The sequence below is a fragment of the Arvicola amphibius genome, chromosome 12, assembly GCF_903992535.2.
Source record: "Arvicola amphibius chromosome 12, mArvAmp1.2, whole genome shotgun sequence".
Classification (NCBI taxonomy): domain Eukaryota; kingdom Metazoa; phylum Chordata; class Mammalia; order Rodentia; family Cricetidae; genus Arvicola; species Arvicola amphibius.
In genome coordinates, this window is record NC_052058.2 from 111,255,956 (window position 1) to 111,328,044 (window position 72,089).

Consider the following 72,089-nt stretch of genomic DNA (forward strand, 5'->3'; position numbering starts at 1 on the left):
TCTCTCACACACACACACACACACACACACACACACTTTGACATTGTCATGTAGAAAAAAAAAATCACAAGAAAACCATTGAATCATAGAAATGGAATAGAAAATAACTTTATGTATTTAGAAAAGAATTTTGAAAACAATGTTCAAAGGCATGCTTTCCTTCTTTGTTTCTCAAAGAGGGCAATGTGGAGCACACTATCCAGCTGACATTAAGGAGAGACTTCTCTGGAGTGTGATAGGTGTAGGAGTTGCTAAACATCTTAACACGTGAATCCTGTGCAGGATCCTAGGATATACTAGCAAGCTTCTTGCTGATTATTTGTGTGTTCTTTTCCAGCAGAAATATGCTTTTACTTCTTACAAATATGGGCCAGTAATTGCCTAAAGAAGCAGGTTAATTACAGAGGTATACAGTGGGAAAGAGAGGTGTGAGTCTAAATGGAGTCCTAGGTCAGAGATCCAGCTATGCAGATCCCAGTGAAAGACCTGGATAAATCCTTACCCCCCCCCAAACAGGAAAAAAATACAGCCAAAAATCTAAGCAGGGAGAGATGAATCAGAAATCTAGGATTAGCTGGTTCAGTGACTGTTTCAGTAACTAGCTGAAGATAAAGTTAGATTGTAATCTTGAGAATAATCTTGAGAAACAGGGAGTTTCCCCCTTGTGATTATCATTGGTATTTTTGGAATACTCTGTTTCAGGAACTAGCTGATTATAATCTTGAGAATAATCTTGAGAAACAGGGAGTTGCCCCCTTGGGATCATCACTGGATTTTCAGAATTTTCTATGACACCCTCCCTTCCCCCTTTGGATTACTGGGCTGTGGTTTCTTCCCTTAAAATCCCCTTCTCCCAGTTACTCAGGGTCGAACTCCTCCCCTGCATGGGTTATGAGTCTCGGCCCCAGTGCACTGGTTCCTGTCTTGTCGAATAAACCTCATGTGATTGCAGCAAGGACGGTCTCTCATAAGTTACTGGGGGGTTCATGTTATCCTGAGACTTGAGTGAGAGTCTCCCCACACCTGGGTTCTTTCATTTGATGTTTCTTCCCGGGATTGGCTACCACCCTTTTCTCTGAAGACCCACTCGGAGGTGAGACATTGTCTATGTGTCTGTGTCTTTATGTGCTGGTTGAATTCAGGTTCAGGTTCTGTACTTTCGGGTTTACAGTTGTGTCTGTGTCTGTGTCTTTCTGGTTTTTTTTTTTTTTTTTTTTTCTGGCTAAATTCAGGTTCAGGTTCTGTACATTCGGATTTACAGTCATGTTTTGTGTTTCCGTGCCAGTTGAATTCAGGTTCAGGTTTTGTATTTTTGGTTTTGCAGTCGCTCGTGTCTCAGAAGGAGATGGAGGGAGTGGTCAGCAGACATGCTAGATCACTGACTGCTGCCCTGGGAGACATTCTGGGAGGTGAGAAGGAACCCAGGGACACCTGGGAGATTCCTGTCTGGGTGCTGGTGAGGATACGGAAGTTCTCCTGGATTGGAGGAACTATGTCCTCTCAGCCGTCTGTATTTCTGGAATGGCTTTTTTCTGTCTTGTTGGGGATGGACATTTGTTTGCATGTCTTGTGTGTTTTCTGTCTTTTGTCTTACTTGTGACTTTGACAATTGGGACAGACTGTGACGTTGACTCTTGATCAGTGGTTTTGTCTTTCTAAGTTTTGTTAGCCTTTATCTGTGTATCTATTGTCTCTGTTTTGTCTTACACAAAGGTAGCATGTTCAGTTCTCTGGTGAGATACGCGGGTAGCTTTTCTCAGTTCTGTGGTATTACACTTGTATGGCATGTCAGTTCTCTGTAGAGACATGCGTGGATAGCGGTCTCATTTTGAAAGCAGGGTGGGTCACACCTGCGAAGCAGCTTGAAGTCTTTTGGTTTGTTTGGCACCTTTGTCCTATATGTCTGTGTAAGCTGTGTTGTGCTTTTGTCCTGATTTAGACTGATGCTGATGTACTCAAATCACGACTTATTTGACTTTGATATTGTGACCACTTACAAGACTTTAGAGATAGGGCCATAAGCATAGGGGTATAGTTCATAAAAAAAAGTCAGCCTCAGCTCCAAGCATGTGGATGTGGGGTAGCATGCTTGTATGGATGGGTGGGCTATTCAGCTTTGCTGTTACAAGGTATTGAGGCTGCCAGACACAGTTGTAGAAGGCGGATGTATCCCCAATAGGATGTCAAACACTGAAAAAAAATCTGAGGGTAATCGCTATGGCCTAAAGAGGTTAACAATCTTTTTTCCCCAGTGCTGCATACCACCCCGCCCCCCCCACCATGCTGATGGACAAGTTCCCTCTGCCTGCCCTGGGAGCTTCATGCCTTAAACCTCTGGTCAAAGCTGACCAAGGCTTGGCTCCGCAGGAGAAGAACTCTTTCAGATCCTATGGGTTATAAGTATCTGTCCTTATTTATAGGGGCTGGTTACAAATTATTGTTGGTTAGTGTTTTAAAAATAAAGGCTATTGCTGGTCTCAAATGTTTCACATTGGTACAGGATTTTATGTGCTGTTCTTATTTAAAAATTATTATTGGTTAATGTTAAAAAAAAACTATTGTTGGTCTCAAATGTTTCACACTGGCATAGATTTTTAATATGCTGTTCTTGTTTAAAATGTAGCCATACATCCCCACTGAGAAAAACCACCAAAAAGACTTTGGTAAGAGTTTTTATGTTGTCTAAAAGAAAAGAGAGATTTTTGCTATGTTGTCAAAAAGCAAAAGAAATTTTTGGTATGCTGTCTAAAAAGCAAGAGAGATTTTTGCTATGTTGTCTAAAAAGCAAGAGAAATTTTTGGTATGTTGTCTAAAAAGCAAGAGAGATTTTGGTTAAAAAAATGTGTAAACAGATAAGGGCCTTATCTAGTTCCCTGTATATGCTTTCAAGGTCAAACTTAAAGCAGTTATGAGCAGCTGAGAGTCTATCACCGCAGGGCTCTGCCATCTGTGTTTCTTAAACATTTAAAGGAGGCTTACAGGTGTTATACTCCCTTTGACCCAACCTCTGAAGGTCAGCAGTAGCTATGGCCTTCATAGAAATGTCAGCATCAGATGTTAAGAAAAGTTACAGTGGTTAGAAGTGTTGCATGATTATATCTTGCAGGATTTTGTAGTGGGTAGCAGTGGGCAGGCCTGCTTTTCATCCTGCCTGGATCCCACACGGCTAGTTTTACACCCAAAATAACAACACATAAACTATATTCATTTAAACACTGCCTGGCCCATTAGTTTCAGCCTCTTACTCACATCTTGACTAACCCATATCTAATAATCTGTGTAACACCATGAGTGTGTCTTACCAGGAAAGATTCACCATGTCTGAACTGGTGACTGGCTCCATCGCGTCTGCCTCAGAGAGGAGAGGCATGGTCTGCCCGAGGCATCTGCCTCACTCCATCATCCTGTTCTGTTTACTCCACTGACCTATGTTCTAACCTATCAGGCCAAGCAATTTATTTATTAACCAATGAAATCATCAGATAGATGGAAGACACACCGACATCAGGATTTGATTAAGGGGGCAGAGAAAGTATTTCATAAGCAAGAGACTAAGGAAGAGAAGCGAGAGAGAGAGAGAGAGAGAGAGAGAGAGAGAGAGAGAGAGAGAGGAGAGGCAGGAGGCAGAAGAAAGAGAGGACCAGAGGGATCATAGATAAGAAAGAAATTTGATCAAATTTCAGCCGCAGTAGTAGGAAAGAAAGGGAAGATAGGACCTAGACAGATAGAACCTGGGCAACAGAAGACCAAAGATAAGTGAAGATGGACAGAGGTACCCCTTGGACAAAGACCGATGTGCTTATTGCAAAGAAAAAGGACATTGGGCAAGGGAATGCCCAAAGAAGAAAGGAAGGGCCTCTAAGGTACTGGCTCTAGAAGAAGATGATTAGAGGGGATGGGGCTCAGACCCTCTCCCCCATGCCTAAGGTAACCCTGACTGTGGAGGGGACCCCTATGGATTTTCTAGTAGACATAGGGGCTTAGCACTTTGTGCTGAAACAACCATTGGGAAAGCTAAAGAATACAAAGACTATAGTAATTGGAGCAACTGAACAGAAACAATATCTGTGGACTACCGTATGGACTGTAGATTTAGGAAGAGGACAAGTAACTCATTCCTTCCTGGTTATCCCTGAGTGTCCTATGCCTTTATTAGAAAGAGCCTTTTTTAACAAAGTTGAAGGCCCAGGTCAGGTTTACTTGAACTGGGCCAGAGGTGATTCAAGCCTTTTGTTGACTGAACAATGACCTTTGCTTCTCCTGCTGTCCTCAATCCCACTACCCTACTGCATGAGACTGATGACACCTCATCTACCCATCACTGCACTGACATTTTGGAAGAAGCTGGTACCTGAAATGATCTGAAGGATCAGCCTTGGCCTGGGAGTCTGAGCTGGTATATAGATGGCAGCAGTTTCATGTTTGAAGGTAAGCAGAAGGTGGGGGCAGCAGTGGTGGATGGGAAGCAAGATATCTGGGCCATCTGTTCCTACTGGAGATTTCTCAGGTGATCTTCCTTGATCAAACCTGATTTTTCTTAACTCAGAATGAATGAATCCACTGCCCTTCATTTCCTGAGGAAATCAAAGCAAATACTCTTCTTCAAAGTAACATAACTTTGGTTTCAATTTTGAAGTCAACGTATTTTCAAAACACCTACCTTGGATTAATCCAGCAGCATTTATTTGTTTATAAATTTATAAACAAATATCTTTCAGCAGTTGTTGCTCCTTCTTCAGCATTCATGCAATTTAAAAAGAACATAATATACAATATCCAGACTTTCTGTGTATTTGTCATCTTTATGTGGCTTTATTTTAACCTCTATTTTTTATTTTTAATATTTGGCTTTTTGAGATAGGGTTTCTCTGTGTATGTTTGGCTACCCTGGAATTCACTCTGTAAAACAGGCTGTCCTTGAACTCACAGTGATCTGCCTGCCTCTTCCTCCCAAGTGCTGGGGTTAAAGGTGTGTGCCACCACACCGTGAATTCACAGAGACCTGTCTGCCTCTGCCTCCAAAGTGTTGGGAATAAAGGAGTGTACCACAATAGCTTGAACTCACAGAGGTCTGTCTGCCTCTGTCTCCCAAGTCTGGGAATTAAAGGTGTGTGCCACCACACCCAACTACTCTCTTTCTTTCTTTTTTATTTTAAGTACTTTATGCTTTTTTAAGCCTACATATATTTTTTAAAATTTTTTACTGAGCTCTACGTTTTTCTCTGCTCCCTCCCTGCCTCTCCTCTCCCTGCCTCTTCCCTCTCTGCCTATCCCCTCCCTCCTTCTACCCTCCCCCAAGGTCCCCATGCTCCCAATTTACTCAGGAGATCTTGTCTTTTTATACTTTCTACTTCTCATGTAGATTAGATCTACATAAGTCTCTCTTAGTGTCCTCATTGTTTTCTAAGTTCTCTGGGATTTTGGTTTGTAGGCTGGTTTTCTTTGCTTTATGTTTAAAAAGCATTTATGAGTGAGTGCATGTGATAAATGTCTTTCTGTGTCTGGGTTACCTCACTCAAAATAATGTTTTCTAGCTCCATCCATTTTCCTGGAAAATTCAAAATGTCATTATTTTTTCTGCTGTGTAATACTCCATTGTGTAAATGTACCACATTTTACTTATCCATTCCTTGGTTGAGGGGCATTTAGGTTGTTTCCAGGTTCTGGCTATGACAAACAAAATTGCTATGAACAAAGTTGAGCACATGTTCTTGTGGCACAATTGAGCATCCCTTGTATATATTCCCAAAAGTGGTATTACTGGGTATTGAGGAAGGTTGTTGAATACAGATCATTGTCCCACAGCAGTAAGCAGGGATTTTATTCTAAGTTTTAAGATCAAGGAGTCATATGCTATGTGAAACCAAGAGTTCCAGGCCTTTATCCTGCCTTTAGTTCACTGCTGCATTGGTGCATTTAACATGCAGTCAGAGCAGAAAGTTCCAATGGAGAAGAATGTAGCCTTAGCCATTTTGAAAATCAATGTGTGGTAAGAATACTTGAAAATAAGCAGAATGCCCAAACTTGGGGCTTTGTAGTCTATATTAACAACAAGTAACACATGTAGGACTTATCATGTGCTAGACAACCTTATTATATGGCAGCTTCTTAAACCATACATGGGGGATAAAAGGGATTATTTTACGTGTTTCACAAATGAGGAAGCCAATGCCTAGAGAGTGTACATATCTTTTCCTACACTGGGAACATTAAGGCGGGCAAGATAAACTTCCACACTGTTACTCTAAGCTGACTGAGAGGGTCCTTTAGTCTTTTAGGGCCTTTGACTCAGGCTGAACTAGGATTCATGGCTTTGATGCAGAAAATGACTGCTTAATATGAAGCATAGTTGAATATTTTACTAAATGTTCACATAAACTTTAAGCATAAGGATTAGGAAAAACAATCCTGCTCAGAAAGACATACTGAAGAAGACATGTCAGAAGACATGTGTGTGTTCAGCTTCAGAAAGACATTCATAAATCTGAATATGGGTTTATCAAACAGGAGACTCAAGTAATAGTCTTAGCATCAGCTGCACATATCACTTCATCAGCTGTGCACACCACTTCATCAGCTTTATACACCACTTCATCAGCTATACACACTACTTCATTAGCTGTGCACACCATTTCATCATCTGTGCACACCACTTCATCAGGGGTGCACAGCACTTCATCAGATGTGCATACCACTTCATCAGTTGTGCACACCATTTCATCAGTTGTGCACACCACTTCATCAGCTGTACACACTATTCATCAGCTTTGTACACCACTTCAGATGTGCACACCACTTCATCAGCTGTGCATATCACTTCAACAGATGTGCACACCACTTCATCAGCTGTACACATTATTTGTCAGCTGTGTACACCACTTCATCAGCTGTGTACACCACTTCATCAGCTGTGTACACCACTTTATCAGCTGTGTACACCACTTCATCAGGGGTACACACCACTTCATCAGCTGTGTATACCACTTCATCAGATGTGCACAGTACTTTATCACCTGTGCACAGTACTTCATCATATGTGCACATTATTTCATTAGCTGTATACATCACTTCATTAGCTGTACACACCACTTCATCAGCATTGCACCCACTTTGGTAATCCTCGTGATTTATTTATTTCAAAAGCAGATAAGATGCTTTTCCTTTTCTCTCTCCTTTGAGAAGTCAGGTTATGGGCTCTCTCTACAAATCATTGGATAGAATTGCTATCTGGTAAAGAAAACCAAGAGTGACTGTGGCATAAGGGATTTAGGGTATTGATTTTCCCTATAAATAAGGTTTCTGGTGAGATTCACAGAAAGTTGAAGATTTATGACATGGATGGAGAAGGGCCTTAAGCAGTTACTAACTGCAGAACTATTGCCTCCTGCAAACAGACATCTAAGAAGAAGGGCTATCTTTCTTTCCCATGTCCAATCTGTTCATCTTTCCTCAATAGCATATAGCTATTCTCCACAGTAGCCAAATTAAACTTTGAATATAATTCTGAACACAGACTAATAACTATGCTGTTTAGTTTGTGGCTGATGAGGACACAAGATCAGAATAGTAGGCTGTATTTTCAGATCTGTATTCCAGTTGGGCTTGCTGTAATCTTGAAGAATCTTGGGACACAATGGCACAAATTACAGGTCCTCAATTAGAGTGTAGGTTTTATTACCCCTCAAGTAAATGTCTATTTACTGACTATATGTGTCTGCTTACTACTGTCAGCATCCTGGTCTCAAGTAAAGAATCACAAAGGCAAGTTCTCTGTTCCCTCACAGACTCTCTGCTTCCTGGATATTTGTCAAATGAATGAAGGTCATGGGTACCTATTGTTGTCTGTTTAACTTCTTTACTTTGTATTCTAACTCTGAAAAATGACTGTATTTTAAATGGACTCTTTTGTGTTTTTTAAGAAAATTATTATTAAAATGGGCCTTGATTTCAAGACTTCAAGCTCATTTTCAGCATAAAGGATATAAAGAAGGGAAGTGTGAAGACAAAGGATCCTACTTGGCTTTTGAGTCACATTGTCTGCTGAAATGCTAATAAGCCAGCTGAGACACTGTGGTCCTTGATGTGGTGCCTACATTGGTTTGGAAGGAGTGGACTGACCCTTGTAAATGAGTTTAACTTGCTTTTTCACATGGATAGGAATTGTCAGTTTCCTGTCACTGTGCTGCCCTGAGCAGCTCTCGAGCTCTGTACCTGTCATTTCCCTCTTGATTTCAAATAACCTCAAGAGAGACCTTGAGGCTGATGAATGCCAAGTCAGCTCCTCTTCCTCTTTTCCTTTTGTGCTTGTCACTCTCCATGTGGCTTTAATTTCCTTCAGAAATTGGAAGTCCTGCATTGCTTTGCTGTCTAAACTTTGACTTTTCTCAAAGGTCTTAGAAAGACTCTCTAGCTGTGGAGGACAATGGCGTGTCACAGCGGACTCTCTGAGAAAGCTGGGCATCTTCTGGAGTTTGTGTCATTTGTACAGTCAATGTTGGTATTGCCCTCAGTGCTCCATCTTTCTTGCTGTGTATCCTGACATACCATGACTGACAGCTTCTTATCTTTGAGGATAAGACCTGACCTGTACACATGGCAGATATCCAGGCTTGCAGGCATTAGAGTCTCATGCCCAGAATCAAAGATCAAACTCATCACTTTTTTTTTCTCAGTATATGTCAGTGTTGATAAGATGTACACTTGGGAGACACAATGTGCATTAGGACATTTGTAAGCACCAAAGAATTTTTTCTCAGTCTCCCTTTTCTTCCCCTATTCACCATTAAATGAAATGAAGAAAAAACATATAGACAATATTATTTGATTATTAGTAGTGTCCCTTTATTTGATGCATTCTACAAATTCTGCATGCAAATAGATGGTTCAATTTTAGACAAAAATAGAATAGATGTTTTCAAACACTAGGACCAGAAATTACAGTAATTTTCTATTCTTTGATTCTCTGATTGCCAATATCTCCTGCTAACTTCAAATGTCATTTTACAGCTTTGAATGCAGCTTCACTGAGGGCTTTCAACCTTCTGATAAGCACTGACAATTTACCTCTGAATAGATAGCAGTGTAATAGTATTATTCAAGTGGGAGAAAACAAGAGTCATTTTAAACTCACTTTATAGACAAAGATGAGTAATCCAGGCAAGCAGTTGTGATGAAAGATGCACAGGAGAGATGGTTGCAGCCACTGAGAGATAAAGTACAAACTGTGCCATTCTTTCTGCAGGGCTCTTGCATAAAGGTATTATACAAATACCTTTTACATACAATTATATAAAATACAATTATACAAAGCTGAAGTTTATCCTGCACTCATCATGTAAAGTGATAGAGAAGACATCACTGTTTAGAAGAGTAATAGTAGTGGAGTAGATAAAGTAACATCTGATGATATTGTCTTGTTAAAAGACCATATATCCAAGCTTCAATTGCTGCAGGCAAGGCAGCTCGAAAAGGCATTTGTGATCCACACATGTGGCTGGCAAAAATTCCTTGTTTCTGTGCATAAACAACGTCAGAAGCGACTTTTTTCTCCCTCCTTCCTTCCCTCTCTCTTTCTTTCTCCTCTCTCCCTCCCTTCCCCCCCTCTCCCTCCTTCTCTTTGTCTCGTTTAAGCCAGTACCCCCGTAATCTAACACCTGATGCCCTGTGCTTTCCTCAGGGTCACCGCTGATCTGCAGTAGACACTGGAGTCTTCTCCAGATCCACATATCTGGAGCCAACATGTGTGTTGACCTCATCCCACTTGATGTTCAACGACTCCCCTAGGCTCTTCTCTCAAGCTTCTCTCTCACTTGCTCTGATGTGGTGTGAAAAGTGAAACTGGCTTTCTGCGTTTCCACTGGCAATGTTCAGCTCTTTCATTCTTGCCCTGCATTTACTCTATGATGAGCTATTATGTGACCTTGCCAATAACCTTTCGAGACACATCGCTCAATGACAATGACTACTGGTTTGTTGCTGTGAATGGTAACAGACCACTTTTGGTTTTTCTCTTCAAATGACAGGGAGACCAGAATTACTAAAATTTCTGTGACTTCTAAGTGTCTCTCATTTTTTTTCCATATCCTCTTCCGCTTGGACTTAGAACCCTTGAACACTAAACTGCTCAGTTTTCTTCACACTATGAATACAGTGTTTGTATTTTAGCCCAAAGTTATGATTTTTACAGCAGAATGACTTTCCCTTTGAAATTCAATGTCTTTTCCAATTTGGCAAGATTTAGCAATCACGTTTGGATTGTTCTCCTTTCCCTCTGGTGGCCATGCACTTTGTATTACTTAGGTGCATTTGTATGCTACCAGGCTCTTTTTTTTTATTAAGAGTTTATCTGTAACTGCTGCTTATTCTCCTCCTGAAATTCTAATCCTCTGTTTGTGACAACATAATCATTTCCACAGCAACCGACTGTGCTGTGGCAAAGCAGAGATTAGACTTCAGGTGGGGGATAAACAACAAGGGGCTGATGAACTCCAACAAAATAACAAAAGTGCCATTTATATGCAAATCTCCCCAAAGGTGGTGAGGGAGAGTGGGAGACACCTGGCTAACAGCAGTGAATAGTAAAGAAAAAGCATTATTTCAATGAATTTGTACACAGGCACGCACTTTTTTTATTTTCTGGGAATTGAGTGGTCTCTCCCTGCAGCTGCTGTTTGATTGGTCAGTCCATTTTGAGTCACCCATTGACCCACTGCTTTTTTGACTGTGCATCCAGATAAACTGTTGTTGAATGCATATGGTTCGAGTATCCTGATGAAGGTGGTCTCAGGGAAAGGATGGAGAAAGAACCTCATTAACAAAAGCTGTTGTTGTTTGTTTTCCTCAAAGTAAGTTTTCAAAGTTTCAGAGCCTTCTCTATGATTGTGGGGACAGAACATCAGGGTCGTGTGTTTGTATGTGTGTGTGTGTGTGTTTTCCTGTTTTTGACCCTGGGGCAATAACAGTTGAAATGGGACTTAGTGAGTTTTAAAGAAATGATTATGAAAGAAAACAAAATCTAAAACAAGTGGAAGTATGTAGGCATAAGGAAAGGTCTAGCAACTAGAGGAGACTCCACTAGGCATCGGCTCTGCACACACCTGGCTTCTAACAATGCACCTAATGATCTAAGGCTGTCACCAGTGTCACAGTGCACTAAAACAATGGAAAAAGTCCCTTTCTCCAATAACATATATATATATATATATATATATATATATATATATATATATGTGTGTGTGTGTGTGTGTGTGTGTGTGTGTGTGTGTGTGTGTGTGTGTGTGTGCTAATCTGGCAAATTGTCCTCTGAATGAACTTTTAGGGTTTTAGGGTCTGTGAGAAGTCTCCAAAAGACCACCAGTCATGATGTAATCAGTAAGAGCATTTTTTTATGCCACATGCATTTGGGGATACACACACCTGTACAAAATGGTGACAACCCCAAGAAGGACTTGTAAGCACAGTGACAGGAATTGTAAAAGCAATGTGATCTGTATTTAGGATTGGCTATACAAGTGGCCATCTTATTAATACATTTCTAATTGGTTAGGGCTAGCAGAGCCCAGGCTAAGGCTATGGTTATTCCATTCTTGGGCAAATCTGGACAAGCCCCAGACTTTGTATTTATTTGGTTATCACCTATTTGGGAGAGGGATTTGGCCCAGGTCTAGTGCTTGCAGGAACTGAGGCCTAGTTCTTAACTGAGTTATTATGGGCCTGTCATAAAATTTCCTGGCCCTCTGAAAGAGTACAATAAACATTAGAAAGCTGATTGATTAAGTCATGTGATGGTTAAGTTGATTGTCAGTTTGACAAGCCTTGGAGTCGTCTATAGTCATAGTAACAGTAAAGAGAAACCCATCAAGGGAAAACAGTTTTGAAGGGAAAGCCTAGCCAAAAACCTTGTTTTGTAAGGCGTGTCCCCCTTAGTCTAAAGGTGTGTCCCCCTTGGTCTAAAGGTGTGTCCCCCTTAGGCGTGTCCCCCTTAGGCTAATATTGACTTATAAAATCTTGCGGGCCTGCGGTCCGCCTGCTCTTTGTTTTCCTGCACTCCTCGCTGGAACCTTGGATTTGTAAATTCCCTTTCCTTTCCTTTATTAAAACTGAATTATATATATTAAAGCTTGTCTGGTGAATCATAACTGCCGATCAACCACGCACCTTCATTTGGCGTCCAACTCGGGCATTTGGGAGCCTTCAGCTCCAGTTCCCGCACTGTGTGACAGGGATTCGGCCTTGGGCTCTTGATTGCTTCAGAGCAGTTTCCCAGACTAGTCCGTCCCAGCCCTGCTTGTATGGAGCAAAGGACATGTGTGGGTGACTCAGTCCGAGCTCACTAACCCCTCAGGCAGCACCAGTCCCGGCTGAGTTCGGCCTGGGCCCTGACCTGCCGGAGACTAGCTGTTACTTCTGGCGTCCCAGCATTCTAGCTCCGCCGGTACTGCAGACTCGGTTTGGCCGAGTGGTTACTGCCCTCACCACCTACTGGCAGGGAACGGTCATTACAGGTAAAATTTCTTTTGATTAAAAAAAAAAATGTCTGACCATATCACCGTTGAAAGCTTCTGCAGTCTATTTAATTATACTATGGTAGAAATATTGCAGGATACATATGATATTCCCATAACTTGGATATTTATAGGGCTTGCAATTTTTCTCATATTTGGTTTCTCCCTTACATGGTTTGAAAATAGAAAAATGATAAAGTCCTTACAGAATGAAACCAGGATTCTTAGGACAGAGGTTGAATGCTTAAGAAAGGGCACAACTGTTTTGAGTGACAACTTTAAGTCCGTTGAGGTATTTGCAAAAACAATTCAGACTGACACCAAGAAAGAGTTTGAAGTTCTCAAGGAAGGGAATAGGGCTTTGTCTGATATGACTCTGTCAAATGAGCAAAATTTAGAAAAACTACAGTCTGATATTAAGGAGAGATTCATTGCTGTGGAGGAGAGAACAGCTGATTTGGATCATAAACTTCAGTCCCTGTCTGAAACATTATCAGAGAGAATTAAAACTGCTGAATGTGAAAATCGGACTTTGTCTAAAGGATATGACAGATTGGCTGACAGATTGTCAATACAAGAAGGCACAATTCATGCCATGAAAATTCTATCCAAGGATGAGACACTAACTCTACTGGACAAACTTCATGTTTTGGAATCCTCCATGAAGGCCTTGGAGCATAATTCTGGACAGGAGATCCAGGCCTTACAGAAGGCAATAGTAAGCAGATTAGAAAAGATTGAGGAAATTATAGACTGTGATGAACAGGAGCAAACGGTAGAAAGGCGAAATTTAACTCCGTCAATGAGTAAAACTCTCCGGGATAATTTCCATAAAGTTCTACCTGCCTTTCCAATAATAACGTCAGAAAAGGTGACTGGTTCCAAAAACCCTAAGGTCATCAAGGAATATACATGGGAACCCGTCCGTATGAATGATCTCAAAGAAATTAAACAAGCCATTATGAACTTTGGGCTACATTCATCCTTTGTTAGAGAGATGCTCAAAACTTGGTCTATAAGCAATAAGGCAACGCCCCATGATTGGGTACAATTAGTATCAGCTTTTCTAGAGAGTGGGTCACAATTAAATTGGAAATGCATTTTCAGACAAGAGGCTAAACTTTTAGAACAGCAGGAAAGAGCAAAGGGAATTGAGATCTCCCTAGATCAAATTCTAGGTGAAGGACTTTTCTCCGATCCTTTAGAACAAGCTAATTATGATGAACACACCTTATCCATATGTACTACAGCAGCCTTAAAGGCTTGGGACAGGGTTCAAGACCCAGGACAGAGACTGGAATCATATATCAGAGTTAAACAGGGTCAGAGAGAACCCTTTAGTGATTTTTTACAAAGGCTAACTAAAGCTGTACAAATAGGGATATCTGACCCAGAAGCAAGACGTATAATAATTGAGTCTTTGGCTTATGAGAATGCCAATGTGGAGTGTAAAAGGATCCTGGGGCCTTTAAAGATGAGATCAGCACCCTTGGACGAATGGGTCTTACATACAATGAATGTTGAATCATTTTGACTATGGCACTGAAGCATGGGTAGAAGAAGCAATTTCTAATGCAAAAAGGAGGCATCAAGTTACCAAATGTTTTAATTGTGGCAAGGTGGGACATATTAAAAGGAATTGCAGACAACGGATTTTCAGAAATAATAATAATAATAATAATAATAATAATAATAATAATAATAATAATGCCTCTTCTAGAAATAACAGACGTAGTAGGACTCAGCCTTCAGGTATATGTAGGAGATGTGGAAAAGGCAGACACTGGACAAATGAGTGCAGGTCAACAAGAGATAGACAAGGCAACCTGTTGCCACTGGGAAACGCAATGGGGGGCCTCTCGCAGGCCCCCATGGCGAATGTGGTCCAGTCATTTCCTGTTACTGCAGAGAACATGCCTCGTCAGGAAAATTAGAAAGCCCCATGCCTGCTGTTAAAAGCAAAAACGGCCTGAAAGATGAGTTACATGTATTTTGGCAGACTTTTATAAATGAACAAAGACCAAAGTTAAGAGTGTGTGTAAATGGCATTTTCATTACTGGCCTACTGGACACAGGTGTGGATGTAAGTATCATTACTCCAGAATCTTGGCATCTGTATTGGCCTCTTCAGGACGTAAATGTTCAGTTCCTGGGAATTGGAACCCTATTTCAAGTAAGGCAGAGCACGAGATGGGTTGAATGCATAGGGCCAGAAGGACAAATAGGAAAATTAAGGCCATATATAGCCAATATTGCAGTGAATTTATGGGGCCGTGACCTGTTGCAGCAATGGAATACCCAAATTAACATTCCTGCTGCTTCTAGAGCCTATATCACTGAGGGAAATATTAAAAGATATTACAGAAGGCAGAAACCGGCTGTTCGGGCTGTACAAGAATGCAAAGCAATTGATGGCCCTTCAGAGATACGAACAGCACTGCCTCTAAAATGATTGACTGAGAAACCAATATGGACAAAGCAATGGCCTTTAGCTGAGGAAAAGTTGCAGGCTTTAGAACAGCTGGTACAAGAGCAATTAGATACTCGACATATAGAAGATTCTACCAGCCCTTGGAATTCTCCTGTATTTGTTGTTAAGAAAAAATCTGGTAAGTGGAGAATGGTGACAGATCTCAGGGCTATCAATAAGGTTATTCAACCTATGGGCTCTCTGCAATCTGGAATTCCTCTGCCATCTTTATTACCAAAAGGATGGCCTCTCATAGTTATTGATTTAAAGGATTGTTTCTTCACTATACCTTTACAAGAAAAAGACAGAGAAAAGTTTGCCTTCACAGTGCCTACTTATAATAACTCTCAACCTACAAGGAGATACCAGTGGACCGTCCTCCCACAGGGCATGTTGAACTCTCCCACCCTGTGCCAATATTTTGTAAATCAACCATTGCAAATAATACGCAAGCAATTTCCCAAGTCTATAATTTATCATTACATGGATGATATTCTGTTATCTGATTCAAACATGGCTACTTTAGAAAGACTGTTTGAAGAAGTAAAAATACTTTTACCTAAATGGGGATTGCAGATTGCTCCTGAAAAAATTCAGAGAGGAGATTTTGTTAATTATCTAGGTTATAAAATAGGTTTACAAAAAATTAAGACACAAAAAGCACAAATTAGGAGAGATCGGTTACGGACTCTCAATGACTTTCAAAGGTTGTTAGGAGACATTTCCAGCTTACGACAAGCTGTTGGCATAACACCTGATATGATAATTCATTTAAATAAAACCTTGGATGGTGAAAAAGACTTAAACAGTCCCAGAGAATTAACAGCTGAAGCAGAAAAGGAGCTGAGAATGATTGAGGAGAAATTACAAGAGACACATGTGGACAGGGTGAATCCAGAGCTCAGTTGTATTCTCGTCATATTGCCTTCCAAAATTTCTCCTACAGGAATTTTAATGCAGAGAGATGATATTATCTTAGAATGGATCTTTTTACCACATAAACCAAGTAAGAAAATAAAAACTTATGTGGAAAAAGTCTCTGAATTAATTATAAAAGGCAAATTGAGACTTCGTCAACTAGCAGGCATAGACCCAGCAGAAATTATAGTGCCTTTCACTGCTGATGAACTAAAAAAGTTGTGGGAAGATAACGAACCATGGCAAAGAGCTTGCGCTAATTTTTTGGGAGAAATCAATAACAACTATCCGAAAAGCAAGAGGCTTAACTTTATAAAGAGAACTTCTTGGATTCTCCCTCGAATCATCCGTGATGCTCTGATAACTGGAGCACGTACATTTTATACTGATGCTAATAAATCAGGGAAAGCAGGTTACAAATCAGAAGATCTGAGTAAGGTGGAACAAAGTCCTTATGATTCTGTCCAGAAGGCAGAATTATATGCCATTCTTATGGTGGTAAGGGATTTTAAAGAATCGCTTAATATAGTTACTGATTCACAATATGCAGAAAGAGTAATCTTACATATTGAAACTGCTGAATTTATACCTGCTGATACAGAACTAACCTCATTGTTTATCCAGGTACAGGACATGATCAGGAACAGGCTTTGCCCTATGTATATAACACACATCTGATCCCATACGGGTCTGCCAGGTCCTCTAGCACAAGGTAATGCAGAAATTGATCAATTGTTGATTGGTAGTGTGCTGCAGGCCTCTAAATTTCATAAAAAAAACATCATGTCAATAGCAAAGGCTTGAGGAAAGAGTTTTCTATTACATGGCAACAAGCTAAGGAAATTGTAAAGAAATGCCCTACTTGCTCTTTTTATAACCAAACACCACTGCCTACAGGGGCTAATCCAAAGGGCACTCAAAGGAATGAAATCTGGCAGATGGATGTGTTTCACTTTGCAGAATTTGGCAAATTAAAATATGTACACCGCACCATTGACACTTATTCAGGTTTTCAATGGGCAACTGCTTTAAGCTCAGAAAAAGCTGATTCAGTAATCACTCATTTATTAGAAGTTATGGCCATCATGGGTATACCTACACAAATAAAGACAGATAATGGTCCAGCTTATGTCTCTAGGAAAATGAAACAGTTTTTTGCTTATTACAATATTAAGCATGTTACAGGTATACCATACAATCCTACAGGTCAAGCAGTCATAGAAAGATCAAATAGAACTATAAAGGATATGTTAAACAAACAGAAAGGGGTGGAAAATACCCCTAGAAATAGGTTACATAGTGCTTTATTAACCTTGAATTTTCTCAACGCTAATGAGAAGGAGACAACGGCTGCAGAAAGACATTGGATAATGGAAAAGTCTGCTGAATTAAATCAACCAGTTTATTTCAAGGATGTGCTGACCTCGCAATGGAAGCCAGGAGATGTTCTGCGTTGGGGAAGGGGTTTTGCTCTTGTCTCCACAGGAGAGGAAAAATTGTGGATACCGTCAAAATTAATAAAGGTTTGGTTTGAAGAGGAGAAGCCCCTTGGAAGAGAAAATTAATTCATTCACAAGGATGATGATCATACTGATGGTAAGAAAAGCATATATGTTGGGGGCAGGATTCTTATCTTCACAGGAAACCACTCATCTTCAAAGAACTTAAGGGACCCTGGATATTTAAATACTGATGCATAGACACTAGTTACAACCTAATATGGATCAACACAGAACCCGAATATGTTTAGTAAGTATAAAACATTTTTTTACATATATACTGTGCTTTTATTTATATGTATATAGAGCTGGTTTTGGAGTTGGACTATGGCTCAGTCCTTCTTCAATTCCAAGCCTGTTTATAAGAGATATCTCAGAGTTTCTGTCTCAGGTCAGGAGCCATGAAATGGGACAGAATAATAATAGTAATAGTAATAATAATAATGATGATGATGATGATGATGATGATGATGATACTTGGTAAACTTTCTTTGCCTTTCCTCATATCTGTGTCTGTCTTTATTATAGCTTCCATCGAATATATATGTCTATATATGTCTTTGTAGATAATGTTTACCTTTCCTGTAACAAACAACAAATTTTCCTTCAGTAATCTTTGAAGTTTCCAGGATGAAGATGGGGCCCCACAACATCAATTTCACCTGGTTACTATGACGTCATGTTTTTAATAGCGCTAAAATTAGACCTTTTTTTTGTTTTTTTTTTTTTTTTGGTACCAACTACACAAGACAGTTTCTAATGGTGTACAATTTTGACAACACTCTGGCCGGACCTCCTCAAAACACTCAGAGGCTAGTTACAATTTCCTCGACCAAATGCTATTCTGGGAATTTTACCATCATTTGCTTTCATGGGACCCCCTGAGAAGAACGTCACCCCCATGTCAGCTAGAAGCAATCTTAGAGGACGATGCCCCCTCTCCCAACAGAGTTTGCCCTCTGGTTTAGGGACATCATTTAGTAGTTGGTATAGGGTTGAGGGGATGGGGGAGGTATTATATGGACTCAGGGATGTTTATGAAAAAAAGGGGAGGGGAATTACCTGGTTTGATGGGATGATTGGTATTTGTGAATTATTGTTATTAGAAAATTGCATTGGTGTTGATTCTTGTATATTGAACATTGTATGTTAGTATGCTTCTACCTCTATTGTATGAGAGTATGCTTCTACCTCTGTTTAAAACAATTGTTATATTGAGATATTTATCATATTGCAATGTATATTTCTACCTCTGATATTATTTGTATAATGACATTGTTTATGTTTGGGGATATTGTCCTCATTTATTGCACAGTTGTTTTTCAGGTTCTTTAGATACATAGAAATTATATTTAGTATAGATAGTATAATCTTCGACCTCTTTGAAGAGCTGTAGAACATGGCCTTTAATCTAACCTAGAGTTTGATACTTATGAGACACAATCACTCCTGGCAACACCACTCTACTCCCGAGAAAATGTTGAGCACCAAAGGCACTCCACTGGGAGCTTGTCTTCTTCTTGGCAGAACTGGCCTTTGGGCAAAGAAAAGCCCATACCTCAACTACTGACAAAGATACAGAATATCCATAAGTGGATAAAACAGGATTGTCTTATCTTGTCAAGACAGGGTAGGACAGTTCTACAAAAAGTTCCTTGCCTTTGAAAAATGTTATGTCAGTTGTGTTAGGCCTTAGCCAAAGTTGGTTGCCTCAACATTGCAAAACAAAACTTTGGGTGACTGCCCAGGTAGTTAGTTGTCTCTGTCATTTGTTGCACATTTTGGAAGTTTCTTGTTTGTACTTCCTGGTTGTTTAAGTAATATTACTTCCCTTCTCAGATCTTTGATGGGGTTGAAGATTAGATAATTGTAGTTACCCTCTACATTATTTAGACTCCTTGAAATAGAATGCTTAGTAAAACTTTTGTTTTATGTTTCTTAATATTATTTGTTGTTTGTAATTTTATATTTATTATTTGTTCCTATTGAATATAGTTGTATTTGGTTTGGTTCTGTCTTATTTAGACAAAAGGGGGAGATGAAGGGGAAGCCTAGCCAAAAACCTTGTTTTGTAATGCGTGTCCCCCTTAGTCTAAAGGCGTGTCCCCCTTGGTCTAAAGGCGTGTCCCCCTTAGACGTGTCCCCCTTAGGCTAATATTGACTTATAAAGGCCTGTGGCCTGCCTGCTCTTTGTTTTCCTGGGCTCCTCGCTGGAACCTTGGATTTGTAAGTTCCCCTTCCTTTCCTTTATTAAAACTGAATTATATATATTAAAGCTTGTCTGGTGAATCATAACTGCCGATCAACCACGTACCTTCACAGTTTTCTTCAGATCAAGAGAGTGGAACATGGTCTAGGTGGGTACAACTTTCTGGTCGGGATGCTCATCACCAGGTTACACCCTAGAGAAACATTAAAGAGATAGGCAGAATAAATTATCCCACTCAAGAAATCATGTATTTTTCTTCCCAGGACTCTCACTCCAGCACAATTTCTTAAAGACCTGCCTCTCTACAGCTCCATCTTTCCTGAAATGCCTAACCTTTACTTTCTCCCTTTATCTCTGTTCTAGCCAGGGTTTCTATAATCCTTTGGCCCTACTCTGTTTCTACATCTCCCCTCTGCATCATGTGACTGACTTCCAGGCCAGCCTAAGACTTCTTCCACACTTCTCTTCCAGAAAGCTGTCAATTTCATAGCAAGCAAGCCCCTGGATTGTTTTTTCCTCCCTCCCTCACTCCCTCCCTCCCTCCCTCCCTCCCTGCTTGCTTGCTTGCTTTCTTGCTTTCTTTCTTTTTTTCACCAATAAAATTTTCCTTCAGCTTTCTTATGTCAGTCTTAAATTCTTTTACTATCAAGACTGAGAACCCAAGGAGGAGACTCCAATCTCCTGGTTATTTGTGGTAACTCTTGCAAAACTCCCCCAAAATGTATGGTAAGAAAAAGTGGAAAAACTCTGGGCACATAGGTGGGGAATTTCCAGAACAGTCTAACAGAGAGAGACATCCTGAGGGTACATAAGTGAGAACGACTCAGGGACTGGGTAGTGCATCAGATAAAAAGAGAGCAGCACATTCTTGTTCTGCTTCCCAACTGGTTGCAATGTGGCCAGCCTTCCACTGACAGCACAGCAGACAGTCACTCCCTGCACCCTTCCAAGAGGTACGGAAGTGCAAATTCAAAGAGCAATACAAAGCAGCCCTTTCCTTAAGGTGGTTCTTCTGAGCTATTTCCTTATAGCAGCAAGAAAAGTGCTGAATTTAGGCATTGTATTTGCTAATAGATGTTTGTTGATGCCTTACCCTCATATCTTGTCATAGAGTGAAACTGTATCCTCCAAGGATGATCAGAGTTCAAAGTTAGTTCATTCCAATTTTCAACCCAACTCATTCCACTTTCCCAGGATCATCCTTTTCAGCTTTACTTTCGTATAAAAGAAAAAAGTTCCAGAGATATAGTTGCAAGCATGCAGGTGGCACTGAATGGACTCAGCAGGTTGTGTTTTCATGTCGACTTATTTATATTTACACGTGAAAAGAATAATTGAGAAAGAAGAGACCATGACTTTGGGGCAGGGGATTTGTATGTGAAAGGGATAGGATGGAAAGAAAGGAGAGGGTAAATAAATGCTGTTTTATTTAAATAACAATAAAAAAGAATTTCTTTTCTTTCTAATTTAGGAGATAACCTGCAGATGTCATGATTGCATCATTCACCCCACTGGGATACTCTCCCTTTTCATCTTGTAACAGTTCCTTCTCCTGTGTGATCATGCTGCAGAAACACATTTCTTCTTACCTAATTTCAGATCTGCTTTGACAGTGACGTACAAATTCAAACAGATTAGCTAAAAGACTTGAGTCGAGAGCTCCAAACTCAGTTCTAATTCTCAACCCAATTCTCTCTCTCTGAATGAGTGAGGTATGACTGGAACAAAGAAGCGACGTGTCCAAAGTGGGAAGAGGAATGTATGTGGCACTAGGGGAAATTACTCTGCATTTTCTCAGATGCAGATCCTGAAAGGAAGGTTGATATGTGTGACACATTTATCTGGGTGAAAATGGGAATGAAGGATTCTGGGAAAGGGGGGGTGTTCTTCAGTCTGCAAGCATAGGAAAGAGGAATTAATTTCCCAAATGAATCTGGGAACAGTATAAACATATCTCCACTCAGTCAACATAAGAGACACAAAATTCAGTTACTTATCAATTGGGTCTCGCCCATTCATGGCAAAGAACCCTTTTCTAGAATAAACTTCTTACTGTTTCTCATCTGCCTTACTTGCAAAATTAAAACACTTGTAGAACCACTTTCCAGCAGAGAATCACAGTGCTTCATTTAAAAAAAATCATTAGTGAATTTTCTCAATTTAGGTTTTAAACTGTTTATTAATAATATATAAATATGTAATTGATTCTTTTTTTTCTTTTTTTTTCTCAATTTTTCCATCTCCTCCCTTCTGCCTCCCCCTTCCCTCCCCTCCCTTCCACCCATACCCCCACTCCACCCCTCTCCAAGACAAAGAGCCATCAGGGTTCCCTTCACTATGTTAAGTCCAAGGTCCTCCCAGCTCCCCCTAAGTCCAGGAAGGTGAGCAACCAAACTGACATGGCTCACAGTGAGCCCATCCATGCTGTGGAGTTCATGTGCATTGCCGTTGTCCTTGGTTTCTCAGTCCTCCTCCACCGTCAGCCACATTCAGAGAGTCTGGTTTGGTCCCCTGTTCCATCAGTCCCATTACAACTGGACTTGGTGGTCTCCCTTTAGATCTGTCCCACCATCTCAATGGGTAAACGCACTCCTCACGGTCCTGACTTCCTTGCTCATGATCTCCCTCCTTTTGCTCCTCATCAGGACCTTGGGAGGTCAGTCCGGTACTCCTATGTGGGGCTCTGTAATTGATTCTTGTGTGGCGCTTAGGCCCTGTTCTAGCACCATTACCTATGGCTGAGATAAGTATCTTGATAAAATAAATGGCTTTCTTTGGCTTGTAATTCTAGATTATAGTTCATCACTGTGGGAAAATAAAGGTAATAAGAAATGAAACAAAATGCTCACATATACTATCTCACATTTGCTACTCTTAATATCAAATCTTTTGTTTAGGGAATGGTACCAACATTTGCTGAAGATACTTCCTTTTTTTCCATTGTATAATTTCATCTTTTTTGTCAAAAATCAGGTGCGCATAGGTGTGTGGGTTAATATCGAGGTCTTCAATTTGATTCTATTGTCAGCCTTTCTGTTTTTATGCCAATACCAAGCAATTTTATTACTGTAGTTCTGAAATAGAGCTTGATGTCAGGAATGATGATGCTTCTGGTGATGTTCTTCTTTTGCGGCGTGGGGTGTATCGTGGAGCCGGAGGAAGGGAGACCCAGGACGCGACCACGTGCGTGGGAGGAATGTTTATTAAGGGAAGGAGGGTGCTCCACAGTGCGGGTCCAGGGAGGGAGGAAAAAGAGAGGGGGATGGATTTAACACTGATATATATATAAGAATCTGCATAGGCATGGTTGTCCGTTGTGGTGTTTCTGGGAAATGTAGTCTTCCAGTCCGGCGGGGTGAAACTGATCCTTCTGGGAGGTGTGGTCCTCATCCCATGAGAATCACATCTCCACCCTTTTTGGTTTATTAAAAATTTTGGGGGGGGAGTCTTAGTGGGTAGGGAATGGGGGCATAGCCCAGTCTCATAGCTGCTTCCTGCTGACTTTGTGGGCGTTGAGGGATTTTTTTTGGGGGGGGGGGTGTTCGATGTCCTGGTGTCCTGGTCCCATTTGCTGACATCCTGGGATGGTTCCGGTGTGTCCTGGTAATGATGTCCTGTTTACTGATGTCCTGGGATGTCCTGGTGGTCCGTGTCCCGGGGATGGCTGATTGAAACCGCATCCGTTGGTGTCTTGAGGAACTGGGTTGTGGTTAGGTGCTGGAAAACAAGAATCGCATTAGGAAAGGAAAGATTAAGGGGGGGGAATATGAGGTGGAGGCTTAAGGATTCGAGGTAGTGGGGGGCTTTAGGGTTTTTTTTTTTTAAATGATACTTATTCCGTTTGAATACTTATTTTGTTCGTGTCCAATCCGTTCAGGTGTGTCAAGCTGGCTTCCTAGAACTTAAAGAAAATGCCTTAAAAGAGAAATAAGGTTTTTTGACCATATTTATCATCTGAATCCCTTGTCTCCGTGAGCGATGATGATTCCTGTAACGACAACTAAGTAGTTATTTAGAATTTAGAGGTCATACATAGGAAAAGGAAAAGAGGGTGTGTTAGGGTAATAAAGAGTTAAGTGTAGATGGGACCGTTATTTTTCTTGTACTGAAGTTGGTGTCCTCTGGAACTTGAGAGAGCAAGGTCCTGTCTGAGTTACTGTGAATGAGGAATCTTTTTGAGTTGGAGGAGTGAATGGTTTAAGGTGTGACGGGTTAATCCAGTGAGGAAGTCCTTCGAGCTTGGCAGCTGTGGGAGTTAGAAGAATTACTCTGAGGGGACCCTGCCATTTAGGGGAAAAGGGTGAGGGACGTTGACCTGGGGGAGAAAATAGTACCTGTTCTCTAATCTTAATTTGTGGTGGACATGGATTAGTACATGGTCGAGGTAATGAGTGATCAGTGAAATCCCACAGTAGCGAGCGTAAGTGGGTTAGTAATGGCGTGAGCAGGTGATCAGGTAGGGGGGAGGTTTTAGGTGGAAGGCCAGGGGTTAGAACCGGCCGTCCATACATGAGTTCAAAGGGTGAAATAAACAGCGGGCTCTTTGGTAGGGCCCTGAGTCTAAGAAGGGCCAAAGGTAAGAGCTTTACCCAGTCGAGATGCAGTTCCTGTGACAACTTAAGAAGGGTGTCCTTTAGAGAGCAATTGGCACGCTCTACCTTACCTGAAGACTGAGGATGGTACGGGATATGAAAATGCCAAGGAATGTTGAGAGCCTTAGACAGGTTTTGAGAAATCTGGGAGGTGAATTCAGGGCCGTTGTCTGATTGGAGAGAGGTTGGAATCCCAAACCGGGGGATGATCTCTTGGAGAAGAATATCGGAGACTGTCTGGGCTCTCTTGTTAGTAGTGGGGAAGGCTTCAACCCACCCGGACATTGTATCCACCAAAACCAGAAGATATTTAACTCTTTTGACTGTAGGCATATGAGTAAAGTCCAGCTGCCAGTCAGTTCCTGGAAGAGAGCCCCTAGCCTGATGGGTAGGAAAAGGGAAGCTACAGTATTTAGTCTTAGGATCTGACTTTTGACAGATCTGACAGGAGGCAGTCATGGCCTTTAGAAATCTTATATCCTCAGGAGTAGGTTGGAGATGAGCCTTAACAAAGTGGAGCAGGGCCTTATTATTAGGGTGAAAGAGCCTGTGTTGGTAGGACAGGATCTGCTGGGTGTCAGGTGTCTGTGGGAGTGTGGGCTGTACTGTAAGGACTCCCTGGGGAGACTGAGGTAGATCCGGGCTCTGGAGTGCTGCTGTCTTAGCTGCTCTGTCAGCCCGATTGTTTCCCTTGGAAACAGTAGAACTGTCGGACTGATGAGACCGGCAGTGAATAATTCCTATAGCTTTAGGGAGATGAGAGGCTTTTAATAAGTCCATGATATGATCAGAATTAGTTATGGATCCACCTTTTGTCGTAAGAAGCCCGCGCTCCTTCCAGATAGCTGCATGGGATAAGAGGATATGAAATGCATACTTAGAGTCTGTGTAAACATTTAAAATTTGTCCTTCCGCTAGCTGAAAGGCACGGGTGAGAGCTATTCGTTCAGCCTGCTGGTTGGTAGTATGAGCAGGGAGTGCCTTTGCCTCAATTATCTCTGTATCTGATACTATAGCATAACCCGCTTTATGAGTCCCATCACATAAAAAGGAGCTGCCATCTGTGTACCAGGTATAAGTGGCCTGGGACAGTTTGCCCTCCTGTATATGTGAGGGGTGAGGTAGTAGGTCCTCTAGGATTTCAATGCAGGAGTGGGATGGGGAGTCATCAACCTTAGATCGAGGTAGAGGTTTGAAATATTAAGAGGCGGGCAGCATTGAAACGTGAGACTGGCATCTTCCACCAGCGCCACCTGTAGGGAAAGAACTCGAGAAGGGGGTAGGATTTGTAAGCCTTTGTAAGTTAGGAGATTGGACAAGTTATGGTGAGAGAAGACTGTGGTATGCGCTCCAAAGGTCAGTTTTTTTGACTCACGAATCAGAAGCTCAGCAGCTGCCAGCGCACGTATGCAGGGTGCCCAGCCCCGAGTGGTGAGGTCCATCTTCTTTGACAGGTATGCTACAGGCGCAAAAGAAGGTCCCAGTTGATGTCCTAAGACCCCGAGAGCGTATCCCTCCTTCTTCTTTTCTTTTCATAAAGAGAAAAGGGACGAGTTAAATCCGGAAGATGAAGAGCTGGGGTTTGAATGAGAGCCCGTTGGAGTCTCTGGAAGGGCTTTATGATCGAATGGGATAAGGGCTCATGCAGGGAGCCCAGAGCTGCTTCGTACAGGGGAAGAGCTAAAAGGGAAAAGGAAGGGATCCAGGAACGCAGGAAATTGGCCACTCCCAGGAACGATAAGACCTCCTCTTTGGTCAAAGGAACTGTAAGGGATTGAATTAGTTTTTTTCTGTCTAGAGTAATAGCCTTTTGTGTTGGGGTTATGGTTAAACCCAAATATGTTACCTCAGTAGTGGACAGCTGGGCCTTAGAGGATGAGACTCTATAGCCCCTTTTGGATAGGAAGTTTAATAGGGCGGCAGTGTCCGTCTTGCTGATCTCCAAAGACGGGCTGCATAGGAGAATATCATCTACATATTGAATTATTTTTGATTTATGGAGAGACAGTGAAAGCAGATCAGAGGCCAAAGCCTGGCCAAAGAGGTGTGGGCTGTCCCAGAATCCCTGGGGAAGGACGGTCCAGGTGAGCTGTGTGGAGAAATTAGTGTCCGGGCCAGTCCAGGTGAAGGCAAAGATGTTTTGAGATTGAGGGCTAAGGGGAATGGAGAAAAAGGCATCCTTAAGGTCTAGAACTGAAAAGTGAGAGGTTCCTGGAGGAATATTGGATAAAAGTGTAAAGGGATTAGCAACCACTGGGTGAAGGGGAACAACAGCTGAGTTAATAAGCCAGAGATCCTGGACCAAACGATAAGTCCCGTTAGGTTTCTTAACAGCCAGTATAGGGGTGTTGAAAGGGGAGGAGGTGGTGCGGAGCAGTCTTTTCCTCAAAAGGTCAGAGATAATCGGTTTAAGTCCTCTACGGCTCTGGGAAGAGAGAGGGTACTGAGCTTGAGTAATGTATCTGGTGGGGTCCTGTAATTGAATGACCACAGGGGAATGGTGTTTAGCAACGGCAGGATTTTGAGTGTCCCATACCAGAGGATCCACCAGGGAGGCTGGCAGAGGAAGAGAGGCGTTAGTGTCAGAAGGCTGGGGAGCCAGGAGCAGCAGTAACTGTGTCGTTGGCAAGTCTGGAACAAAGCGAGTGGGGGGAGCAAAAGAAATGGAGGCTCCCAGTTTAGCTAAAAGATCTCTTCCCATTAAAGGCACAGGGCAGGTTGGCATGACTAAAAATGAATGAGTGAGAAAAATACCTCTAAACACGCAATTGAGTGGCAGAGTCCGCTGGGGCAAATAGGGCTGTCCCCCTACCCCGACAATAGGGGAATTTGAAGGAGAGGTTGGCCCCCAAAATTCCCTCAGAACCGAATACGTAGCTCCGGTATCCAAGAGAAATGAGATGAGCCTTCCTGATACAGTGAGAAGTACCCATGGCTCCTGGCTGCAGATAACCGTGGCAGTCGGGTTGGAGCTCGGGCACCTTCAGTCATCCAAGGCCAGACCCAAGAGGTCCACTTGGGCATTCTCTGTGTCTGCATCACCGAGCACATGAGGACAATCTATAGAACAGTGACTATCCCTGTGACACCTTGGGCAAGGTCCCTTGGGGCTACGTTGGGGATTGGGGCATGCTCGGGCCCAGTGGCCCATCTTACCACATTTGAAGCACGGACCCGGTGGATCACGCCTTCCGGGAGGCGGGGGTGGTGCCCGGTTGGGGCGGGACCAATAGCCCATCATGTCGGTCAGTTGAGCAGCTGCGGGTACCACGTGGCAGTGACCGTGGGCCTTGTCATTTCTCGAGTGATATACCTTAAAGGCTACCTCTAGAACTTCCGCCTGCGGGGTTAAAGGGCCATTCTCCAAACGCCTGAGTTTGGCTTTGATATCTGGATAACACTGATTAAAAAAATGAGTCATTAGTATGTTTCTGCCTTCCGTACTCTCCGGGTCTAGGTTTGTGAACTGTAACAGGGCCTTTGTGAGACGGTCCAGAAATGAAGAAGGATTTTCCTTCGTATCCTGAATGACCTCTGAGAGTTTAGAATAATTTACCGGTTTGAGGGCAGCCTTACGTAGGCCCGCCAGGAGACATGTTATGAATTGGTCTCTGGCCAGGATATCCCCTGGGCTGTTATAATCCCAATGGGGGTCCTGTTCCGGAACCGCCTCTGCTCCAAGGGGATGTGATGCTAGAGTTTGGTGAACCTCGTCTGTGTATTGTCTTGCCTGTTCCCAAACCCCTCTGCGTTCCTCGGGCAGGAGATTATTGGCTAATATGGTGTATATGTCATGGAATGTCATATTATAAGACTGTGTTCGGTACTGAAATTCCTTAATAAAAGTGGTAGGGTTACAGGTGTAAGACCCAAGTAAGTTAGCCACGTGAGAGAGCTCGGATAATGAGAACGGAACATGAACCTTTACTAGACCATCTACCCCAGCAACCTCCCGCAGCGGCAGGATGGCCGCAGGCTTAATTTGATCCGGATCAGGATCTGGCCCGGTGACCGCCCGCGCGCGTGTAAGAGGAGGGGTGAATGAGGGTGCTAGAGCGCGGGAATGTGGGGAACGCCGCGATACCCTAGAAGACCGAGGAGGCGGAGTCGGGCGGGCGGGCGGGCGATGAGGAGGATGAGGCACCTGAAGTCCCACGTGATCTTCGCCGAGACCTAGACAGGGACCGTCTGCGCAAAGGGGGAGGGGAGGGGGAGGAGCTGGTGGAGCCGGATGAGGACCTGCTGAGAGGAGAGCGGGAAGAAGAATGTTTAGGTGGAGTTTTGTTACGTCTGGACCTGGAGGAAGCAAGGTTAGGTGAAGATTCTTTAGCTTCAGGGGGTCGTTCCTTAGACCTAAAGGAGACCCTGGGGGATTTAAGTAGAGTGTAGTCCTCCTGGGCGGAACGAAGGGAGGCTGTTCTCCTGGGCCTGGAAGGTGGGGGTTCATCCGCAGGGTTCATTGCGGGAGTGGCTGGTCTTGAATTAGCAGCAGGTGGCATAGCTAGAAACATGTGGGCAGACGAACAACGAGAAAGGGCAGAAGAATCTATCTTGACAGCTAGGTAAAAGAAAGCAGAGACATATATTGGTTCTTTACATCTGCCTGTGCGATGGCAGTGATTGGCTAACTCCCGTAAAATATCAGGGTCACAGGTACCGTTAGGCAGCCATTTGCAATTACCCTCTAAGGAATATGTGGGCCATTTTTTTGAGCATAGACTTATTAACTTTGTTTGATGAACGCTTGGCATTAGAGCGTGGGGCTTGAGTGTTTCTAAGAGCTGCCCCAGTGGGGAGGCAGGGGGGATCGGTTTGGACTGCTTGGCTCCCATAGCTAGACCATGAACACGCCTGCAAAGAAAAACCGTAGCACTTCAAACCTGAAGGACCGTTCCTGGCAGGTGAAATGCATGCAGATGGAATGAACATTCAGGCGCGTGACCCAGCGTCCCAGTGCCACGCGCGGAATGTTATGCTTGGCTGGCTGAACCCTCAAGTGTACGAGGACCGTTCCTCAGACAGGAGGGGTGCAGCAAGATCAAGCCTCTGTCCTGGATGGGAGATCACACCGTAGTGATCACGTGGAGAGTCAGAAGCAGGGAAGGAAGAAAAGAAAAGAGAGCCGGGAGCCCCGGGCCCCGGGTGCGAGCGGAGTGAGAGGCTTTCTTGCCGTCTCAATCACGGTCAGAGCTGGGAATGCAAGCCGGATTGAAGGCCGGAGAAGGGGACCAGAGAAGTCCCCCCCGACCCTAGAAACAACCAACAGGCCGTGGAGCACTCAGTGATGACCAGTGGGTGGGCCAGGGTCGTTTGACTAGCTGGAAGGGAACTAACTCACGGTTGAAGCCGGTGTTGGATGAAGAGCTGCGCACAGGCAGGTGTTGAGATGTGAAGTTGAGATGTTTAGTCCATAGGGCCTCCGGTCCTCAGGTCTCAGGTCTCCAGTTCTTCAGCCGGTCCGGCACGGTCCGGGGGAACCAGGCTGGCGCCAAGCCCAGAGCCCCAGTCCCGAAATCCGGGGGACACAGCCATCGGGTTTCGGCACCAATGTTGTTCTTCTTTTGCGGTGTGGGGTGTATCGCGGAGCCGGAGGAAGGGAGACCCAGGACGCAACCACGTGCATGGGAGGAATATTTATTAAGGGAAGGGGGGTGCTCCACAGTGTGGGTCAAGGGAGGGAGGAAAAAGAGAGGGGGATGGATTTAACTCTGGTATATATAAGAATCTGCATAGGCGTGGTTGTCCGTTGTGGTGTTTCTGGGAAATGTAGTCTTCCAGTCCGGCGGGGTGAAACTGATCCTTCTGGGAGGTGTGGTCCTCATCCCATGAGAATCACATCTGGAAGTTCCTTTATTGTACAGGAGTGTTTTGCCTATTCTGGGTTTTTTTTCCATATGAAGTTGATTATTGATCTTTCAAGTTCTGTGAAGAATTGTGTTGAGATTTTGATGGGGATTTCATTGAATCTATAGATTGCTTTTGGTATGATTGCCATTTCTACTGTGTTGATAGTACTTATCCAAGAGCATGGGAGATCTTTCCATTTTTTGATATCTTCTTCAATTTCTTTTAAAAGATTTAAAGTTCTTGTCAAACAGGTCTTTCACTTCTTTGGTTAGTGTTACCCCAAGATATTTTATGTTATTTGTGGTTATTGTAAAAGGTGATAGTTCTCTGATTTCCCTCTTAGTTTCTTCATCCTTTGTGTATAGGAGGGCTACTATTTTTAAAAAATTTATTTATTTATTAACATTTTCTACCTCATCCCCTCCTTCCATTTCCCTCCCACTCCCCCCATTCCCTCTCTCCCTTCCTCTCCAGTCCTAAGAGCAGTCAGGGTTTCCTGCCCTGTGGGAAGTCCAAGGTCCTCTCTCCTCCATCCAGGTCTAGAAAGGTGAGCATCCAAACAGACTAATCTCCCACAAGGCCAGTGCATGCAGGAGGATCAAAACTCAGTGCCATTGTCCTTGGCTTCTCAGTCAGCCCTCATTGTCAGCCACATTCAGAGAGTCCAGTTTGATCACATGCTCTATCAGTCCCAGTCCAGCTGGACTTGGTGAGCTCCCATTAGATCAGTCCCATTGTCTCAGTGGGTGGACACACCCCATGCAGTCCTGACTTCCTTGCTCATGTTCTCCCTCCTTCTGTTCCTCATTTGGGCCTTGGGAGCTCAGTCCAGTGCTCCAATGTGGCTCTTTGTCTCTATCTCCATCCATCGCCTGATGAAGGTTCTATGGTGATATGCAAGATATTCATCAGTGTGGCTATAGGATAAGGCCAGTACAGGCACCCTCTCCTCTGCTGCCCATGAAACTAGTTGGGGAAATCCCCTTAGACACCTGGGAACCCCTCTAGAGCCAAGACTCCAGCCAACCTTAAAATGGCTCCCTTGGTATTTTTCTTTTAAGTTGATCTTATAGCCTGCCATATCACTGAAAGTATTTATCAGCTCTTGGAGTTCTCTAGTAGAGTTTTTGGGGTCACTTATGTACACTATCATATCATCTGCAAATAATGAAAGTTTGACTTTTTCCTTTGCAATTTGAATCCCCTTGATCTTCTTTTGTTGTCTTTTGTTATTGCTAGAACTTCAAGAACTATGTTGAGGAGATATGGAGAGAGTGGACAGCCTTGTCGTGTTCCTGATTTTTGTGAAATTGCTTTGAGTTTCTCTCCATTTAATTTGATGTTAACTGTATATTGCTTTTATTATATTTAGATATATTTCTTGTATCACTGATTTCTCCAAGTTCTTTATCATGAAGGGATACTATGTTGGATTTTGTAAAATTCTTTTTCAGCATCTAATGAAATGATCATATGTTATTTTTCTTTCAGTTTACTTATATGATGGATTACATTGATATATTTTCATAAATTGATCCAGCCCTGCATCTCTGGGATGAAGCCGACCTGATCATGGTGGATGACATTTTGATGTGTTCTTATATTTGGTTTGTCAGTATTTTATTGAGTATAAAATCCATGTTCATGAGTGAGACTGGTTTGTAATTCTCTTTTTTGGTTGAGTCTTTGTGGGGTTTTGGTATCAAGGTAACTGTAGTCTCCTAAAAAGAGTTTGGCCATGTCCCTTCTGTTTCTATTATGTGGAATACTTTGAGAAGTATAGGTGTATTAGCTCTTCTTGAAAGTTTTGTGGAATTCTCTACTAAAACCATCTGGCTTGTGAGGTTTTTGATGACAGCTTCTATTTCCTTGTAGTTTATAGTTCTATTTAAATTGCTCACCTGGTCTGGATTCACTTTTGTTATATGATATTTATCTAAAAAATGTCCATTTCTTTTACATTTTTTAATTTTGTGGAAATTACTACAGGTTTTTTTGTAGTAATATCTAATGATATTCCTCAGTGTTGTTATGTCCCCCTTTTTATTTCTGATTTTGTTAATTTGGATGTCCTCTCTCTGCCTTTTGATTAGTTTGGATAAGGGTTAGTCTATCTTGTTGATTTTCTCAAAGAACCAGCTCTTTCTTTCACTGATTCTTTGGATTGTTTTCTTTGTTTCTATTTTATTGACTTCAGCCCTCAATTTGATTATTTCCTGTCTTCTTTTCCTCCTGTGTGGGTCTGCTTCTTTTTGTTCTAGGGATTTCAGGTGTGGTGTTAAGTCACTAATGTGAGCTTTCTCCATTTTTTTAAATGTGGGCACTTAGTGCTATGAACTTTACTCTTAGCACTGCTTTCATGGTGTCCCATAAATTTAAATATGTTGTGCCTTCATTTTTTTGAATTCAAGGAAGTCTTTAATTTCTTTCTTGACCCAGGGGTGGTTCTGTAGTTCATTGTTTAATTTCTATGATGTTGTAGGCTTTCTGAGAGTATTATTGTTGTTAAATTCTATCTTTAATCCCTGGTGATCCAATAAAACAGAGGGGTTACTCCATTTTTCTTTGTTATCTGTGGAGGTTTGCTTTGTTACCGAGTATGTGATCAATTTTAGAGATGGTTCCATGAGGTGCTTAGAAGAAGGTATATTCTTTTGTGTTTGGATGGAATGTTCTATAGATGTCTGTTACATCCATTTGATTCAATACATCTGTTAGCTCTTTTATTTCTCTGTTAATTTTCTCTCTGGTTGCCTGTCCATTTGTGAGAGTGGAATGTTTAATTCTCCTACTTATAGTGTGTTGGGTTTGATGTGCAATTTAAGTTTTAGTAATGTTTCTTTTACGTATGTAGGTGCTCTTGTATAAGGAACATAGATGTTAAGGATTGAGAATGCATTTTCATGAATTGTTCTTGTTATGAGTATAAAGTGTTCTTCTCTATCTCTTCTGATTGATTTTAGTTTGAAATCAATTTTATTTGATATTAGGATAGTTACACCACTTGTTTCTTAGGTCCATTTGATTGAAAAACCTTTTCCTAACCCAATACTCTGAGATAGTGTCTGTCTTTGGGTTGAGGTGCATTTCTTGTATACAGCAGAAGGCTGGATCCTATTTTCATATTTATTCTCTTAGCCTATGTCTTTTTATAGGTGAATCATATCCAATGATATCAAGCGGTATTAATGAACAGTGGTTGTTAACTCTGGTTATTTTTTTGGTGGTATTGTTTGTATGTTTTTCTTCTTTGGGTTGTGTTGGTTGAGGGTTATCAGATGTCTATGTTATTGTGGGTGTTGTTAGCTTCCTTGGGTTGAGGTTTTCTTTCTAGTACTTTCTGTAACCTCGGTTTGTGGATAAGTATTGTTTAAGTATGTATTTGCCATGGATTATTTTTTTTCTCCATTGATGGTGAAAGAAAGCTTTGCTGGGTATAGCAGTCTGGGCTTGCATCCATGGTCTCTTAGTGTCTGCAGCACATCTGTCCAGGACCTTTTGCCTTTCATGGTTTTCATTGAGAAGTTGGGTGAATTTCTGATAAGTTTACATTTATATGTTACTTGACCTTTTCCCTTTGCAGCTCTTAATATTTTTTCTTTATTCTGTGTGTTTTGTGTTTTGATTATTATATGGCAAGGGGATTATTTTTTTGATCCAGACTATTTGATGTTCTGTAAGTTTCTTGCACCTTTATACAGATAACCTTTTTTTAGGTTGGGAAAGTTTTATTGAATATATTTTCTGTGCCTTTGAGCTGGAGTTCTTCTCCCTCTTCTACCCCTAATATTCCTAGGTTTGTTCTTTTCATGGTGTCCCAGATTTTCTGGATGTTTTTTGTTAAGAATTTGTTGGATTTAATGTTTTCTTTTACCAATGATTCCATTTTCTCTATATTATCTTCAGCACCTATGGTTATTCCTTATATCTCTTGTATTCTATTGTTTATACTTGTCTCTGTAGTTCCTGTCCATTTACCTGGATTTTCCACATCCAGAATTTCCTCCATTTGTGTTTTCTTTATTACCTCTATTTCAGTGTGCAAGTCTTGAACTGTTTTCTTCACCTGTTTGATTATTTTTTCTTGGTTTTCTTGTTTCTTGGAGGGATTTATTTATTTCTTCCAATATTTTGTTTGTCTTCTTTTTCATTTCTTTAAGGGAGTTTTTAATTTCCTCTTAAAAGGTCTCCATCATTTTCATAAAGCTACATTTAAAGTTGTTTTCTTCTACTTCTTCTATGTAAGGATAATCAAGTCTTCCTGTTGTGTGACTGCTGGGTTCTGCAATTCCATGTTGCTTTTTAGGTTGTTGGGGGAGTTCTTGTATTGGTGCCTACCCATCTCTTCTTTCAAATGAGTCCTGCAGTGTCTTTACATCTTGGTCTAATCTTTGCTGTGGCTGAATGAGTGTTTGGGAGAGTTTCTTGGTCTGCTCTGTATTGTCAATGTCTCTCTCAGAAAGCCTCTGAGATCTCTATAAGCCTGCTCTTGGTCTTTTCTCCTGGCTTGCTCTCTTGGTGCTCTCTATTAACCCCCTCAGTGTTGTAGCAAGCTGTTGGCCCCTCTTAAGTCCCTTCATTATTGGAGCAAGTAGTGTTTCAGAGTTTTACTGAGGTTGTAGCAGGATAGGTGGGCTTTGGGGTGGGGTATATCTATTGGTTGGATGATGTCTGGATATGTTTGGGTTTGGGTGCAGGAAACTCCCTGCTTGCTGGCTATAAAAGCCAAGGGAATTGGGGGAGGGGCCCAGGGTTTTGTCCCACTGGGGAGCTTCTTGAGAACCTCATCCTGCCATGAGGCTATTCACTCACTCATTAAGTCCCCTCAATATTGGAGCAAGCTGTGGTTTCAGAGTTTTATGGAGGTTGTAGGATGTCTTCAAATTCTTTATCAAGGTGCTTAGTGCTATTAACTTACCTCTTAGCAGAGTTTTTATAGTGTCGCCTAAATTTGGGTATGTTGTACATTCATTTGCATTGAATTCTAGAAAGTCTTCAATTTTTTTTCATTTTTTTCTCTCAACATAGTAGTCACTCACTAGAGACTTGTTCAGTTTCTATGAGGTTGTAGGCTTTCTGTTTTTTCTATTTTTAAAATTCAGCTTTAATCCACATGATAAGATACAGAGGCATTGTTTCAATTTCTTGAATCTGTTGGAACTTGCTTTAAGACTGAGTATATGCTTAATTTTTGAAGTATGTTCTGTGAGGTGCTGATAATAAGTTGTATTCTTTTGTGTTTGGTTGAAAAGTTCTACAGATATCTGTTAAGTCCACTTGATTCATAAAGTCTGTTTGCCCCATTATTTCTCTATTCAGTTTTGTCTGTATGACCTGTCCTTTGAAGAGAGTGGTGTGTTAATGTGTACATGTCATTGTACCATTTAACCTTTAATCATGTTCCTTTAACAAATGTGGGTGATCTTACAACTTGGTACATAGATGTTCTAGATGTTTAGAATTAAATGCCATCTTGGTGCATTCTTCCTTTGATGAGTATGAAATGCCCTTCTCCACCTCTTTTTTTGATGTTTTGTAAGTTTTTTTTTTTGTATCCTATAAGCATGCACTTCTTTAGATTAGAAAAATTTTCTTCTCTGATTTTGCTAAATGTATTTTCTGGGTTTTTGAGTTGAGATTATTCTCCTTCTTCTATTCTTATTATTCTTAGATTTGGTCTTATCATAGTGTCCCAGATTTCCTGGATGTTTGGTGTCAGGAGATGTTTTTAAGATTTAACATTTTCTTTGACAGATAAATTTATTTCATCGATTTTATCTTCAATGCCCGAGATTTTCTCTTATATCTCTTGTATTCTGTTGGTGATGCTTGCATCTGTAGTTCTGTTAGCCCACCCAGAATTTCCAATTCCAGAATTCCAGAAATTGTGCTTTCTTTATTGCTTCTATTTCAGTTTTCATGTCTTTAACATTTGTTTTACCTGTTTGTTTTTGCTTGGCTTTCTTGAAAATTTTAAGGGATTTATTGATTTCTTCCAGTTCTTATTTGTCCTTTCTTCTTTAAGGACCACTATCATCTTTATAAAGTTGTTTTTAAGGATGTTTTCTTGTGCTTCAGCTGAGTTGGAATATTTAGATCTTATTTTCATATGATATCTGGGTTCTAGTAGTGCCATATTGTCCTACCTGTTGTTGATTGCATTCTTACATTGGCATTGAGGCATTTGGGTTTGGCATGATTATAGGTCTAGGTGCTGATTTCTGAGTTTACCTTTCTTGGTTGGGTGTTTTGTTGTTTGGATTTTGTTTCCTTTTTGGGCTTCTGGTCTTTATGACCTGGATTTCTGGCAGTCAGCATGGCCTCTGATCCACAAGGGAGTCCTTGTCCTAGTTTGGGTTGACCTTCTGGGGGCTAGTGTGTCCTTTGGTGCAGCAGATGGTCTCTGTTCATGTGTTTTGACTGGGGTGGCTTGCACCTGAACAGCAGAAATTTGCTAAGGTTCACATAGTTATTTTTTAAAATAGATTTTCTAATATTTGGCTAACAATTTTCATAATAATACTTATAATCTTATTTTAAATTTCTATAAGATCAATAATAGTGGTTTATTTTTCTTTCATGATCTTAATTTGAATCCTCTTTCATACCTTTTTCTTCTTTCCCCTTTTATCTCTTTCTCCTTTTTCTGTCAACATAGCTTTAATATTTTCCTCCTAAATGTGTTTGTCAATGAGGAGAAACAGTTTTCAGCATTAGTTCAGTTATGGTGTTTAAACCCACTGGAAGACCTATCAGATTTTCATGCACACTCTTGAGTCCATCAAAAATGGAAAAGTCTGCTTGATTACTTATTTTGCTCTGTTAGGAACAACTCTATAAGATGTGGCATATGGCAAAGGTAAGAGTAAGGGCAAGAAAGAAATTGACAAGAAGTAAGCCCCCAACATACTGCTTCTAACCTAGAAGCTTATGGTACAGTTGCCAGTTATCCAAGTAAATCCCACACCTTCATTATGGAGTTGGAGCTGAAAATACGTTTTCCAAAAATTTCTATAATCTCAGCCAATTTACAGAAATTTTTGACAATGACATGAGGTTGGATGTGATATATATTACTTCTGCATTGAGATCTGTATTAGTCAGTGTTTTATTTATTTGTTTAGAGGAACAGAACTGCCAGTCTGGATATTACAATAGTCACTTATTAGATTACCTTAAATTAGCTAGGCCATGTAATCTGGTAATGGCTGCCTACACATTGGAAAAATGACAACTAATTAGTTGCTCAGTCTGGTGTTTTATTTTATAAGTTTGTTTAAATTTTTAGTTTAGTCAATAGAGAATAATTATATATTTATGAAGCATAATGTGATATTTTGATATATGCATACAGCATAAAAATAATATTAAACTAATTAACATATCTACTATCATGAGATAGACCTTGACAGCACATGCTTCATGTTTAACAGAAGTTTTGTATGTTTTATCAACATCTACTACTTATTTTGCTTATTTTCCACCCCTCCTTCTCTCTTCTCAGGATCCAGTAACCATCCTTCTACTCTTCTTATAAATTTGGCTTCTTATATTCTACACATAAGTGAGACCATGCCATTCCTGTCTAGTGGTTTATTTTAAAGCACTACACTTAGCCAAAGGCTATGGAATGGACCTTGGAGGAGCTCCTAAAGTTCGTGAGTGAGAGGGATGATGAAAGAAAGCATAGACCATCAATCTCATTGGAATCATCTTTCCTCCACTTCTCTTTAAAATGTAAGTAGCATAACAGTGAATGAGATAAGAGAAAGGAGGGCAAAATATATTATTTTTGTTGATATTCCTGATAGTGGCAGTTTTCTCTAAGGTAGAAGAAAAATGTATGAATAAAAGACTCTAGTTTCAGAATAGAATTAGTATGAAGAGCATATCACACCTTTCTGAAATCATTTTTAAAGCTTATAAAAATAGAGGGAGAATAGGATGTTGATATAAGAAAATTCGATATTAATTGATCATGAGGACGATGAGCACTATTAAACCCAGAGGGGTGATGGTTACAGGTGCTTCAAGCTACCAGCTAATCAGCTTAAAGTTGGAAAAGAAAGCACATGAAATTTGACAATTGTAAACAGAGAAAGTGTAAAAATCATTCTTCTGGGTAAAGGAGAAAATTGCGCACTGAAGCTTCTCAGTTCTGGGGGCTGTGGTTGTTCATAATGCATAATAGCAGTTTGTGCTCTAAGAGTTCTCAGACTGCACGTAGAGAAATGCACAAATAGTTCACAACAACAAGAAGAGAATAACAGGAACATAAAGTTACTAAAATCCTCAGCAACTGGAACTAGGCATACTGATGTTTGTGTTTCCATACCACACAGCATTTAAATACCATAGCACCTTTGCAATAAACTGTGTGGGTAAATCTAAAACACCCAATGCTAAGCAATTTGAGTTTCAAAAGGATACATATAGAATAATATAATTCATGCAGAATTATAAATATTCAAAATAATGATGCATATTTATATTTTTACATATGCAAGACACAAAGTTTAAAAATACAAAATTCAGGAATTAGATCATATTAAAAATGGGAGGAAGTATATGGTAGAAGCAAATTGGAGACTTCATCTACATTTGAACTTTTTCTTCCTTTAAAATGGGAGAAAATAATAAAAATGTGTTCTGAAGGGGTGTGGTCGATAGGCAATTATGATTAACCAGACTAGCTTTAATACATAATATTCAGCTATTTTTTTGTTTTGTTTTGTTTTGTTTTTCGAGACAGGGTTTCTCTGTAGCTTTGGAGCCTGTCCTGGAACTAGCTCTTGTAGACCAGGCTGGTCTCGAACTCACAGAGATCTGCCTGCCTCTGCCTCCCGAGTGCTGGGATTAAAGGCGTGAGCCACCACTGCCCGGCTAATAATATTCAGCTTTAATAAAGGAAAGAAAAGGGAACTTACATAAGCCAAGGTTCCAGCGAGGAGCACAGGGAAACAAAGAGGGTAAAAACAAACAAACACGGATCTTTTAAAGGTATTTGGAGCACTGGAGTGATCACGCCCCTCAGACAAGGGATTGGTCAGCTCCCCCATCAGTGTTCATTTAACCAGACTCCATTGTATGCACTTGGATGCTTTTCTCATATGTCTATATTTTCCTTGTGCCTCAAAGGAAGAGGGGAATGAGATAATATGTAGTTTTAAATTTATTTGACTCTTCTTCCCTGAGAGCCTTCAGAAATCCTTCAATGTCAAATTTATGTTTTATGTAGTCTGAAAAAGTCCCAACTTAGGACAGCAACTTTTTATGTTTGGCAAGGAGAGCCACTCACCTTTATGGAGTTGAGATACATTAGTGGCTCATGACAAAAGAACAGAAAGTTTTTCCTTTATCCTGCAAGTTCTACTGGAGCCCAAGAATGCTATACTAGTTGAAAGGAGTTTTAGAATCGTGACTGGATTTGCTGACAAGGAATAGATTGCAGATCGTTCTTGGAAGAAATCAAGTATTGAAGAAAGTCAAGAGGTTATCAGACTGAGTCAACCATGGGAACATTTCATATTGAGAACAGACAAGATGATATTATTTGTAGGCAAAAATAAGATTAATAGCAGAAAATAGCTCTATCTGTCAGAAGTATGCTCGTTAATGGATTAACAAGAAAATTGCTTGGAAGCTTTTCATGCCAATACAAATTTAAATTAGAGTCTTTTTCAGAGAAATGAGTGAATGCTTTTTTTATTATCTTTGAGTTTAGTCAGAGACTTCTATGTGAAAAATAAGTAACTTGTTCATTCTACTTATTTTTAGTCTAACAAATATTGAATTACATAAGTAAATTCCAGTGGAAATATCATAAACCCAAACCTAACATTGTCTTTGAAATCAATTTGAGTCAAATCTCTACTTGGACAGCTAGCATATAACAGAATGAACATTTACTTCGAAGTGTCACAAACATATTGGTTTTTATTTAGTTAACTTCTCCATGAGTGATTCATAAAGTTTTGTTGTGTGGTTCAGCAAGAAAATTCTATGATACCACATGGACTGTGGAGGGTACTTTGGGTAGCAGTTAAAGAAATAAAAGCAATTGCAAATGACAGGATGCAGATATAAAACTCAATCTCCAATCTGCATTTTTTTTTACTGAAAATAGGTCCTGTAGAAGAAAAAGGCATTTTTTTTTTGCTGTAGTTATTTTAGCATCTTATAGAAGACACAGACCTATATCCTCTCCTTCATTTTACATCCTGATACTCATGTTATAAAATACAGATTGTGGGAAATGAGAAACATTCATTATATCAAGCCTTTTTATTACAAAACAAAGACAAACCATGGATGTTTATTCATATTAATTAAAAAATGTTTGTCTAAGTAGAGACACTAATTTAGAGGAATATAAATAATCCTTGGAGAACTAAAGGTCCAGAAGGAAAATGGTCTCACAGTTTGGGGTGTTCTGGGACAGAGCAGTACTTTATTTTACAGCCAGTGTGTTTCAGGAAACAATCCAGTTGCTTTATAGGCAGCATCGAATTTGCTTTTTATGGCAAGCAGATAATATGCCTGCTATGTTTCCTATATAAAAATACAAAAAAAGGAATGAAGTTTAATTTTCTGCATAACATCATTCAACTTGAAATCGGTGAGTATGTGGGAAGAAAGGAAGCAAGACTAAGCCCAAAGCACGAGTCCTGTGTTTTCCCTCTCTTACTATTCAGGCCAGGGTTTTGCCTTGGAAGATTTTCACCTCTCACCTCTACTGTGATATATCTTTAGATATCTGGCATCCTCACTCTCATTTTTTATTTATTACATTTTTAAAATATACCAACCCAAGTTCCCACTCCCCTACTCCCACTCCTTACACATACCCACCCCCCCATCCAATCCCCAGAGAGGATAAAGCACACTGCCTTGTGGAAGGCCCAAGGCCCGCCCCACTATACCTAGGCTGAGCAAGGTATACATCCAAAGAGAATATGTTCCCAAAAAGCCGGTACATGCAGTAGAAACAAATTTTGATGCCACTGCCAGTGGCCCCTCAGTCTGCCCCAGCCATCAACTGTCAACCACATTCAGAGGGACTAGTTTGGTCCTATGCTGGTTCCTTCTGGGTGTGGCTGGAGTTGGTGAGCTCCCATAAGCTCAGGTAGACTGTTTCAGTGGGTGTCCCATCATGGTCTTTATTTGTCGCTATAAATACCACTAATCATACTTTAAACCCCAAACTGAGTGCTATCTCCGTTGTCATCTTGTAGACTGATAATGACATTTGTTTATTTTATGGATCATTTCTGATAAACATTATCCTTCTACAAATTTTCCTATACTCCTTTGAGGGATATACTATTATTTCCTCAGTTTACAATATGGTAGATAACAGAACCATAGGTTATTTCAATGTATTGATTGCCATGTCTTTGGTCACTAACAAAATTTCAAACACAGGATGATTTAAAGAACTGTTGGTCTTTTATTATTCTTCCATTAAGGCTTATTCTTTGCTATATTTATTAGTTTGTTCTTTTGAGTAACAACATCCAAACTGAGCAACTTAAAACCATACTTATGAAAATTTGGGCTGCCTGGGGCATTAGTTTGTCAGTAAGAACTGTCCAAATAGCTTGGGTTTGGACTGTTATCAAAGATCAAAGGTCAAAGGTCATTCCAAGATGTCTCCTTTGGCACTATCTAGAGATAGCCTGCATTCTCTATGTGTTTCCTTGCAGTATTGAATTTGCCTTTTAGACCAGCATTCAGAGTGACCATCAATTTAGTATGTTTGTTCTTATTTTTTTAAATGTTTTATTTAATCTTTTCATACATGAGTACAATGCCTTTTGATTATATCCACTCATCACTACCTCAATCTATCTCCTGCCAGGCTCATGTGTGCCTTTATTTTCTCTCTCTCTCTCTCTCTCTCTCTCTCTCTCTCTCTCTCTCTCTATATATATATATATATATATATATATATTATATATATATATTTCAAAATATTTTTTCAAAATATATAGCCCAGCAACATTTAGAATCAAATGTCTTTTATTAGCTGTTGCTCCTTCCTCAGTAGTCAAAAGACAATACAATAATCTTCAGTATCCAGATTCCCGGAATATTTTCCATTTTTATTTTAAACTATATTTTGATATTTTTATTTTTATTTTTGATTTTTTTTGAGATAGGGGTTTTCTTTGTATTTTGACTGTCCTGGAACTCACTCTGTATACCAGGCTGTCCTTGAACTCACAGAGATCCACCTACTTCTGCTTCACAAGTGCTTGGATTAAAGGTGTGTGCAACCACATCCAATATTCTCTTTCATTTTTTAAGGCCTTTATCCTTTTTCTTTTCTCTCCCAAGCCTACATATTTTTTTAAATACACTGTGAACCATTTAGAGGTTTCTTTTCATCTGAATCTATCTTTACTATATCTCTCTCTTTGACCACATGAGTCTTTAATTTGCTAAGCAATGTGGCTAGTATTAAATCCGTGGCTTTGACAGCTGGATCCACCCATTCCTTAGCTTTTGAAGAGGTTAGCTTCATTACCGGGGTACTGGAGGGAGCCATGTTTATTGTCCTAACTCTATGGAGTGTCAGGTCCCTGCCACCCCAAGAAGCATGCTGTTGGCTATTTATAAACATCATTAAAGTGCATGGTGGCAGGGTTTTTTAAAAGAGCTACAGGGTATTTGCAGTTAAAGCTGAGTCAGGAAGCCTCTCTTAAAGGAGACACACTTTCCTCTAGCAAACAGAGCCCACCTGATAATGCTGCTACCAAGAAGCCATGCTTACCTCTGTTCTTTTGTTTCTACAATTACTTCCCAAGATCTCTCAATGTGGGTCTCTTATTTGGATGTAGCTGTCCATGTTGGCAGCATTTGTTGACAGAAGTTTCTGTACCACCTGGTCCTGTAGTTGTTCAGCCCCAAGGAAACACACAGAGGCCTACATTAATTATAAAATGCTTGGCACAGTACTATGGGAAGCATTTTAGAATCAAGCTAGACAAGGCCTCTAGACATATATCTCTTACATATATTTGCTCATGTATGATATTAATCAGAGATGGTGTTTCAATATCTAAAGTCTACCTTATAACTATGTGATGGCAGTATTCTCTATTACCATGGTGATGTCTATTAGGGAGACAAGTGCTTTATAAGTAGCAAATTAAAAATAAGTTTCCAATACTTTTAGCTAATACTTCTGATTTAATTTACCCCTAACATTGATTTAAAACAGTGTAACTAAAGAGTTAAATTACTTTGTACACTGACCCTTAACAGAGAAGAGAAGATATTCCATTGCATAGATAGAACATCAGCCCATACATTTAAGTTCGATTCTACTTCAGTGAATAGAAAATTGCATCCACTGTATTAAATTTCATTTATCTTTCAATCACTATATTAACACTAGTACTTCTTCAAAGGGACTGATACAGAAGGAAGCAGGCAGGGGGAAATCACTCAATTTCATTCAGTAATTTATTATACAGATTTGTTTTGTTGAAATGACTTTTTATTACAAGAACACAAATAATCACATACAGTATCAATCAGTATTGTGACTTTTAGGCTGAGCCCTTCTAGAATTGTGTCTGTGGAGTTTACTGCTTTCCTATCTGCTGCTTCATGAAAAGTCTCCCCAAGACTTAGACACAACTTCTCCTATTCCTTGTTTAGTTTGTTGTTCAATGATAGAAAGAAAGACTGTGGCTTATTGAACATATGATTTAAGGTTTGGCCTATTACATCCCTAGAAGCCTATTAAATACTTACATCTCAGCAGTCTGAGATAACTGCTGAAAACAGTGGGGGCTGAGCTAGGAACACACAGCACTGACTTCAGGAAGAAAGTTCCACAATTTGAGCATACTGGAAAAGCTGATAAGAAATCACCTGAGAGAAATGGCATAGTTTTAAAACTATCCCTAATAGGAAAAAATGTGTGATACAAATATGTTAAGTGGCAGCATGTATATGTCATTTGTAGGGAGAAGGCAGCTAAAGATTTTTCATGGTTGCTGAAAGACCATACCCTTGACTCAAAACACCAGATTTAGTAATGCTTACACTATTTTTCAAATAAAAATATAAATAATTTTAGATTGATGATAGGGTTTATCCCCAAAGTTCATGAATTATGGAAAATACTTCAGTTTTCTATCTAACCTGATAGCTCTGCTATCCTCTAATACTCTATCTAGTACAATATTCTTTGAGTGGTCATTACATTTTGTGGAACTGTAGATCTGTAGTGTGTATGTGTGTCTGTGTGTGTGCGCGCGTACGCATGCGCGCGTGCATGTGTATGTTTGTGTATATATGTATTCCTATGTACACATTTATTCTTATTTATGCACATATATGTGGAGTCCAAAAGTTCATGTTGGGTGTGTTCCACCATGACTCTTCATCTTATTTTTTAGAGAGTGTCTCTTGACAATTTGGCTCTCACTGCTAAGCTGTCAGCAACCTCTTGGCATTCTTCTGCCTATTACAGGGTTGGGGGAAGGTCTATGTCTCAAAAAATGGTCAGTCCCATAACTTGGGTGGGGCAAGATGGAGACAAAGGAAAGTTTAAGCCTCTGATTCTCCTGGAGTTGTCTGCAAACCTCCTGGGACAAGATTTGTTAGGACAAATGGATGCTGCTATTACCACTGACCACCTAGCCTTTTATGATGATAAAACTAAGCAAGGTGTCATCAGGCAGACCCCCGATACCTGGATACACTCAAAAAGTAGAGTCCATGGCCCCCAGAGTCCCCTACCATTACATGGTCACCTGGTAAGCTGGAATGGGTAGAACAGTGGCCGTTACCTGAATTTAAACTTAAGATGCTCTAGGAAATCACCAGAAATCTGCTTAAAGAAAGACAGTTAAGGCCCTCGATGAGCCCCTGGAACAGCCTTGTGTTTGTGATATGTAAGCCTAATGGGACCTGGAGAATGTTACAGGACCTATGAGCAACCAATGCCCATATGGAGCTAGTGGGGGCCTCTTTACGGCACTTACATTAGGTCCCAGCAATCCCCATCCAGTTTCACCTCACTATAATTGATCTAAAAGACTGTTTCTTCTCAATTCTTCTTCATGAGGAGGATTGTGAAAAGTTCACCTTTTCCATTCCTACAGTTAACTCCTCTCAACATGATGAGAGATACAGATGGACTGTTCTCCCGTGGAGGATGGCCACTTGTTCAGCCTTTTGCCAACAATATTTGATAGTGTCATCTCTCCTTATTTTGACAAAGATAATACACTCCTATATGTTTGTATGAATGATCTAATCATTGGGCATTTGGAGGAATCATGACTAGCTCCCTGGGTAACCACCATTGTTGATATCCTCCAATAACATGGCTTTCTTTTTTTTTTGAAGTACCATATATGGTTTATTTTTTTATATTTAAAAATTGCTATCTCTTCCCCTCCTCCTTCCTCTTCCCTCCCCTCCCCTCCACCAATCCCCCCCTCCCTCCCTCTCTGGGCCAAGGAGCCATCAGGGTTCCCTATTCAATGTTAAGACCAAGGTCCTCCCAACTACCCCCAGGTCCAGGAAGGTGATCAACCATGCTGAGAAGGATCCCACAGAGCCCGTCCATGAAGATGAATAAAAGCCCAGTGCCATCTCAGTCAGCCTCCACTGTAGCGCACATTCAGAGTCCGGTTTAGTCTCATGTTCCATTCAAACTGGAGTTAGTGATAAAGAAACTGCCTTGGCCAGCCCTTAGGTGGGTGGAGTAGACAGAACAGGAAGAAGGAAGATAGGTAGATGGCTCAGTCAGATGCCATGCCTCTCCTAAGTTAGTCAGACCACCGTGCCTCTCCTCAGGGAGACAGACGCAATGAAGCTCCAGCCCAAGATGGACATAAGCTAGTACCTTCCTGGTAAGGCACCACTTCGTGGTGCTACGCAGATTATTAGATATGGGTTAAAGCAAGAGATGTGAGAATTCGCTAATAAGAGGCTGGAACTAATGGGCCAAGCAGTATTTAAAAGAATACAGTTTCCATGTAATTATTTCGGGGTAAAGCTAGCCGGGTGACCAGGAGCAGAGTGGCTGGATGCACCCCGTCTGCTCCTCACTACATAGGAGGGCAATTGATTTTTTGGAGTTGATCTTGTATCCGGCCATGTTACTGAAGGAGTTTATCAGCTGTAGGAGATCTTTGGTGGAGTTTTTGGGGTCGCTTATGTACACTATCAAATCATCTGCAAATAATGAAAGTTTAACTTCTTCCTTTCCAAATCGAATCCCCTTGATTCCCTTATGTTGTCTTTTTGCTATTGCTAGAACTTCAAGCACTATAATGAAGAGATAAGGAGAGAGTGGACACAGGTGGTTACTAATATGTTTTTGTAACTGTGGAAGTTTGCTTTATTACCAAGTTTATGGTCAATTTTCACAAAGGTTCCATGAGCCGCAGAGAAGAAGGTATATTCTTTCCTATTTGGGTGGAATGTTCTATAGATGTCTGTTAAGTCCATTTGGTTCATTACCTCCATTAAGTCTTTCAATTCACTGTTAGGTTTCTGTCTGATTGACCTGTCCATTGGTGAGAGAGGAGAGTTGAAGTCTCCTACTATTAGTGTGTGTGGTTTGATGGCTGCCTTGAGTTCTAGAAGTGTATCTTTTACATAAGTGTGTGCTTTTATATTAGGAGCATAGATATTCAGGATTGAGACTTCATTCTGAAGGATTTTTCCTGTTATGAGTATAAAGTGTCCCTTTCCATCTCTGCTGATTGATTTTAGTTTGAAGTCAACTTTGTTAGAAATTAGTATGGACACACCGGCTTGTTTCTTAGGTCCATTTGCTTGATAAACCTTTTCCCAACCCATTACTCTGATTAGGTGTCTGTCTTTGTTGTTGAGGTGTGTTTCTTGTAAACAGCAGAATGCTGGATCCTGTTTTTGTATCCAATCTCTTAGCCTGTGCCTTTTTATAGGTGAATTGAGTCCATTGATATTAAGTGATATTAATGACCAGTAGTTGTTAACTCCAATCATTTTTTTGTAGTAGAGTTTGTGTGTTTCCCTTCTTCTAGTTGTCCTTCCTGGTGAAGTGTCGCTAGATCCCTAAGTTATTGTGGGCAATGCTGGACTCCTTTGTTTGTGATTTTCCTTCTTTTACTTTCTGTAAGGCTGGATTTGTGACTACGTATTGTTTAAATTTGTTTTTATCTTGGAATATATTGTTTTCTCCATTTATAGTGAACGAAAGCTTGGCTGGGTATAGTAATCTGGGCTTGCATCCATGGTCTCTTAGTTTCTGCAAAACATCTATCCAGGACCTTCTGGCTTTCATGGTTTCCATAGAGAAGTCAGGTGTTAGTCTGATAGATTTAGCTTTATAAGTTACTTGACCTTTTTCCTTTGCAGCTCTTAATATTCTTTCTTTATTCTGTATGTTTTGTGTTTTGATTATAATATGGCGAGGGTATGATTTTTTTGATCCAGTCTATTTGGTGTTCTGTAAGCTTCTTGAGCCTTAGTAGGAATATCTTTCTTTAGGTTTGGGAAGTTTTCTTCTATAATTTTATTAAATATATTTTCTGGACCATTGAGCTGTAATTCTTCTCCTTCTTCTACGCCTATTATTCTTAGGTTTGATCTTTTTATTTGTCCCAGATTTCCTGGATGTTTTGTGATGAGAATTTGTTGGATTTGCTGTTTTCTTTGATCAGTGCATTTATTTTCTCTATGGTATCTTCAGAATCTGAGATTCTTTCTTCTATCTCTTGTATTCTGTTGGTTATGCTTGTTTCTGTAGTCTCTGTTCATTTACATAGATTTTCCATATCCAGCTGGCCCTCAGGTTGTGTTTTCTTCCTTGCCTCCATTTCAGTTTTCAAGTCTTGCACTGTTTCCATTATCTGTTTGATTGTTTTTTCTTGGTTTCCTAGGATATCATTTACGGATTTACTCAATTCTTCAAACTTTTTGTTATTCTTCTCGTCCATTTCCTTAAGGGAGTTTTTCACCTCCTGTTTAAGGGACTCTATTACTTTCATAAAGTCAGTTTTTTCTACTTTTTGGTGATAAGTGTGTTCAAGTCCTCCTGTTATAAGTTCACTGGGTTCTGGTGCTTTCATGTTGTTTTTCATATTGTTGGAGGAATTCTTGCATTGGCGCCTGCCCATTTCCTCCTCTGAATAATCCCCTTTGGGCTTCTTTTAGAAGATCAATTCACCCCAATGAATTTAATTCACTCACCCCAATGAATGATGGATCTTCTGGTAGACAGTCAGGTCTCCTTGCTGGCCAAGCGGCTCACTGACAAAGGGCCTACCTTGCTGTAGGCAGGCTATTGAAACAGGGGACCTCCCACTGACCTGGGTGCACTCAATTCCAAGTATGGTGCCCAAACAGGCTGGGCTGTGGGATTTTGTGGCCCCAAAGATGGGAGGATGAAGGGGGGGGTTTCTGGGTGCAAGCTGGGAAGGGACAGGAAGAGAGAGGCTGTATCAGGGAGAATAACCAACCCCTGCAGGAAGAGCAGGAAGTGTGTGTGTGGGGGGGCGGGGGTTGGGGAATGTTGGTGGTCCCTCTCTAGGCAGCTGCCGCAGTTCAGGCTCTCACACACCACAATGAATGATGGATCTTCTGGTAGACATTCAGGTCTCCTTGTAGGCCAAGCAGCTCACTGACAAAGGGCCTACTTTGCTGCAGGCAGGCTAATTAAACAGGGGACCTCCCACCGGCCTGGGTGCACTCAATTCCCAGTCCCGGCACCCAAACCTCACACATGCTTTTAATCAGGAGGCAGAGGCAGGTAGATCTCTGTGAATTTGAGGCCAGCCTGTTCTACAACAGCTAGTTTCTGGGCAGGCACCAAAGCTACACAGAAAAATCCTATCTTGAAAAATATTAAAGACAGAATTTTCAAGCCTTTTTTTCTGTTCCACAGACACATACATTGTCATTGGACCACCCATATCTCAAGGAAACAGTGAAATGCGACTGTCTCCCCCAATACATGAGAGTGGAAGACTGGAGATGGATGCCCATAATAAAAAAAAGGAAAATTGCCTCTTCATTTACACCAGGCACAAAAACACACTCAAAATGGACTAGATACATTGTAAGACTCCATCACAAACAAGTGAGAAATTTTCCATGATGTTGGTCCTGACTGTAGTTTTCAATGTGTTACTCTCAATGCTTCCATGGACACAACAAAACTGAAGATACACATTGGGATTATGTGAAACTAGGAATGACCTTTTAACTCACAGCAAAAAAAAATGCAACAAGAAAATGCACACTAGAAGTTTTTCTTTGAACCTATACAAGTACATCAAAGATGAATATTGATGCTTTAGCTACTCGGTCAGTAAAGGATCCTACTGTCAAGTTTAATGATCTATTGAAGTTCAATCTCCAGGATCCATGTGGTACCCCCAATAAAAACATACAATTATAGCAAATCTTTTGAAAAGGAAAAGAACATTGGTACAAATATGAGTCAATGTATGGAGAATAATTTTTGGAAATCCTTAACAACATTAAGGCTTAACAACATTAAGGATTAACAACATTAAGGCAATAGATGAATTAGACTAAGAATAATTTTAATAAACTAAAAATGAATGATAAGTGTTCTGTTATTACCCCCAGTCTCACTAAACATTGATTCAAGATGCCACTAAACAGGCAAGAGAACTCTAATTTTGCCAGTTTTCACTTTGTTAAAATTCTACCCACTTTTTGATCCAGAGGTAAACAAACTTGTTTCAAGTGAACATTTGAAGGTACTGAATAAATTACATTTACAAATTATAAGAGGGAACAAGACATGTAATACATTGGAAAACAGAACTCAACATGAGTGGAAATGTCATAAAAATATTTTATACAGATCTAAAACCCCAACAATGACTTAATTGCTGTGTTCTTAACTTTGAAGCTTCATTTTTCTATGAAGTGTTAAAGGAGGTTATTACTGAGTATAAACTGGTATTTTAACCTTTATCTATTCAAATGTCACACAAAGAATTTTGATGATCAAGCTGAAGTGAAAGTTTGATGCATTTATCATTCTAACCACACTTTATTTTGTACAGTGTAAAACATCCTTGTAAAAATAGAATAATCACCTATTTATTTGCCCTCATAAAAGGACCAAGGTTAAAGAGGAATGCTAAGTAATTTAAGTCAAGTATTAACAATGTATCAACAACTTTGATAAAATGGAGAAATATTTAAAGGAACAAATAAAGTATAGAAAAACTGCTCATGATTAGGTCTTCTGTTTGGAAAATTAAATCACAACGTGTTATGTGTTTGGTAAGAAGGAAGCATAAATGGAAATAGTTTAAAGGTGATGGATTTTAAGAATAAAGAGAAGGCATATGTTATTTCCAAAAATATTACAAAAATTTATCAGAATTATTTTAAACTGTAGAAAAGAAGAGAGCAGCAGAGTAAATTGTCTGATTAAAAATGATTGATATGCATCTTCTTTCACTTTCTGGAGATTTTATTTATAGCTTGTTCCGATTTAATATAGTTCCCCGAAGATGATCCCATTACCATCTCCATCACTACCTTCACATCATCATCACTATCACCATCACCATCACTACCGTCATTATCACCATTACTAGCCCCGTGTTAGTGTACTAGGGGTTGTTATTGGGTATAAATTACATATATTTTATTGTTTATAACATTTTATATTTATAGTTTGGTACACCTTTAATGTATTTCACTGGGAAGTAGATGTTAATTTATGTGCTCTGCATGACTCTGTCAACCAGTTGGAATGAAGAAAACAATTTGTTTCTAAGATCATGAATAGAACATGAACAGTAATCAGTCTGTGAGCTACAGAATTTTATAGGCATCAAAAGTCATTCTCTGCAGCGCCCCAAAAATCTTAAAACATTTTTGAAAATGTTGATAGCCTGAAAATTGTTTTATCAGTAAAACATTTTAAATCTAGGCCATGGAGAAATAATAATTAGTTTTTTTAAAATATGTACTCAAACGTTTGGAATTCAATGTCAAAATAAGGTAAAAAATAATAAAAGTATCTATACCCTGTTAAAGAGTCAAGGATATATAAATGCCACTACGATAGAGCAAATTAACAAATTGTATGCTAGAGTTATATGAAATCAGCCCATGGACATGGGGACAATGACAAGAATTCTGTATCAAGTCTGAAGACTTGAGGCAACTCCTCTACACTCTACACTGCTCCTTTAATTTTAAGTAATGCATGAGGGGACCTCCTGGTGTGCCTTGTTGCTATACTCTAGTTCTCTTTGTGCTGGATAAAAGATTAGGAATGTTCTTCTTTAAAAAAACATGGAACATGTGCTGACTACATTCCTTTACTGCATCCTTGGGTTGTCCTCAGTGGCCTTCCTTTACTGCATTCCTGGGTTGTATGCAGTGGCCTTTCCTTACTGTATCCCTAGGTTGTCTATAGTTCCCTTCCCTTACTGCATCCCTGGGCTGTCTGCAGTAGCCTTCCCTTACTGCATCCCTGGGTTATCTATAGCTCCCTTCCCTTATTGCATCCCTGGATTTGTCTGTAGATACCTTCCCTTACTGCATCCTTGAGTTGTCTGCATTGACCTTCCTTTACCGCATCCCTGGGTTGTCTGTAGTATCTGTGACATATAACATCTGAAGTTTTTCATATATAGGAGAGATAATTTGATACTATCATTTTTATTTTCAGAAAATGCTTGGGAATTTAGCTGCTGAGGAAGCTGTTATATAAGCTAGTTTGAAATGCAGTAAGAATTCCAACCTCTAACCTCAGTTTTTTTATAGGCCAGTCTAGAATTTTCCAGCAAGGAAGATGCTAAGGTAAAATGGTAAGATGCTCAGATTTCACATGGTGTCTACTAAGAATAGTCTCTGACTGAGAGCAAAAAGTACAAGATACTCAACAAGGCAAGTCGTGTGATCATAAATTAGAGTAAAACCAACAACTGTTCTTTAGTTTTGTAATGAACATGAAACACAAGGCCTTCTGATTGCAAATGAATGAGATATGAAATCTGTAATTTCCAGGCACAAAATTGCTACAAAGATATGAGCCCTGATGTACGTTTCATTTAATTTATACAAGTATAATATTCCTTTCAAAATAGAGATGACGATGATAACTTTAGTTTGCTTAAATAGTGAAAATAGTATCTTTCAGTATCTTTATTCTAGAAAGAAAGTCCTAATCAAAGCTTGAAGATGAATGTTAGAAAGAAATCCCACACTAGCTCAGAATTGAGTATAATAAAGAGTTATTTATTTAGGGGTAGACTCACAAATCACAGTCCCCTGCTTGAATGGGGAACAGCAAGCAAATCCCACAGCCAGAAAAGAGAGTGAACATGCACTCTACATTAGCATTTAAAGTATTCAAAGGCCATACCCAAGTGGGCAGGTAATGGAAAGTCTATTGGCTGTAGGATTTCATAAAGTACCTCCTCTTTTTGTTTAAATAAGAGAGTTTTAAGCCTAATACAAAAGTATATATAATAAGAACAGATATCAGGTATAAAATATAGAATTACAACCAGTATAAACAATATCATGCAAGAAATGTGATAAAAGTTTCAATAATTATCCTATCCTAAGGACTTTAAGTCTTGTATTATAAATAACTTGGCCAAGTCAGGAGAGAAAAGTAACTACAACTATCTAGTCTTCAACCTCATCAAAGACTTGAGAAAGAAAATAATATTAATTGAGTAAGCAGGAAGTACAATCAAGCAACTTCAAAAATGTAAATAAATGCCAGGTGGCAGTGCCGCACGCCTTTAATCCCAGGACTCTGGAGGCAGAGGCAGGCAGATCTCTGTGAGTTCAAGACCAGCCTGGTCTATAAGAGCTAGTTCCAGGACAGGCTCCAAAGCTACAAAGAAACCCTGTCTTGAAAAACCAGATAAATAAATAAGTAAATAAATGACAGAGACAAATGGCTACCTGTGCAATCACCCAAAGCCTCATTTGCAATGTTGGTTTAACCAAATTTGGCAGTGGCCTAGAGTAAGTGACAGACCATTTTCAGAGGCATGAGATTTTTCAAAACTGTTTTACCCTGTCTTGGCAAGATTTGACAGTCTTTTTCTTGTATCTTGATTGTCTTGTCTTGATATCATGCATTTTGTCAGTTTTGCCAAGAAGAAAACAAGCTCCAAGTGGAGCATCTTTGGTGCTCAACATTCTTTCAGGAATAGATAAGTGCTGCCAGGAATAATCATGTTTCACGCCAACAGAGCCCTAAGTTATTTAAATACCATATTCTACAGCTCTTTGAAGTGGTTGAAAATTACCTCTCTATGCAGAATACAATCTTTATGTATCTAAAGAACCTGATTATTATAACTATATATATGACAAACATAAATGAATATTGACCTATAATTCTTAATACCTATATAACTTAAATATTAGAATATTAAACAATCTTTAAGAAATAGTGCAACAGAGGAGGACAATGAATTTAAAATGTAAACAATGTATAAGTATCTTGATCAGAGGTAGAAATACATAATGAGATATGATAAATATATTCTAAAATTGTATCAATATACAAAATATCTTAATAAAGGTAGAAGCATGCATGTATAAAATATAACAAAACAACATTGCCTAGGTATACAGATATTGTATATGAAAATAGGAACATATTCAATATAATTTGTATCAATACACAAGTATTCACTCTATTATTCACTTTATTTATTACTGTGAGTAAGCTCACAGTAATCTATTATCCCATTCAATTACTCCCCTTTTTTTCAAAGAGATCCTTGAGCCTACATAATTTCCCTCAACCCCAACCCTAAACCAATTATAATCAATCTCTAATGATGTTCCTAACCCTGAGGACAAACTTTGTTGGGAGAGGGAATGGCATCTTCTCGAATTATTTCCAGCCATTATGGGGGCAATGTTCTTTCTATGGGATCCTGTGAAATTAAAATGATGGTTAAGTTTCAAGATTACTGTCTGGTATAATTGCAAATAGTCTCTGAGTATTCAGCAGGGTTTTTTTTTTAATTTTTTTTTTTTTTGACGTTCCTATTTAGAGTTCTGGCCAGAACATTGTAAAAAATGCAACATTTCAGCTAACCAAGTTGGAACCATCTTGAGCAGCCGGTACCCAAAACTGTTCTTATAGTAATGCTATCAGCATCATGATGTCATATCAACCAGGTGGAGTTGTTGTTGTGGGGCCCCATCTTCTTCCTGGAAATTTCAAAGATTACTGCATGAAAATTCATTGTTCATTGTGGAAAACATAATCATTATTTATACAGACATATATTCAATGAGAGGCACAACAGAAAGAAAAATAGGTATGAAGAAAAGTAAATTTTTTTCTAAATATTTTCTTCTTTTTGTCCCATACCACATGGCTCCTTACATGAGACAGAAACTGAATTTTTCTTTTAACAACATGCTTGAATTTAGAGAATGACAGAACCAATGTCCAACTCCAAAGCCAGCTTTGATTTTTAAGTGAGTCATGACTATTATTCTAATTAATATTCACAGATTCTTACCTTCAGATGACCTGTGCTCATAAGTGATAGTTCTCTTTGCTTGGTGATCTTATTTGGATAATTACCTTTTCCTCTTTAGGAACCTAGATATTCCGGGTCTCTTGACTTTCTAAAGATGAGTATTTTCCTGCAAAGACAAGAACAGAACCCTGCTCAAACTCTTATGTGGTTTCATTGTATGGTTGTCACCTCTGTGGATGAGGCATCATTTCTCTTTCTCTAAAGATTTCTCTTTTTCAAATTGAATCTTTATTAATTTTGTTGGTATCCACAACTTTTCTTCTCCTGTTGAAACAGGAGCAAAACTCCTTCCCCAATGTAACACATCTCCTGGCTTCTATTGTGAGTTCAACACATCATTGAAATACACTGGCTGATTTAATTGAGAAGACTCTTCCAAATGTCTCTCTGCTGCTGTTGTCCTTTTCTCATTAGCATTAAGAAAATTCAAGGATAATAAAGCATTATGTAATCTATTTCTGGGGGTATTTTCTATCCCCTTCTGTTTGTTTAACATATTTTTATAGTTTGATTTGAACTTTCTATAACTGCCTGACCTGTAGGATTGTTTGGTCTACCTGTAATTTGCTTTTCATTATAATAAGCAAAATAATGTTTTATTTTCTTAGAAACATATGCTGGACCATTATCTGTCTTTATTTGTGGAGGTATAGCCATGATGGCCATAATTTCTAATAAATGTGTGATTACTGAATCAGCCTTTTCTGAGTTCAAATTAGTGGCCCATTGAAAACCTGAATAAGTGTCAATGGTGCGGTGTACATATTTTAATTTTCCAAAATCTGCAAAGTGGAACATATCCATCTCTCAGATTTTATTTCTCTGAGTACTCTTTGGTTTACTCCCTGCAGGTAGCAGAGTGAAAGAATAACTAGGACATCTCTTTATAATCTCTTTACCTTGTTGCCATGTACTAGAAAACTCTTTCTTTAAACCTTTGAGATTGGCATGATGTTTCTTATGAAATTCTGAGGCCTTCTGCATACTTCCAATCAATAGTCAATCAATTTCTACATTACCTTTTGCTAAGGAACCTGGCAAACCCATATGACATCAGATGTGTATTATGTATATGACACACAGCCTATTCCTGATTATATCTTGAAAATGTATAAATAATGAAGTCAATTCTGTATCATCTGGTATAAATTCAGCAGTTTCAATATGTAAGACAAGTCTTTCTGTATATTGAGAATCAGTAACTATACTAAGAGGTTCTTTAAAATCCCTTAGTAACATGAGAATAGCATATAATTCTGCCTTTTGGACAGAACTGTAAGGGCTTTATTACACCTTACTTAAATTTTCTGATTTGAAGGCTGCCTTTTCTAATTTATTTGCATCAGTATAGAATGTATAGGCTCCAGTTATTGATGTGTCCCATAGAATATGGGGAAAGATCCAAGTAGTTCTTTTTATAAGGTTAATTCCATCACTTTTGGGATAATTGCTATTAATCTCTCCTAAAAAATAGCACAAGTTCTTTGCCATGGTTCATTGTCTTCCCATATTTTTTAAAATTCATCAGTAGTAAAAGGCACTATAATATTTTTTTGGGTTCATACCTGCTAGTTGATGAAGTCTCAGTTTTCCTTTTAGAATTAATTCAGAGACTTTTTCCAAATAAGTTTTTTTTTATTTTTTTATTTGGTTTTTGTGGTAAAAAGATCTATTCTAAGACAATGTCTTCCCTTTGCATTAAAATTCCTGTAGGGGAAGTCCTGGAAGGCAAGATGACTAAAATGCACTTAAGATTTGAATTCACCGCTTTTGTTTCAATAGCCTGCCTTCAGCAAGGTAAGCCCTCTCTGGAACTCCCTGGCCAGCAAAGACACTGGATATTAGGACCAGAAGACACATCTGGGAGGTGAGTGACTTCCTGACCCCTCGGCAGCAGCCTGGGAGACAGATCACAGCCACTCCCTGACGGGTTGCACTTTCCAGTCTTCCGGCTGGGGCTAGTCTCACTGGCTACCACCTCCATCTTAAGACCCCACACAGCCTGCACCCAGAAAAACTGTTCCTTCTTCCTCCTCTCTTCAGGTTCATAACATCTCCAGCTCAGCCCAATCAGGGTGCTGGGACTGCGTAGGGAGTGCAACCAGCGGGCAGGAGATTCTTTGTTTCAATAGCCTACCTGCAGCAAGGTAGGCCCTCTCCGGAACTCCCGGGCCAGCAAAGACACTGGATATTAGGACCAGAAGACACATCTGGGAGCAAAGATACCAGATCTTAAAACCAGAAGACACATCTGGAAGGCATCTTTCAGCTACAAGGAATCCCTGATTCAGTGCTGTGGAGTCCCATCTGGACAGCCTTCCCTAGTGTATTCAAGTGTCCTGACCCTGTCCTAAGGCCACTTAACCAGAGGGGGGAGAGGCTGCCCTCCAGGCAGGTCTGAGGAGCCCTGCAAGGGAGTGCAGGCTCCTTCAGATTGTGCTGCAAGGAATAGCTCCTGCCCTGGCACTGAGGAAATCCACCCAGATTCAGTCAGAGCAAGGATTGGAACAAGTCACCAAGTCTCTCCTAGCTCCATTTGAAGGAAGAGATGGGCAGGCGCCAATGCAAGAACTCCTCCAACAACCTGAAAGGCAACATGTCATCACCAGAATCCAGTCATCCAGAAACAATAAGAATTGAACACCATACTCCAGAAGAAATAGAAGAAATCGACCTTAAACAGTACTTTTTGAAAATAATAGAGGACCTTAAACAGGAGGTAAAAAACTGCCATAAAGAAATGGAGATGACAAAAATGTAGACGAAACAAATAAATCTCTCAAAGATACCCAAGAAAAACAAGAAAAACAAGAAAAACAAGAAAAAGCAATCAAACAGGTAAGAGAAACAGTACATGAAAAATGAAATGGAGGTAATGAGGAAAACACAATCCGAGGGAAGACTGGAAATGGAAATTCTGAGTAAATGAACAGAAACTTCAGAGACAAGTATTTCCAACCAATTACAAGAGATGGAAGAAAGAATCTCGGACTCTGAAGATACTATAGGGAAACCTATCAGAATTACACTTGACTTCTCACTGGAAACCATGAAAACCAGAAGGTCTTGGATAGATGTGCTACAGACAGTAAGGTAACATGGATGCAAGCCCAGACTACTATACCCAGCAAAGCTTGCATTCACCATCAATGGAGAAAACAGATATTCCAGGACAAAAACAGATTTAAACAATACGTAGCCACAAATCCAGCCTTGCAGAAAGTAATAGAAGGATAATCACAACCCAAGGAGTCCAACAACGCCCACAATAACTCAGGCATCTAGCGACCCTTCACCAGGAAAAACAACTGGAAGAAGGGAAACACACAAACTATACTACAAAAAAATGATTGGAGTTAACAACCACTGGTCATTAATATCACTTAATATCAATGGACTCAATTCACCTATAAAAAGGCACTGTCTAAGAGATTGGATACGAAAACAGGATCCAACATTCTGCTGTTTACAAGAAACACACCTCAACAACAAAGACAGACACCTACTCAGAGTAAAGGGTTGGGAAAAGGTTTATCAAGGAAATGGACTTAAGAAACAAGCCGGTGTGTCTATACTAATTTCTAACAAAATTGACTTCAAACTAAATTCAATCAGCAGAGATGGAAAGGGACACTTTATACTCATAACAGGAAAAATCCTTCAGAATGAAGTCTCAATCCTGAATATCTATGCTCCTAATATAAAAGCACACACTTATGTAAAAGATACACTTCTAGAACTCAAGGCAGCCATCAAACCACACACACTAATAGTAGGAGACTTCAACACTCCTCTCTCACCAAGGGACAGGTCAATCAGACAGAAAACTAACAGAGAATTGAAAGACTTAATGGAGGTAATGAACCAAATGGACTTAACAGACATCTATAGAACACTCCACACAAATAGGAAACAATATACCTTCTTCTCTGCAGCTCCTTTTCGAAAATTGACCATATACTTGGTAATAAAGAAAACTTCCACAGTTACAAAAAAATATTAGTAACCACCTGTGTCTTATCGGATCACCATGGATTAAAGCTAGAATTCAACAACAATGCCTCCCACAGAAAGCCCACAAACTCATGGAAACAGAACAGTCAACTACTGACTCACACCTGGGTCATGGAAGAAATAAAGAAATTAAAGTCTTTCTTGAATTTCATGAAAACAAAGACACAACATACTCAAACCTATGGGACACTATGAAAGCAGTGCTAAGAGGAAAGTTCATAGCACTAAGTGCCCACTTAAAGAAAATGGAGAAAGCACTCATTGGAGACTTAACAGCACACCTGAAAGCTTTCGAAAAAAAGAAGCAGACTCACCTAGGAGAAATAGAAAACTAGAAATAATCAAACTGTGGGAAGAAATCAACAAAAGAGAAACACAGAAAACAATCCAAAGAATCAATGAAACAAAAATCTGGTCCTTGGAGAAAATCAACAAGATTGACAAACCCCTAGCCAAACTAATCAAAAGCAGAGAGAGAACACTCAAAATTCAAGATGTCATTGTTTTTTACAACTGAGTAGTATTCTAACATGTATATATTCCACAGTTTCTTCATCTATTCTTCCACTGAAGGGCATCTAGGTTGTTTCCAGGTTTTGGCTATTACAAATAATGCTGCTTGAACATAGTTGACCAGATGCTTTTGTAGTATGATTGGGAAACTCTTGGGTAAATTCCCAAGACTGGAATTACTGGGTCCTGTGGTAGGTTGATCCTGAATTTCCTGAGAAGCCGCCACACTGTTTCCAAACTGGTTGCACAAGTTTGCATTCCCACCAGCAATTGATGAGTGTACCCATCACCCCACAACCTCTCCAGCAAAGGTTATCATTGGTGTTTTTGATTTTAGCCAATCTGACAGGTTTAAAATGGTACCTCAAAATTGTTTTGATTTGCATTTCCCTGATAGCTAAGGAGTTTGAGCATGACCTTAAATGTCTTTTGGCCATTTGAACTTCTTCTGTTGAGAATTCTCTGTTCAGTTCAGCGCCCCATTTTTAATTGGGTTAATTAGCATTTTTAAAGTCTAGTCTCTTGAGTTTCTTATATATTTTAGAGATCAGACCTTTGTCAGTTGCAGGGTTGGTGAAGATCTTTTCCCAGTCAGTAGGCTGCCTTTGTGTCTTAGTGACAGTGCCCTTTGCTTTACAGAAGCTGCTCAGCTTCAGGAGGTCCCATTTATTCAATGTTGTCCTTAATGTCTGTGCTTCTGTGGTTATACATAGGAAATGGTCTCCAGTGCCCATTTGTTGTAGAGTACTTCCCCCTTTCTCCTCTATCAAGCTCAATGTGTTCAGATTAATATTGAGGTCTTTAATCCATTTGGACTTGAGTTTTGTGCATGGTGATAGATATGGATCTATTTTCATTCTTCTACAGGTTGACATCCAGTTATGCCGGCACCATTTGTTGAAGATGCCCTCTTTCTTCCTTTGTGTACTTTTGGCTCCTTTATCAAAAATCAGGTGTTCATAGGTTTGTGGTTTAAGATCCGGGTCTTCTATATGATTCCATTGGTCAACTTCTCTGTTTTTATGCCAATACCAAGCTGTTTTCAATACTGTAGCTCTGTAATAGAGTTTGAAGTCAGGGATGGTAATGCCTTCAGAAGTACCTTTATTGTATAAGATTATTTTGGCTATCCTGGGTTTCTTGCTTTTGCATATAAAGTTGAATACTGTCCTCTCAATATCTGTGAAGAATTTTGTTGGGACCTTGATGGGGCTTGCATTGAATCTATAGATTGCTTTTGGTAGAATTGCCATTTTACTATGTTGATCTTCCCAATCCAAGAGCAAAGGAGATCCTTCCATTTTCTGGTATCCTCATCAATTTCTTTCTTCAAAGACTTAAAGTTTTCAAATAAATCCTTCACTTCCTTGGTTAGAGTTACTCCAAGATATTTTATGCTATTTGTGGCTATCGTGAAAGGTGGTACTTCTCTGATTTCCCTCTCTGCTTCCTTATCCTTTGTGTATAGGAGGGCGACTGATTTTTTGGAGTTGATCTTGTATCCTGCCACGTTAGTGAAGGAGTTTATCAACTGTAGGACTTCTTTGGTGGAGTTTTTGGTGTCGCTTATATACACTATCATATCATCTGCAAATAACGAAAGTTTAACTTCTTCCTTTCTAAAACGAATCTCCTTGATCTCCTTGTGTTGTCTTATTGCTATTGCTAGAACTTCAAGCACTATATTGAAGAGATAAGGAGAGAGTGGACAGCCTTGTCGTGTTCCTGAATTTAGTGGGATGACCTTGAGTTTCTCTCCATTTAATTTGATGTTAGCTGTCGGCTTGCTGTAAATAGCCTTTATTATATTTAGGAATGACCCTTGTATCCCTAATCTCTCCAAGACCTTTATCATAAAGCGGTGCTGAATTTTGTCAAATGCTTTTTCAACATCTAGTGAGATGATCATATGTTTTTTTCCTTCAGTTTATTTATATGATGGATTACATTGATAGATTTTTGTATGTTGAACCAGCCCTGCATCTCTGGGATTAAGCCTACTTGATCATAGTGGATAATTTTTCTAATATGTTATTGGATTTGTTTTGCCAATATGTTTTTGAGAAGTTTTGCGTCAATGTTCATGAGGGAGACTGGCCTGTAATTCTCTATCTTGGTTCAATCATTGTGTGGTTTTGGTATTAGGGTAACCGTGGCTTCAGAAAAGGATTTTGGCAATGACTGTTCTGTTTCTATATTGTGGAATACATTAAGGAGTAAATGTATTATGTCTTCTTGGAAGTTCTGGTAGAATTCTGCATTGAAACAATTTTGTCCTGGGCTTTTATTGGTAGGGAGGTTTTGGATAACAGCTTCTAATTCTTCATGACTAACAGATCTATTTAGATTGTTCACCTGATCTTTGTTCAACTTTGTTATATGGTTGTGTCCATTTCTTTTACATTTTCCAATTTTGTGTCATACAGGCTTTTGTCGTAAGATCTAATGATTCTCTGAATTTCCTCTGTGTCTGTGGTTATGTCCCCCTTTTCATTTCTGATCTTATTAATTTGCATGTTCTGTCTCTGCCATTTGATTAGTTTGGCTAGGGGTTTGTCAATCTAGTTGATTTTATCTAAGAACAAGCTTTTTGTTTCATTGGTTCTTTGGATTGTTTTCTGAGTTTCTATTTTGTTGATTTCAGCCCTCAATTTAATTATATCCAGTCTTCTACTCCTCCTGGATGAGTGTGCTTCTTTTTTTCTAGAGCTTTCAGGTATGCTGTTAAATCTCCAATGTGTGCTTTCTGCATTTTCTTTAAGTGGGCACTTAGTGCTATGAACTTTCCTCTTAGCACTGCTTTCATAGTGTCCCATAGGTTTGAGTATGTTGTGTCTTTATTTTCATTAAATTCATGGAAAATTTTAATTTCTTTCTTTATTTCTTCCTTGACCCAGTTGTGGTTCAGTAGTTGACTGTTCATTTTCCATGAGTTTGTAGACTTTCGGGGGTTGAATTGTTGAATTCTAGCTTTAATCCATGGTGATCTGACAAGACACAGGTGGTTAGTAATATTTTTTTGTTTCTGTAAAAGTTTGTTCTGTTTCCGAGTATGTGGTCAGTTTTTGAGAAGGTTCCATGAGCTGCAAAGAAGAAGGTATATTCTTTCCAATTTGGGTGGAATGTTCTATAGATGTCTGTGAGATCCTTTGTTTCATTACCTCCATTAATTCTCTTATTTCTCTGTTTGGTTTCTGTCTTATTGACCTGTCCATCGGTGAGAGAGGTTTGTCGATGTCTCCTACTATTAGTGTGTGTGGTGTGATGACTGCCTCTGAGTTCTAGAAGTGTTTCTTTTACATAAGTGGGTGCTTTTATATTAGGGGCATAGATATTCAGGATTGAGACTTTGTCCTTATGAATTATTCTTGTTATGAGTATAAAATGTCCATCTCCTTTTCTGATTGATTTTAGTTTGAAGTCTATTTTGTTAGAAATTAGCATGGCCACACTAGAAATTTGTATGGCCACACCCGCTTGATTTGTAGGTCCATTTGCTTGAAAAACCTCTTCGCAAGTCTTTACTCTGAGTATATGTCTGTCTTTGTAGTTGAGGTGTGTTTCTTGTAAACAACAGAATGTTGGATCCTGTTTTCATATCCAATTTCTTATCCTTTGCCTTTTTATAGGTGAATTGAGTCCATTGATATTCAGTGATATTAATGACCAGTGGTTGTTAACTCCAGTCATTTTTTTTTTTGTTAGTAGAGTTTGTATTTTACCTTTCTTTGAGTTGTGCTTTTGAAGGGTCGCTAGATGACTGAGTTATTGTAGGCAGTGTTGGCATTGTTGGATTCCTTGGTTTGTGATTTTCCTTCTATTACTTTCTGTAAGGCTGTATTTGTAGCTACATATTGTTTAAATCTGTTTTTATCCTGGAATATTTTGCTTTCTTCATTGATAGTGAACGATAGCTTGGCTGGGTATAGTAGTCTGGGCTTGCATCCATGGTCTCTTAGTTTCTGCAAAACATCTATCCAAGACCTTCTGGCTTTCATGGTTTCCATAGAGAAGTCCGGTGTAAGTCTGATAGGTTTACTTTTATAAGTTATTTGACCGTTTTCCTTTGCAGCTCTTAATATTCTTTCTTTAATCTGTATGTTTTGTGTTTTCATTATTATATGGCGAGGGAATTTTTTTTTTATCTAGTCTATTCAGTGTTCTGTATGCTTCTTGAACCTTCTTAGCAATATCTTTGTTTAGGTTGGGAAAGTTTCCTTCTATAATTTTGTTGAATATATTTTCTGGGCCTTCGATCTGTAATTCTTCTCCTTCTTCTACCCCTATCATTCTTAGTTTTGGTCTTTTTATTGTGTCCCAGATTTCCTGAATATTTTGTGATGACAATTTTTTGGATTTGCTGTTTTCTTTGATCAGTGCATTTATTTTCTCTATCTTTTCTTCAGAATCTGAGATTCTTTCTTCTATTTCTTGTATTCTATTTTGTATTCTGTTGGTTATGCTTGTTTCTCTAGTCTCTGTTCATTTACCTAGATTTTCCATATCCAGCCGGCCCTCTGTTTGTGTTTTCTTCATTGCCTCCAGTTCAGTTTTCAACTCTTGAACTGTTTCCATTACCTGTTTCATTGTTTTTTTCTTGGTTTTCCATGCTATCATTTAGGGATTTACTCATTTCTTCAAACTTTTTGTTATACTTCTCATCCATTTCTTTAAGGGAGTTTTTCTTTTTTGGTTTTTCGAGACAGGGTTTCTCTGTAGCTTTTTTTAAAGCCTGCCCTGGAACTAGCTCTTGTAGACCAGGCTGGCCTTGAACTCACAGAGATCCACCTGCCTCTGCCTCCTGAGTGCTGGGATTAAAGGCGTGCGCCACCACTGCCCGGCTTTAAGGGAGTTTTTCATATCCAGTTTAATGGTCTCTATCACTTTCACAATGTCAATTTTTTCTACCTCTTCTAGATTAGGGTGTTCAAGTCCTTCTGTTGTAAGATTGCTAGATTCCGGTGTTTTCATGTTGTTTTTCAGATTGTTGGAGGGATTCTTGGCTTGGCACCTGCCCATTTCTTCCTTCAAATGCTCTCCGATAGTTCTTCTGGTACAGGATTATGGCCCCTTGTTGGCCTGGGATCCCTCCAATGGATCTTCTGTTACTTGATAAGGGCTTCTTGCTGAGGAGGTACCTCACAGACAAAAGGCCTATCTTGCAACTGGCAAGCTGAGTATAACAAAGGAACTCCCTCCACTCACCACCGGGTCCCAGCCCCAATACAGGCTGAGCTGGGGGGTCTTGTGGTCCCAAAGGAGGGGAGGGGTCCCTTAGGGATGCTGGGATGGGATAGGAAGAGAAGGGCAGTAGCAGGGAGAAGCCCCTGCAGAATGACCAGAAAGATTAGGGGGTCGAGGAATGTCTGTGTTCCGTGACCCGGGCTTCTGCAGCCCGCTTGTCAGAAACACACTCACACTTCCAATGGGTCTTCTATTACAGGATATTGGCTCCTTGCTGGGCAGGTATCTCACAGACAAAAGGCCCAGCTTGCCACTGGCAAGCTGAGTGAAAGAAAGGAACTCCTGCCACTCACCACCGGGTCCCAGCCCCAATATGGGCTGAACTGGGGGGTCTTATGGCCCCGAAGGAGAGGGGGGTGCCTTAGGGATGCTGAGATGGGATAGGAAGGGAAGGGCAGTAGCTGTTGGGAGAAGTCCCTGCAGAATCTCTGTATGTTTTCATGACCAATTTGTAATACACATTTTGGCAAAACTTTATTTACTTCTTTCTGAAGTATCTATGTTTGAATCAGACAGCAAAATGTCATCCATGTAATGGTAAATTATAGATTTAGGAAATTTTTTTGTATTATTTCCAGTGAGTGATTTACAAAGTATTGGCACAGGGTGTGGATACTGAGCATTCCCTGTGGAAGGATGGTTCACTGGTATCACCTGGTAGGTTAAGAATTATTATAAGTAGGTACCGTGAATGCAAATTTTTCCTCTGTCCTTTCTTGTAAATGTATAGTGAAGAAACAATCTTTTGAATCAATAACTATAAGAGGCCATTGTTTTAGTAATAGAGAAGGCAGAGGAATTCCAGATTGTTGTTGGCCCACAGGTTGAATTACCTTGTTGACAGCTCTTAGATCTGTCACCATTCTCCATTCATCAGATTTATTTTTAACAACAAATAAAGGAGAATTCCATGGGCTGGTTGATTCTTCAATGTGGTGATCATCTAGTTGCCCTGTACCACCTGTTTTAAAGCTTGCAGGTTGTCCTCTGTTAAAGGCCAAAACCATATTGTTTTCTCAGTTAACCATTTTAAAGGTAGGGCTGTTGGTACCTTTATAGGTTTGCTAGTTGCTTTGTGTTCTTGTACAGCATGGATGACTGGTGACCTTTGTGTACAGTACCTTAGAATATCCTTCCCAGAAATATGAATTTCTTGGGACTGCAGTAATGTTAATCTGGGTATTCCATTGCTGTAGCAGGTCATGACCCCATAAATTCAATGCAAAATTAGCCACATACAGCCTCAGCTTTCCTCTCTGTCCTTCCAGTCCTATGCATTTAACACATCTCATGTTTTGTCTCACTTGCGATACTGTTCCAATTCCTAGGAATTGAACATGTGCCTTTTAAAGAGGCTAATTTTAATTCCAAGATTCTGGAGTAATGATAAGTCTGCACCTATGTCTATCAAAATCACAATTATAATGCCATTTATACGCACTCCTGTTTTGGTCTCTGTCTATTTATAGAAGTCTGCCATAATATATGTTTTCTATTTCTTATTTGAATTTTTGACTCATCCTTCATGTTTATTCCATCATCCAGAACAGTTTGGCTTTTTACAGATGGCTCTGGCTTTTTTAATTTTTCTGGTATGACATGTCCTCCATAGTGACTGGGAATTACTGGACCACTTTTGACTTGGGGACTTGCCAGAGTTCCCCCAGAGTTTCTCAATGGTATTGCCTTGCCTTGTCTGTCTTTTGTTGATCTGAATTCATTGGTTCAATGTCAGTCTTTGCCATATCTTCTACATATTCCAGAAGGTTGACACCTTTTATTTTTGCCATTCCCAGAGGAGGCATTATTTCTAGGAATTCCTTGTTTACAATCCCTTCTCAGGTGTTCTATTCTACTACAATAAAAACATTTGGCATTTTGGTCTCTCCTCATACTCTTGGAAACTGCTTCTCCTGCCCAAGATTCAGTATTATAGTCAAATGTCTCAATGTTCATTGTATGCAGGATTCATTCAGCTATTGGTGCCAATCTAACCTTTAAAGGCCCAAGTATATTTTTGGATTCTAAGTTTGCATTTTCAAATGCCAGATATTCAATTAATACTCATCTAGCATCTGGGTCTGTTATTCCTACTTTTACAGCCTTAGTTAATCTTTGTAAAATGTTCTCTCTGGCCCTGTTTAATGCTGGTATATCATTCATTTAGTTTTCTTGGTTCTTGAATCCTGTCCCAAGCATTTAAGTCTGCTTTGCTGCATATAGACAAGATTTGTACATGGTAAAGAGTGTGAGCCTGTGGATCAGCATAAGTGGCCTTCACCAAGAATTTGATCTTGGGAAGTCTCAAGTCCTTTTGCTTTTCCCTGATGCTCTAAAATTTTAGCCTTTCTTCTGAAATAATATTTCCACATCAATTGTGGCCCATCATTCAGGACTGCTGAAACTAACTGAAGCCAGGCAAATGGAGTAGCCTTATTGCTAGAAACCTACCTCTTTACCTTCTCCCTAATATATGTGGAAGGCAAACCATAATTTCTTTTGCTTAATTTCTTTTAGATCATTCATTCCTATAGGTATCCATCTAGCTTCTTTCGATCCTTTTGACCATTTATAACTTGATGGTTTGTCAGAGTAAATTACAGGATAGGAAGCTAAAACACTGGGTAAGACATCTCTGATAAGTATTGGTGATGTTAAACCCTGTCCTTGTACCTTCTTGCCCTGCTCATTAGCTCCCATAATTTCCTCAATCATTTCAAATCTTTTTACTACTGCCTTTCTTTTAAAGCCTGAATCTCTTGACCTTTATATATTCATTGAAGCACCTAGCCTCTGGTTCTCATTCTGCACATGTGATTCCAAGGTCTGAAGTTTTTTTTCTTATAAATATAATATCTCATCCTTGGATGTTATTTGGTCAGTGTATAGATTGCCTTCCTGGAGAGACACTTTATCTGGTAAACTATCATAACTTTTTAACAGATTTTGATCATCAAATTCAACAGTATGTATTCTTTCAGATAATTTCTCAGTATCATTTGACATGGATTGAATTTTGTCTGTAAAATTAATGTTATCCTTTTCAACAATGTTATTTTTTAGGTAACTTTTGATTTTTGATGGTATTAATCCTGTCAGCTAGCTGTTTATTATTAGTCTGTAAAGAATGTATCATTTCTAAAAGTTCCTCATTCTTAGTTCTGTTATAAAACCATTTCTTAAGGATATAATATGAAAAAACTGAGTCCCAATAACCAATAAATGGATGTATCACAATAACCATATAAGCCTTGCAGAATGCAAACCATAGTATCAGCAAAATGGTTACTAAAATTCTCTATGGTAATATGGTCTATCATTATATAACTTTCAGGTTTATTGATTCATTAATTAATCATATATTTACCTGTGTTATCAGGTCTGGTAAAATGTTTTAGGTATAATAATCTTTATTGTCCAGCAGGTGTTGTGGTTGCAGAGTAGCGACCAGCAGCACAACCAGTGGTGCCACAAACGGACCTGTGCTGCTTTTATTTTTTGTCTTGGTGCTGGTTAAATATTGAGAAATATGCTTTGTTTGACAAATTAAAAGCAATTAAATCAATTCCATACACAGAGAAAGGATTCCAGAAATCAGGAGCAGGGAGCACACACCAGAAGCATCAGGGAATGCAGCAGTGGGGTGGAAGGATGTGTGTGAGCTTGGAAATTTCCAGGTCACCATGTGCACTTAGCTCTGCTGTTACAGGAGTTTAAAAAAACACTTAGTAGATGAAAGCAAGCCAAGCAGGCAAGGGTGGGTGACCATCATGGGCTATAGACCATTTGGGCCTTTATGCCTATCCACCTACTAGGTGTGGAGTTTGGACCCATGTGGGGCTCCAGTTGAAGATGAATGCTAAAAAGAAATCCTATACCAGCTCAGAACTGAGTATAATGAAGTGTTATTTATTTAGGGGTTGACACACAGATTAGAGTCCTCTGCTTGAACAGAATCCCACAGCTAGACAAGAGAGAGAAGTCATGTTTTCCATCAGGATTTATAGTATAAGTGGCCATGCCCATGTGGGCAGTTAACTTAAAGGCTAGGCTTTAGGATTTCCTACAGCAAAAGTACAGTGATGAAGAAGTTGTTACTTTTTTTAAATCTTGCTCTAGTGAGTATCATCCTGCTGTTCCAGTCTGTCCTCAGTGCTACCAGATTTACTCAGCAAGTCATGAGTCCTGTTAGGGCTATTGCTATGACTTTATGTGATTGTTTTCTTGGTTCTTTATTGAGATGACTCAAAGGGACACTAGTCGATACGTAGAAGAAAGCTTTACAATTCTAAAGACTATTAAAAATGTTGTGCCTTAATGCCTTGCATACATATTAATGCACATATTTTTCTGCTATCTGGTTGATTTCTAAGTTGAGAAATTATACAGAATAAAAAGAGATGATGTTTGAGTAAGACATGTTTTGTTTGTCAGCTGCTGAAAATTGGGAAAAAGGTGACCGCAAAAATTTATTTTTTTGCTTATTGTAGCGATACATTAGAAAGTCATATCTGAATGAATGGCTGGGACATACAAGAGGGGCTGATTGATAAGTAACTGTATAGCATTCCTCATTAATGATGAACCAATTTTAAACCAAGAGTTGTAGCATGATCTATAATCACAACACAGGAGGAGCTGAGATAGGAAGGATTGTGAATTTAGGCCTGAACTAGTTATCAAGTTCCATGCTTGGTCTGCTTGGTGAGATATGAGCTGGAAAAGGAAAAACTAATTAACCAAACAAACAGAAAACAAAAACCGAGAATTCAAACTTCAGGTGGAAGACTGCTATAGAACTAACATTGGCTCCACTTTACCGAAACATTCGGTAAAATAATACAATTTTCTTTCAATTTTGAGGTTGAACCTAGTTCCTTATATGTACTGACCTCCCCAAATAATACATTTCAGTTTCATATTTTTGTATAATGAAGACAATGTATAACTTAAAGATATAGGTTATAAATAGAATATGCCTGATAAATCTCAAGTCACGAATGTTCCAGTTGTTCCTCCTCACATATACTACAACAATGCAGTGAAGTGGGCAGCCTCATCCTCTGACATAGTATATCAATTTGTATAACTCAACCATGGAAAGTTCACAGAAATACTCCTCATAGGGCCTGAGGTTTGGACTTGGGTTTCTAGGAGTTAAGAAGACATACATGCAAATACTTGTGATCAGAGTTATTAGACAGTGGGTAATTGTAATTCACTTTTTACACTTTTGCTACTTGGGGATGGTCTAGTAGAGGAGTTTTTGTAGATCAAATCCAATCTTTGGGGTATTTTCTGTATCTGGTCTCAGTAATCAGCATGTGGAGGTAGATTTATGGGCTACTAGTGTGGTTCTGGAACACCAATAGTGAGTAGAATCTTCTTGTTCTTGTACCATGTTCATTCTTTTTATTACTACTTCCACAACTCATAGTTCTCAATCTCATGTTCCTCAGCAACCTGTATGTCACCTAATTTTAGAAAGAGGAGTGGCTGACCAAGGAAATCTTAACATGACATGTTGCATTCACCAACCAGGGACCCCTTATTGTTTGTCATATATCAGCTGCTTCTTAGCTTTGATGTCACTGATTAATTGCCCATCAAAGAAGCACATATTAGAGGCTTTCAGAGACAGAATTGTGAGAATAGTGAGTGACATACCTGAAAACATGTCCACTCCTAATGAGTTTTGGGAAAATACAGCAGGAAACAGAAAAAAGTTCTAGATTCCAGAATTTGCTTACCTCAATGTCATTTTGGATTTCAGGACAAATTTTCCAACATCTTTTTTTTTTGATCTCTCAAATATAATTGTCTGTTTTCTCAAATGCAATAATAATGATCTATCTGAGATTTTCTCTTTTTTTTTTCATTCTGAAAATCCTTGTATGCACGTAATTTTATTTCAGTCCTTCATTCTTCATAAAATTTGTTTCATGACTACAAGTAGAATTCCAGAAGCCTTTGGACTAAAATTGTGGGAAATTAAAATTTAAAGAAATGAATTTATATGGTTACATTTAGTAAGCTTTTTTTAAACATGGAATAGGTCCCTTCTGAGTGCTACATTGCCTTTGTGATAATTTGGAATACCACAGGTAAGTAGCAGGATATATGAATATAAGAAAAAACTAATGATAACATGTTATCAGTGCAATGTGCTTACTTAGATATTAGCTTCTAGAGTCTGTCTATACTTGAAGACACACGATAAATCATACTGAGAACTACGCAGACAGTCTTCTCTTTAAAGGCAGCAGAACACAAAGGAAAGATAACAGTTTCTCCTATGTTCTGTAGTTCAGTTCTTAAGGTCAAGGACTTGTTAGAGTCACATAATCCTCTTCCTAGGATGGCCCGAATTCCACACCTAAAATTTACCTTGCATTAGGTACCCACTTTTGAGCCATTCTTTATGGAAGGTGTTGATTGGCATATCTTTTTTGAACTACACAGAGGCTTCAGCACTGTGCCTACTGTTCATAAAAGTGTTATATTGGTGATATTATCAATACACAGTGTAATTATGTTGTGCAAGACTTGCTTTTATTTTCTAACACCATCTGGTAGCAAAGATGTGTGGCTGAAGCATTTTGTTATGAACTAGCTTCTTACACTGAAAGCTATTTACGTTTACTAAGTGCTCTGACCATTGCATTTTTGTACATAATTTTAAGATAGTGTCAAAGTAAAGTTCGTTATCTGGATAATTTGTAGTTGTATTTGGTAGGCCAAGTTTATGATGAAAGGAACATTTATTTGGAGAGATAAGTAAGATATACTGTAGTCAGTGGTATCAAAAATCAAAAGAAAAACAAATATATAAACTCCAGGTATGTGTGTGACTATCTTCTTACTCCTTGCCAGTTTTGTCTCATAAAGAACAGTAAAGAACTGAATGAAATGTTACATTAGTTTTGAGCAGGTAGAAATAGGAAGAGACATCTGTGCTCCTGTATATTTGTACAAATATATATATATATATATATATATATATATATATATATATACATATACATACACACATGTATGACTCTAGGTTGAAGGATAAGTGGTGAATAAAATAGACAAAAATTTGACTATATGAATACTGTAGGCAAAAATAAAGTAAACAGGTTAAAAATAATTTGGGGAGAGATGAGATGCAGAGATGTAAGCAAATTTCTGCAGGATAACTAGGGAAGATGTATGTGTCACAGCTGAAGGTAATAAAATGAAGCCTGTGAGCAACAGCCAGGAACAGAAAATAGTATGTGATTAGGACACATAACATGAACGCTAAAAACAATACAGTGTTTCATGTAGGTGGAAGTGAGAGGAAGGCTCATAAGAAATTAAATGAGAACATGGGAAAAATCTATGTCCCACTTCCTCTTTTGATCATTAAAAAATGTAATTGTCATTAGTGTTTACTTTTCTACATGATGGTGGGACCTAGGAGAACAGAGTTGATAAATGATGTGGACTAATGTTTCATGCAGTAGCCAACTTTATTCAGATGATCAAGCAATTTATACTCTGGACAGTTAATAATCACTTGAGTAAAGTGTACAATTGCAAGGGCAAACTGCACATGTGTTGAGCAAGCCACACATGGCAAAACCATGTTTTTTATAGAGACATATAAACAAATAACAATAGCCTGCTGTAACAAATAATCTGAAGTGAACTCATTCCATTTCACAGCACCTGGGAGGGATATGAAAATACCTTCCATTCTTGAACAAGCAGG